A 72089-nucleotide genomic window follows, 5' to 3' on the forward strand; every position below is an offset into this window, starting at 1 on the left:
CTTCATCTTCTGAACTCTTGGTTCTTCAGACTGTGATCTCAGAGAGGCCATGGGCACCAGAGCCTGCCTGCTAAACGCCCTGCAGGCCCTGCCGGCCGGTGAGTGCCACACCTTCAAGCTGCTGCTGAATTCCAGAAAGTACCCATCCTAAGGCTCCCTGTGCCAGTCTAAGCTCGAGTAGGCCACCCTGCCCTGCGATGTGGTGGAGCTGCTGGTTGCCCACTACAAGGAGCAGTATGCGCACTTCATGGTCCTCCGGCGCCTGCGCAGTAGGAGGCTGAAGCAGCAGGAAAAGGAGCTGCTCCAAGCACAGGAGGAGGGTAAGAGGGCACATGGGTGGGGGGCGCTTCAAGTTCTGTACCGAATGTAACCATGGTGTCTCTGACGTGGATCGCCTCTGTGTGGCTCTTTGTAGCAGGAGGACACAAATTAAAGAGCGGAGTGTCACAGAGCAGAACTGGGGCTCCTTGGCAGAGCTGATTGAGGCCGGATGCTTGGAATTGTCCTCCTTGGCACAGTGATGATGAAAGTCGGTGGCAGCACCTGCAAGGGGCCAGTGCCTTCCTACAAGATGGCTGGAAGGATGGACCTGCAGCTCGTAGGTGTCCTGCGCAATGCATGTACAACCGTACTTTTCATTTTCCATTTTTATATAGCGCTGCAAAGCGTTAGTGCTATAATCAAATAATGCGAAGTCGTTGTTAAAGTGCACACGTGGACTTGTGTATCAGGTAGTATGAGGTCAGGATGTAGCTGTGTAATGCTCCCATAGAAAGGGTACTGTCGGGCTGACTGGAGTTCCTTAAGAGGGTTGTGCCTAGGTCCCAGTAATGGAACAAAAGGAGTGATGCAGGGGAGGATTGAGATCCACTTGTAGAGCTGCATTTAGGCCTCAGTACTAACCAGCAAGAGGGTGACGCAGGTCAGGACGGGTGCACTGGCAGAGCTGCATCCGGACCCGCCCCACTAATGGAACAGTTGGAGTGCAGCGGGTGTGTTTGGGTGTAGTGACGGACGTGTGCAGGTCTCACCAGTGCTATAGTGGGGGTGCTGCACATAGGGACTGAGGTGGTGTGGTAGAGCAGGGTCTGATATTTGGGCTGATTCGCGGTTCTGGCACGTCTACGTCTGCACGGATGGATGGGCACATTCCTCTCCCCCCCCCGTGATGTGCTGCTTTGGTTTATTCCATTTCAGTGAGTCGTGTTTCCAGGCCCAGACCTGCCAGTAGCTCTTGCATTGTTGCAAAAAAAAATTTGGTATGTTTGCATACTATACCCTTTTCACACACTAGGGCTATTTTACTTTTAAGTTCGTGGGACTGTTCTTTATAAACATCTTGTCCACGGACTCACTTGCATGGGCAAATCTCGTTTCCCTGCTATGATGGTTGGGCCGCCGCATGTCTTTATATGTGCTACCAGAAGTCCTCTGAGAACTTACTATATTTTTGGTCTAAACACAGAATGGCTGAAACATATTTTCGTCCCTATAAACTGTGTCACATTTGGTTTATTTCCTAGATTCTTATCAAAATCTCACGTTTCCTTACTTTATTCTCACACCTCTTGGGCAATTCTCAGGGGACCTTGGTTTCATACTTAGCATGAGAGTATCTCAATCCCATTCTTCTTTGGGCTTTTTAGAGTTTTGAATCCTTGTAAATTTTGCCTTATAGTTTTTCTTATAATGTTTTCACATGTTTTTGTATTTGTGTGCAACACTCAACATTTCTTCGTTATTACGTTATATATAAGAGAAATCATCTTTCCCTTGTTTCAGCCTTGAAAAAGTCCTGCTGGACGAAACACGTGTTGGCTGTTTCGGAACATTTATGTTTTCTATGTTTCCAACATAAGAAATTAAAATTTCTGGATTTCTGCTTACTGTGGACTGATTTTTTTTTGGAGTGCCCTGGTACTTTCTGTTTACAATTTGACTTTACAGCACGGTTCAGAGGGGGCCTTTTTGCCTTCTTCCTTGTTCTGTGCAATTCAATACTCGTGGTGGTTGGGTATTTATACCAGGTTGGCACCTTTCTCATGACTTTGTAGTATCTACTTGGACATCGTTGTTCGGTTACAGATGTGCGTTCATAAGCATCAACCACCTTTTTAGTAATCTCTATCAGCTCTTGCATTGTCATAGTGTATGCACGCCAGGCAACAGGCATACAGCGCTGCACAGGAAACACTACTGGTACACTCGAGCACTGACAACAAACATCTAGCTGAGAAACGATAAAAGGAAACGATTTGCAGGATTAGCGCCTCAACATAGGTACACATAGGTATAAACACACACACACATAAACACATCTGTATCTTCCATAAAAGTGCCCAAAAGGCTTAAGCAGCACATTACCAACAATGCAGCCAGACATGCACGCTGGACAGATACGAACACACAACATATACATGAGGACAAATGATGAGCATTCAGATGTGCACAGACACACAAGTCCCTTGTCCATAAATAAATGCAAGCGCTTTTGTGCCCTCAGCTCCATTTGCTGCAATCTGTGCTTGGGAATACAGAGAATTGCATGTGAGTGCTTGGAGTCACCGCTATGTCAGTCCATGGACTGAAGCTAGTTCTGGGCAGCACCAAATACATATGTAGTGCAAATATACAAGAAAGTCACTGTTCCACTATCCGCACAGGGCGAAAGGCCTCACTGCATCAACTCTGCCCTGCACAGAGACTGTACTATCTCTGACGTGGTGAAAGCCATCGAGCAGCAGTCTGCCAATCTGCCTAAGGTCACAAGGTGTATCAGAGAGATGAGAATACCTGCAAAGAACAGTGATGCGCTGGGCTATATGAAGCTCTGCCGTAGGTGGTGAGAGTTTAGACCATGTTGTAGGACTGTAGTTACAGAACATGGGCCAGGTTATCGAAAGGGGTCATTATAGAGCCAAAAACGTCTGCCAAATGCAGTGATTCACAGCTTTGTCATCAGCTGCTGGGTGCTTTATGAAGGCAAGAGATTAGGACAGCTCAGTGAGCGTCATTTGTGCTTCCCTTGCTGCATTGTGGGAGTTGCAGTGAAGCCCTTTAGGCTTGGGCAGTTTTCTACAAGAGCTGCAGGAAGAAGAATTGCACCACATGGCAAAAGTGGTGCAAAAGGTGGAACTGTACCCAAAGGTTTAGTACGCAGAGGTACAGGTTGTAGTATGGCTGGTTAAGAGCTAGGTAATGAGATATGCAGTGCTTAATTTGTAAATAAAAAGGTGCCGGTGCCCAAAGCCCTCCTCTTAAACACGCGGCTGCTGCAATTAAATGTGCGAACACGGAATACTGAGGCAGTGAAATCCTGAAGCCTTCTATCCATTTACAGCCACTCCCTGCTCCTTCAGCTCACGCCTGCAGCTTTCTGCTTTCTCTCATTGTGACTCTTTTTTGCTTTTTTTCTTCCTCCATCTTTCCCAAACGTGTCTTTTGCTCACAGCAAATGCTTGAGGCAGAAGACTAAGCGCCGGCCCTCAAAAATAAGTGTTGGTGCTCAGCACCGGAAACAACAAGCACAAATTAGGCACTGGAGATATGTGCCACATGTGATGCATGATTTAGAACAGTGTTTTCCAACCTGTGAGTCGGGACCTACTGGTGAGGCCTAACTCAGCCAATTTTTGGTGGCTCACTAAAGACTTGGGGCCAGATTTGCAAGGCCCTGGCACCACCAGAGCGTCACTTTTTGCGACGCTCCGGTGGCGTTAACCACTTCGCCATGTTTACAAGGAGGTGTAGCGCCACTTTTTTGGCTTTATGCCTCTTTGTAAATATGGGCCCCTCTGATGCAGTTTTCTGCATCATTGGGGCGTGCAATGAAGGTTGCAATGGGCGTTCCACCGCAACACCCATTGCTTTTGACGCTGCCCCGGATTTACAAGAATCTGTAAATCTGTGGCCGCCCCAGGGGTGGCGTAAGAGTAGCACAACAATGAGAAATGCTTTCATTCCACCTCTGCATTCTGCAGCAGATATGGAAAGAGCAAAACCGCCATGAATGATTGTTTATGTGCAGGAAGGTCTCCTTTCGTGCACATAAACAGTCCTTCAGAAATGGCGTTTGGTACTTGTTGGACCTGGCCCTTTTACAGGGTCATTCCCCAGACTTTTTGCCTTTTGCCTTTTGCCTCCTTATTTTTCTGACCTTTGTTGGCTGATGTTTTGACTCTGAGCACTTTTTCACTGCTAACCAGTGCTAAAGTGCATGTGCTCTCCCTTACAAAATTGGTATGATTGTGGTATACCTAATTGGCATATTTAATTTACCTATAAGTCCCTTGTAAAGTGGTATCCCTATACCCAGGGCCTGTAAATTAAATGGTACTAGTGGGCCTGCAGCGCTGCTTGCGCCACCCACTGAAGTAGCCTGTCAAACCTATCTCAGGCCTGCTAGCGCAGGGTCTGTGTGCGCAGTTTTCTGCCACAGCGACCTGGCGTCTAAATTTACTTGCCAGGCCCAGAACTCCCCTTTTACTACATGTAAGTCACCCCTAAGGTACGCCCTAGCTAGCCATTTGGGCAGGGTGCCATGTATGTAGAAGGCAGGATATATGCCATGTTGCATGGTCTGTCCTGGTAGTGACAAACAGCCTAACTTGGTGTCTCACTGCTGTGAGTGCTGCCTCCTCATAGGATTGCATTGGAAATGCCCTACCTTATGTGTAAGGGGTATTGTCTGATTTATGAGGGGTAGCGTAGGCATGTTTGGTATGGTTGTGAAAGTGGTGAGAAATGCTACTTACTGGTGTAGGTGTATTTTTTATTACTATCACAGAAATGCCACTTCTAGAAAGCGCACATTTATCTGTGCTTTGCTTTGGTGTTTTGCAGCTTGCCTCCAATCCACATCTGGGCAGACTGGCAGTTGGGGCTTTGTGCATACTTTTCAGACAGCCTGAACACAGGGAGGGTGGAGGTGTCACTGAGGTGCATCTACATATTGTAAAGCCTTCCTGAGCTGAGAGAAGGGAGAGGCGGGGCACACCTGCATTTGTAAAGGCTGTGCCCTGGCCTCACACAATAGGGTCGTTTACCCCACCCACTGATGTTTGGAGCCTGTGCTGGAGGAGAGAAAGGGCACTCCCAGAACCAGTTGTAACTGGTTAGAACCCCCTCTCCTCCCCATTGTAAAACACACTGTAAACCTAGTATAAGTACAGGGGAATTTTTCCCACAATTTGAACATTCTTGGGACTTGAAACTGGACACCGGACGCTGCTGAATGAACTCACCAGGAAACCACCTTGGACTGCTGCTGCTGTGCTGACCTGTGACCTGCCTGGTCACTAGGAGGAACTGCCACCATCTGCAACCCTTGTGCTGGCCTGTAGCTGGGTCCACGAGCCCTGTGCTGCTTCTTGCTTTCACTGTTCCCAGGGGCAGGGTGCCGTGGCTCCTGACCCCTGTAATTATCTAAGAGCACGAGGAGTGCTCCAACTTCATTAAATGCCAAGGGCAGCACTTTGGAAAGTGCTTTGCCCGACAATTGGCCCCCTTGCGCTTTTTGAAGAGCTTTTCTGACTGGAGAAAATCACCGCCGCAGCCCGGGCTGCAGATTTGGCTATAGCGCTTTGAAAAGTGCTCTCTTAATAGCCCCCAAATCACTGCCGTGACCCGGGCATCATATTCATCTCCTGCGCGAGGATCGCACTGTTTTCAGTGCCCCCGGGACACAAGAAGAAGTCCAGAGGAGCAAGCGTGCTCCTGTCGGCACCCCCGGGGCATGTTCTGCTCTCGGGAGTGCCCCCGGGGCACCAGCCGCCTCCTATTCTGTAGGGATTACCGCGGCGGCCCGGAAAGCTGCTTCAAAACACTCGCGCACTGCATCGGGTGTGGGCGAGTGTCTACTCGGGCCCCAAGAGGGGTCTGAGCCTTACAAGCTTCACTAGCAGGACTTGGGGAAGGCGTGGGGAGCACCCCGTTCCCCGGTTTCTGCATTGGAGCAGGACGCTCCTTTTTCTTCATAAAACAGGCATTTTTAACCAGGAGGGAGATCTCAATGGAGGCCCCCTTCCGCTTACCCTTAATTGTTGTTGGGCCTCACCTGGCCCCCATCCCGAGGACAGGGTGTGAGGAGGCCGAGGCAGGCCCCCATCCAAGTTGCGGGCCCCCAGATGGGCCCCTTTTCTACAAGGAGAGGGTGCTGACTGCCCCTCTCCCCCAGGAGCACCGTGTGGCCCCTGTTGTGCGCGCAGGAGCGCCGGGGGCCCCCCATGCTCTTCTAGGCACTGAGAGTGCCTCTTCATCAGGAAACCAGGTACTTTTTAGGGATATAGTGGCTCAGTGAGTCAAGTATGGACCTAGGGGAATTTATATGTTTTACCTGCTTTTCCTGCCCTTACATGTATGTGCTGATGTTCCTTTTATGGGCATGACATGCTAATATGTCAGTCAGTCAAACAGACATGCTAATATGTATTTTTATGACTTGTGATATGTTCTCTAATGTTCCTTTCATGGGTATTTATGAGGTATTCATGACAAGTGCATATAATTCTTACTGTAATTCCTGACTACTGCTTATGTTGCAGAATCCTGAGTACTTACATGTTCTAATGTGACAACTGTGTATTCTTGCAGAGTATTAGTAACTTGTGTAACGTTCTGACAACTGCTAAGGTAGCAGGGTATTACTTACGTGTAATGTTGGTCTAATTATGTTTTGTGCAATACAGTTTATTTTTGCATAGCTCAGTGTTGTGTTTACTTTGTGGTGTACATTTTGTGTCACGTGTGTTGTGTGTGTTGTGCAAACGCTTTACACATTGCCTCCAGGTTAGGCCTGACTGCTCGTGCCAAGCTACCAAGGGGGTAAGCAGGAGTTATCTTGGACGTGTAACTCCCTCACCCTGACTAGAGTGGGTGGGTTCTGCCTGGCTTAGGTGCATTCCCTAGCCAACCAGAAACCCCATTTCTAACATTGGTTGTCAGCGGTGAGGATAGGACTTGCACTTGCACAGTACCTTTGTGACTAATTTTTGCACCGCAAATTGCACTTAGACCATTACATGTTTTAATTCTCTTTTGTAAATTATTCTCCTGTCCTCTCAAGCTAGTCATTTTTATTATCTTGGACGTGTAACTACCTTGCCCTGACTAGAGTGGGTAGGTTCTGCCTGGCTTTGGTGCATACCCTAGCCAACCAGAAACCCCATTTCTAACAGTACTTCTATGTGTGCTGCATTATACAGCACACATAGCAGTGCCAAATCGCCATTCTACATTGTTTATGTGCAGGAAGGGACGCCTTCCAACACATAAACAATCAAGCCCCTCAACATAGACACCCTTGCACCATGGTGAAGGATGCCTGTGTTGGCGCTAGGCAGGTAAATTTAGCACAGGGGAAACACAGGGGTGCACCGTATTTTTTAAATACGGCGCATCCCTGCATTTCAAAACTGATTTTGGCGAAGCACTGCACCAGTTTGTTGTTAATGTGGCCCTTGGTGTATATATAAGTAATATTTAAAATAATTAGCCCGGTTACTTCACTAGTGCAAATGTACTGAACAATGGGCCAGACGTACGATCATTTTATTTTTCGAGTTTCTAGTTGCGATGTTTTGCAACTCACAATTAGAGACTCACAAAATGCAATGTACTAATGTATTACCAATGGGGTCGCAAATGACCTACCTCATCAATATTTGCGATCCGATTGGGGATGGCCAGCACTCACACGGATGGTGGCCTGCTGGGGACAGCAGACCACCATGTCTGTGACTGCTAATTAAATAAAGCAGTTTTTTAAAAAATGCAGCCCTTTTTCCTTAAAGGAAAACGGGATGCATTACAAATAAAAAAAATAAAAGTTTCAGTTTCATTTTTCGGTCGAGCATGCAAGCGCTTTGACCTGTTGTAAGTGTTGTGGGCTTTTAACCACGCACACCGTGTGCCCACCACTTTCACTCTTTCATGGGTTTGCCTTTCAAAAATCCTTTGTTATCATTGGTAAATGCTTTACGTTTCTCCCTTCTTGGAACAGTTTTGTTACTGCCTTGCAGACTGCCCCTGTTACATGGATTATTGCTCAATTGCCGATAAGTTTGACTGTGAGCTAACTTCTTTTTCCTTTTGTGTCCCTACTTCGCACTCATGGCGTTTTGAATCGGCTCGCTTATGTCAACTGTTTTACCTTTCATTTCAATTTATGTGGCAAGAAAAGTCCTGTTAGGAATTTACAATGCTAATAGCTCTAACTCGAGCAAATGTGAGACCCATTGCATTGCAAATGCTTGTTTCAGAGTGGGCAGTGGTCCGTGTGACCTGGTCGGAAAAATTTTTGGCACTCCCATTCACAAAGGGGAACGGGTCCCTTGGGGACTCCTTCCCATTTACAAATAGGTTACCACCAGCCTGAATTTGGTGGTAATTGTGATTGTTTTGTGACCAAATTCACAGTCGCAAAACAATCTTACATACCACTGCAGCTCGCTATTTGGAAGGGATGCCCTCGGCACACCCCTTCCAAATAATGACTCGCAAACCTATTTTGCGATTTGGTAAATAGATTACTGAATCGCCAAATAGCATTGGTACATGCTAAAATGCTATTTTTTTTGCGCAGGTGGCCCAATTTGCATGATCAGGCAGTTTGCGACATGAAAACAGCTACGTACATCTGGCCCTTTGTCCCTAAGTGAGTTTTAAAACAAACCCTTACAACTATTCCCAAGCAAGACTCTTGATGAGATGAACCTCTCAGCATTTGTTGCATCTGTTTTTCACTTCCTAAAAGCTATGTGCACACTATGCGCCATGATACACAACCATACCACTTATGTATGACTCTCACAAATAAATTGAGAAATATGGATTTGGCCTTAGGCCAGAATTGCCAACTTTGGATTTGGGGAACAAGGTCCAACTCCTGGCGCTGGCTCAACATCCTTTGATTAAATTCTGGGCAACCCCCTTAACCTTCCATGCATAAAATAACATTAATCTGACCTGTGCACTGTAATCTGCTACCTATGTAAAGTGCTCCAATGCCCTTTCCTTTGACTGTGTTTGCACTATATAAAACTGAAATAATAAATATATTTATTATGTGTTCCAGCTCCAGACTCCAGGGCAGTTGACCACCGGCCAGTTTTATTGACAGATTAATATATTGGTAATGTCCGTATTGAAGGGTACGGTCAACATCTTGATGATTACAAACTGCTGCTGTTATTACATTACAAAAGAAGGCACCCCACCTCGTTAAGGTGTGCCACCGTTTGTTGTTCTAAAAATTGTTCTAAAAAGTTTGAGAAGCACTAATTTAGAATATTAAATAAATATTAATATGTCCTTTTTAGGTTGCAGCCTACCAGACAGTGCAGCTATCCGGTTTACTAAAGACATCTTGAGGGCTTTCAGAAAGTTGCACACAGGGCTCGGCGGGGGAACCGGCGGCCTCAACTTTAGTTGATTGTGATCAGTGAGACACAGACATATGTTAGCATTGAAAGCATATTGTAGATTTCAAGCTCATTTTGGCAAATACTATAGCAGATTGTTATGGATGCCTTGATATACTTTACAAACTGTCACATGGGGTCTGTGCAGGTTTAGGCTTAGAAGTACACCAATTGTCTTGTTATCCTTCCAGCAGTATTCAATATATCTTTACTCATGACAACTTTCGTTTGTACCTAATTGTATTTTCTTTCTCTTGGAAAAAATGTCAAACTTCGGTTGCATATGATTGGTACATCACATCTCCAAATTTACCTTGCTGGAGCTCTTGCACATTAATTATATTACTTTTTTTATTCAGTGCTTAACTGTACTTGAAGAGACATGAGCAGTGACTGGAGGTGTTTTTTCATCTGGACAATCCGCTGACATACGGCACTTAGGGCCTGATTACAACTTTGACGGAGTGGGTTAATCCGTCCCAAGTGTGGCGGATATCCCGCCCCCCGTATTACGAGTCCATTATATCCTATGGAACTCGTAATTCGGTGGGCGGGATATCCGTCACATTTGGGACGGATTAAGCCCCTGCGCCAAAGTTGTAATCAGGCCCTAAGGCTGCAACACTGCTTCAGCTGAAGCGTAATGCAGTGAGTCTCCTGCTTTCAATCGAAATTGTATTTATATAGCGCTTCCTATCCCTGACCAGGCGCTGAATGTACAGTTACAAAAGAAAATGCATTATGTACCATCTGGGTATTTCTACAATTTATATATTGGCAGCACCATTTGATATTCAACCTTTTGTGCATTTTGTAGCAGTCTATATTATTATACTATGTGTAATGCAAATTTTAAATAATAACTTACGTATTCACACAATCTCTGACCTCGTAGCACTAAAAGTACACGTCACTATTCTCCACTGCACCAACCAAGATTTAATTCTGCTCCTGAGGCTAGCATGTATTCCTGAATCAGGCCTCATGACCCTGAGTGTAGTAATTGTATGGCTCTTCAATCTTTAACGGCACAGCATGCAAGGTAATATGCAGCATGGCCAAGCACTTATAAGGTCCCAAAAGCGAGACCTATTGGTTATGCCAATGCTTGTTATTCATTAGGGGTTGTGCCCTTGTGATCAGACAAAATATGGTCGCTCACAGTTGGTGACCCAAGGCTGCAGGCTGTATTGTGTGGTGGGCGGAAAGAAAATGTGAATCAACCATAAACAGACCAATGAATGAAGATGGATGGCCAAGGTCCCCAGAGTGTATCTAAATATGTATGTATGTTCAGAATTACTTTTTGCAAAACGTGAAGCTGATTAGACAGCTAATATTATCTCTAGGCCAGACCTAAAAAAAAATTAGACCACGCATTCTGAAGAGTGGTCTCTTGAAAGTGATAAAATAAGAGTAAAGAAAGTGTTTACCAGTGATAATTTAATGAAATGAATTACATTGGTTTGGATATTCACAAATTTAAATGAGAAACCTCAAGCTGCATTGAGAACGTAGCACTGTGGCAAACTGAAGTATTCTGTTGGCCGGCCGGTTCTCATTCCATTGTAATAAACTCTAAATGAAATTTGATGGAACTACGCACGTCAGATTGGAAACGTGCGAAGAAGCGGCTGGGGTAATTCTGAGAAGGGTTGGAGGCGTTTACCTCTGTCTCCTCTCGCCCTGATTTGCAATTCAGACATTTGCAAATATGTAATCACATCACTTTGGCGCTGAATGAGGAGGCGCGCGCAGGCCAGGTCCGCTGCTGCGGATGGGAGAGCGTCGAGGGAATTGAATGTCCCATCAGTCCAAAGGCTCCTTAATTCACTTGCTAATTGTTGTCGACAGGGGGCAGTCGCGAGGGAGCGAGATGGAATTAAGCGGCGGCTTGATAAAAGGGCCCAGCTATTGATGCTGCCTGTCTCGGGACTGTGAATTTTCAGCGAAAGAAAGTGCGAGAGATACGGTCTCTGCAATCAATTTCCACCACATATCAAATTAAATTAAATCAGTTTTATAGAGCATCTCATACGTGGAAATCCTGCTTGTAGGTTCTTTAAATTTACAAGAAAAGAAACGAAGCAAGGAAGATATTTGACTGAGCTCATTTTAAAAGGACAGATACATTTGTTAGGACCCAGTCCTGGAAGCCTCATTGAGCCACAGAGGGGGTGCCACTACTGGTGGTTCCAGAAGTTCAACCCATGCATAAGGAAAACGCTTTTCTGAATAGGCACTTCCCAGGGGGGTGACCCAGGAGTGGCGTTCTGGGGCTGGAATCAGTAGCTAGGGAGGATGGCACTGGGTTTGGTGCAAGCAAGGAACATGGCCCCTTTGACTGCTGATCGGCAGTAAATACAGCAATTATCTGTGTTTAATTCTCCCCAAGGATGTGTCTCGGTGCAACTGCACCTGCTGCACCAATGGTAGCTACACCCATGGCTGGAATGTCCTGAACACCCGCTTTCAACAAGAAGAAGATCGGAGATCTACTCCAGGGCAGGAGTGTTGCTAACCTCTTTGTAGGATGTTAAGGGGAAGGGAACAACCCGAAATGGTGGAGACCTAGGGCGGGAGTGGGGTGTGTTGTGCATGCTTTTTTTCAATTCTAAAAATTGAATTGTGTGTATTCTTTAATGCCAAAACAAAATTCCCAAACTATCCAGGATTTCAGGAGCGTGTCAGGAAACCTGTATTTGTCACAGGCTTTAATGCTTTGTCTGGAAAACTTTTGTGAATTTGAAAAATTGGGCAAATCTGTACCCAAGCAAGGACAGGAACCTGGGCTTCGAGATTTACAGGGATCATTGAGAATCAGGCCCCCATGTTTTCTGTCGCAGGCTGTCAGTCAACAATCTATTGCACTCTGGATCCTGTAGTCTTACTTTGCTTCAATTGATTCAACTGGACAAATGCAGCAGAAAGTATGATTTGCAAGAGAAAAGCCCATGACTGCAATTATGGGGCCGAATTTAAGAATAGTGGAGCTGCATCCAAAGCAGCGCCACTTTTCCTGCCATCCCCCGTACCCCCATAATGCCACCATGTGTGCGTCATATTTATGATATGGCGCACCATGACGGTATTAGGAACAATAGTGTCAACATTTTTTACGCTATTGAGGCGCTGTGCCCCACTAGCGTAAAAAGGTTTGACGCTAGTGGAGCAAACTGCAAGGAGGCCCATTGATTACAGATTTCATTGCACCATTTTTGCTGGTCTACTTGCGCCGGAACGCTTCCTTTGCATACATTATGCATGGCGCATGCATAATGTGGCAAAAAGGGTTAAAAAAGTGGTGCAATGCATGCATTGTGCCACTTTGTAAATATAGTGCAGAGAAAAGCCCACCTTAGCGTAAAAAAATGACACTAAAATGGCGCGAGGGGCTCTTAAATCTGCCCCATGGTGTCCTAACATCTTGGAGCCTGGTGGGAACCATTAAGTATAACTACCTGCCATTGGCATGCAAATGAAAAAGTAAGGAATCTCACGCATGAGCCCCACAGGTTTCTTCCAATAGCTGTTAAAGGGTGGAAGGCTGGGGCACCACTAGGCATTTGCATTGCACAGATAATTAGGTATGCACAATGGAAAGGCTGCGTTGGCCTTCCAAAGATTCTAATTGGTACCCTACAAATTGTAGCATGTAATTGATAAGAAATTAACTCACTGAGCCATCTTGCTAGTTGGCAAAGGAATGTCCACAGTCTATAGCTATTGTGAGAACATTTTGAAGCACACATGATGATGAAGAAATGCAGCTCAAAGAAAAGTAGTGAAATATTTGAGGTGTGATGGAAAAAGAAGGTTGCCTAGTCTGAAAATAAACGTTTTCCAAACAAACATCAGACAATCTGTCAACTGTGTCCAGGGCACCACAGCTCTGCACCTGCAGAGGGGGGCAGCAAAAGCAAAGCATTGTTGGAGTCTGAAGGGCAGGGTGTGGCTGGACAAATCAACAGTAAAAACACCATCTAACAGTGGTCATTAGCGTTCGACCAGTGATGAGCCATGGACAGCTGTGGTTTGAGCAGGCGAACCACCCCCCTCTCCCTGCCGACTTCGAATGAAATGATGCTTGAGTACTCTCTTTAGTGACTTATTTTGACACATAGGGGCATATTTATGCAAGTTCTCAGAATTTATTGTCTCCTACCCCACAAAGCATTATTTATATACAATAAACGACATAAAGCTCCATAGAGTGTAAATACATAACATACGGCTGCAAGATAGGCAGGGAGGTTGTTCTCCTAAAGCAGGAGGCTCCAGCATAGGTCCTGGAAGGCTTGATCAATGCCAGATTTTCAGGATTTCCACATGAAATCAATCTACACGTGATCAACATAAATGGGACTTTTGTGAAAATGCTAATGACTATACATAAAATCTAAAGTATTTTGGTAAAAATGACAATTAGTGAATAAGTGAGCGTGCAAGAGAGGCACTTAAACAGTGTCACACCCCTCACTACCTATAGACAGGAGGGTGCAGGAAAGAATCCAGTTAGTCCCAGTGCTCAACAAGCGGATGGGTGGGTGGCAATTTCTGCTGGAATGTTTACTAGTAGGCGCTAACTGACATGTCCCTTACCACTGAGCAGCACCCTTCTTTATCAGGTGCATCTCTTTTCAAGGAGGAATCAGGATTAGGAGGCCTATTGTACTAACACAATGGTTTGTTCATTGCATGAACTTTCATGTGTTACTGGGTCACTTTCCAGGTCTTACAAGCCAGCCAGTCCCGCAGGAGGATTCTGTTGTTAGCTCTGGGGCCTAAATGTTTGCTTTGTTGAACAACTTATGCTCTGTCCAGCAGCATGCCATGGATCCTTGTGAGCAACTGTTGACTGATTAGTCAGGCATGTGTTTTTTTACCCCTGCTCCATATTGCCTTTAAGGTAACACAAAAACAATTGATTTCATGGTTTATATACCCCTCACAGAACCAATGATGTGCATTGCACTGATGCATCTACTGCCATGTCCATTGCACTAGCCAACACCGCTATCAATAGCAATCAACTTGAGCAGTGATTCCCATATGTTTTAAATGTTGATTACATTGCCTCATCATCTGTCACTTGTGTTAATTGCCATTTGTCACCCACTTGTTTTAAGTAGTAACAATGGTTTTAACTATTCGCGGATGAACGTGGATTGCGTGTTTCTATGTTTGTGCTATGTTTTTATGTTCTTCTCAATTGTAATAGTTTTTTAATAACTGTATACAATAAAGTCTATTACTGGAGGTCCTACAAGCCCTGCCCCCGGAAGCAGGAAGCTACATGAGTCAGTGAGGAGGTCACGGAGCAGAGACAGGCAGGGCGACCTCAAGGAACAGAGAGGCAGCAGAATGCAACAAATACAGCTTCACCAGTTGGATATAAAACTCACATCTGAAACACAGATTCTCACTTCCTGCTGCACAGTCACGCTCCTTGGGTGTGAGTCTCATGCCGCTGAGAACGGTCTGTAAGTCCCACTTCTTGAAGTAACTCTTCATTCATTTTAGTGAAAGTCCTACACCTTAGAGTCTCTCTCTCTCTCTCTCTCTCTCTCTCGCTCGCTGTCCCTCCCTCTCTCTCTCTCTCTCTCTGTCTCTCTCCCTCTCTCCCTCTAGCTACCCGTTTCAGGTGTTGGTGCAGTCTCACACTTTGGTCGTGAGTCCTACTTTCTGGTACAATAGACTCACTTATTGTGGTTAGTCTTTCTTCTTGGATAACAGCCTCACAAATTTGGAGAAACTTCCATGCTTTTAAACACTATCTCACTTACTGGGCAGGAGCTTCACATCTTGCTGCACAGCCTTTTCGAGTGTGTACAAGTCCCATGTCAACAGGATTACTTTAGAAGCCATCCCAAAGTCATTGGATAATCATCCAACAAGTTTAGAAGTCTTGCTCATCATCAGACATCATCAGGCTCGAAAAGCCATCACCAATGATTAGAAACTTGAACCTGATAATTTGTGGATGACTTGAAAATGACTATCTGATTACTTTACTGGGTGGCATTATTTCTGATGACATGAAGATGATTTCATAATGACTTTCTGAATACTACACAAAATGAGATTGTTCCAGATGATTTGAGGATGATTACCTGATTACTTCAGTAGAACCACAATTGTCAACCAAATGAAACTATTTCTAACAAGAAGAAGATGAAGTGCATAATATTACTAGCACACGCCCACTGCTTAGTTATCATGTTTGTTAGAAAAGTTTAACCTTTTGGGTGTTTTCAAGGTTAGAAGCTTCTTACTGCATAAAAAACACCATTCACATGTTACAAAAGTTTGGTATTATATGAAAATAAGTACACAATGTGCTTCAGTGGACTGTGTTTAAGTTAAATCAGTGTACAATGTTTTTACTTTTTTATTTTAAACCTTTTTATTAATAACAAGTAAAAGCAAATTCACAGTGTTAATTTGTTCAACACATAATATTAATAATAATGCATACAGTGAATTATATGCAGGTCCCAGGAATCAAGAAGCACTGGAGTTGCACTGGAGGCATGCCAGAGCAGCTGCAGGAGGCCTCAAGTGGGGTGAATTCAGTCCTCAGACTGATCAGCATTCACAATGTCCTCAACATGCTTAACAGAGCCTGTGTGGTTAGAAAAGCTGTTCCAAAAGGTGTTCGTGGGGATGTGTGCACGGTGAGGTGAATGCTGCTGTCCCCTGTGGAGTGACTGTTACTGTTCATCATGTCTTGAATGGCACCCCCTTCTCCAGGGGTTCATTCCAACTGAAAACAGATGTATGCCTGTGTCGATAAGTATGAATGTACCTACATGTTTAAATGTATGTATTCAGGGAGTGTGATTGCCAGTCAGTTACTTATGGGTACAGGGTTTACATTGTTTTCTCCAGCGTGTGCAGATGTTTGGAAAGGTAAAAATTTTTGTACCTTGTGAATAGTACAATTGGAACATCACATTTTTGCTATGCACCAATGTAGTCTATCCAATACAGGGTTTGAACAGTGATGCAAGTGAACCATATTATCGGTGGCTACAACACAGAACACATGCAGGGATGTGCGATGTTGCCTCGCCTCAGGACTTCCAGCTCTTCTCATTTTTGAAAGTGAAAAATAAAGTTGCACTGCCAGAAGGGAATGTTCACTGGAAAGGGGAATGGTAATAGCAGTTTACCTGGCTCCCCAGCTCTAAGCCCCTCTTCTGATCAAAGTTTTACTGCTAGTCCAGCACTGCCTCCCATCTTCATCATTGCCTGGCCCATCCACACCATGCACTGTTGCTGCTAGAGCATTCTCCAATATCTATCGGTGCTAGCAGGAAGTGCAAGTTACCCATCCTCCATTTAGTCATAGAAGGCAGGCAGAAGTTTTTTTTTATTATCCTCACATGGGGTCATTATGAACATGGCGGTCCAGGCATGGCAGTCTGGACCGCCATATATTGTTCACACGGGAGACCGCCACAGGCGGAACTCCACCACCACCAGGCAACCGCCGCCAGGCAGCCTGACGATGGCGGAGTTCCTTATCCGACAGGGCAGCACTGCAAGCAGTGCTGCCTGCCGGATAAAGAACCTGTGTTCCCCCAGCCTTTCCCTGGCGGTTTCCCCCGCTAGGGAAAGGCTGGCAGCAGGGGTGCTCCTGGGCCCCCCTGGGGGCCCCTGCACTGCCCAAGCACTTGGCATGTGCCCCCTTGCACAGCCCCATTGCGCATGTCACTGCCTGATTTACGGGCAGTGATATGCACGACGTGTGCTGCTGCACCCGCCGCACTGCGACATTGACGACAGCTTCATGTGCAGCCGTCGGCAATGTCCAGGCCCAGCATTCTGCTGGGCCGGCTGGCGGAAACACTGTTTCCGCCCGCTGGTCCTGCGGAATGTTCATTATGGGACCGGTGGGTTCTTCAATGGGCTGGCGGTCTATGTTTAGACCGCCAGCATGAACACGGCGGGAAATCCCGCCGTGTTTATAATGACCCTCATAATTTTGTGAAATTTGAAAACTTTGACACTTTTCAAAGGCAGACATTTCCTGAATTAGTCCAACAACCTAGGACTTTCTAACAAATGTACCTTCCACTAAACACACATCTTAATCTTTGAATGACAGAAGATTTAGAGGGTGTCTAAGGTGACTCAATGTTTAAATAGTAAGTGGTCCTTTCAGTTGTTTTAAGTTTGCTTGGTATTTGTAGTGTGTGAATGGAAGAAGATTAGCTTCCAGGCAGCTGTGAAGACAGTATCTTTGTATTAGCTTGTCCTGTCAGTTATTCTGCTTGCCAGCTACCTGACTCTTTTTCCTTCCCTTGGTTCAGGTGAACGTGGTAACCTTACAAGTGACATTTGTTCTAGAAATGTAATCATAGGGATGGTGCTCATCACCCCTCTTGGACAATAGATGTATATTTGCTACACTTGGGAGCTGCCAGGTTTACTTGGATGCGTCTTTCTCTCAGTGGGCAAGTGGGATAAATGCCAGATGCTCAGTATAAACGCTTAAATACTGTAGTTTGTAAACAACTATATTGTCTTGAGGCTCCTTAACCTGCTCACCAGACATTTCTGTCTCACAGCTGAGGCAAAGGTCATGCTTAGCATCTAAGAGCATGCCTTCTGAAAACCAGTTGTGTTTACAGATACCCACCTCCATATACATACTTTCAAAGGTATTCTGCTCTTTGTTCTGCATGGCACGCATTGCCCATTAGAGTAACAAAACTGGGTACCATGTGACGCATTCTGCAAGTTTCTGACATCTGTGTGCTGCCTGTGCTCACAAATATGATTACTTGGATGATGATGGAGCTCTCTTGTGGTCCCTCTTCCTGTAATTCACAGTCTCCTTTAATAAATTCATTTACAGAATCAACTGAAATCTGAATTCTGATGTTTCCTTCAAAAGAGACTCTCTACCTTGAGATGCTTCACCAGGCACTGGTGAGACAATTACCCATTCTCTTGGGCACCAAATCCAGCCTGGGCACTCTGGTCTGCATCCTTAGGTCAGAGAGTCTTTTAATAATGTTCTTAGGGACTCCGTGCCAGGACTAAGGATGCTATAGTTATTTTCACCTGTGAATGGGGTTGGTAGTTGTTCTTTTGAAATACATATTCAGTGTAAATACTTTCCATCTGTGTACTGTTCTTTTATAGCAGTGGGCATTGTGACTGGCTCATTAAAAGCTTTCAGTAGGGTAGAGGTACTATCACTGGTTGCTTAATATTAAAATTGCTCTTTTCCGAATTCGCTAGGAATGGAAAGAAGGGAGTGCATGCCGACAACACCACAGGGCTCACAAATACCTTGATTTTTTCTACTGTAGAGGAGCTAAATCCTGAATGAGATACAAGCCTACCAGTGCACTTGTAGACTCATCTGAGCTTGGGTCCAACTCACGTATACCAGCTGCAAGTCCTCTATTGCTAGGAGAGTAAATATCTTGCCTGAGTCTCATTTAGTAAATAAACTATAGGAAGGGCTGAGAAATGTTTCCCACTTTGCAAAGAGTCCAGATTCTGCTTAAATAGATTAGAGGAACTTGCAGTTGTTGGCATGTGCTGTGGAAGCGTCTATCAGGTCTGCCCTCTTGAGGTAGTGCTCACAGGGCCAGTACATTGAAAACCTGAAAGCACCTACATGCAAGGGCTATTTGCAACAAGCCTACAGCTTTGTGCTGTTACTACCCGAGGCTGCACAGCCCTAAGCATTTGCATAGCGGACAGGTTTTAATATTGCTTATGTGTGATATTTCTATGGTTTCAGTGCACCTATAAGTGGCATTCTGCAGCCAAATGTATCACACTTCGAGTGACTTTCTCATGAGTAAATCAAAGCATTGGCCAGTATTGAGTGCCACGCTGTCCATTTTCTGTTATTTTATCCAAAGATATCTTACAATGCCAAACCTATTGGTGTTGCCAATGTTTCTTAGCTGCATCAGATTAATGAATAGTAAAACATAATTTTGTTGTAGTATTTTTGTAGTATTTACAATTGAAAATGTTTAAATCCTGAAAATATTAGGCTGCAACTTAAACATTACTAAGGTCTACAGGAAGGGGTAGTGGTCCTAGGAGTGTCTCAATAATGCCCATTCTCTCCTTTGCAGTAAGTTTTCTCTGCAGTCTCTCTCTGTCAATCCCTTACACCCTTTTTCTCCCCACAGCTGTCTGAAATCCTCCATCTGGGTATCTCACACGCTATCTTCCATAGTCTCTGCTAGTGGTTGCAAGTGTTGCAGAAGAAGGGGAGAGCAGTCGGGAAAAGGAGTAGGCATGACCAGTTTGATTTTGGTGGCATAAAAATACAGGTGTTTGTACCAAGTTAGAAGGAATTGTCACACTGTCTCTAGTTGCAATTATTGGAGAGTGTCTAGTTGCAGAATCAATTATCACAGAGATTCTCCGAAATCAGTGCAGGCAGGGAGAGATAACTATAGCATCTAAGGGGAACCAGAGGAGAAGTATAACATAAGGCTAAAATAGAGTACATAGGATGCAGGAGAATAGGATATATAAAGATTGGTTAGAAGGCCACTGGATTCCCCACGACTCAATATGTTTTGGGATGAGCGGCAATGGGTTGGGTCTGGGCTTGACAGTGTTTCCAAGGGGCGAACAGGCCATCTTAGCCTTGATTAGTTAGTGAGGGAGGGGACATAATTGCTTTAGATCTCACCAGATGAAGCAAAAGCTGTATAGATATAATTCTACTACTCCCAAGGGGAAGTATATATTCCCAGTTTGAATTTTGTTTTATGTTTTGAAAGTTTTTGGATTCTGCACAAACTCTTTTGTAAGGGGTCAGAGGGGAGGAGAAGAGATGGGGGACAACATACCCACCATAAGGTTAGCGCCCCACTCAATTGCTTTATTCCACTGGAGAAATGCAAATCCACCAACAATGAATACCCACACGGCAAGACACCTTTACAATGCACTTCATACAATATCCATGGCCTTAATAACCTGACTAAGTGGATAAGCACTCTGAAACAGGTTGTGGACCTTGGGGTACAGATCTGTTTTCTCCAAGAGACATATTGTGTCAAGGCCCGAAGCTAGCCAAAGCATGTGTCTTTTCCACACTATACCATGCCTCGGACCCAAAAAATCTACTGGATGAAGTAACAATTCTGAAGAAAGACCAGCAGTCCTTTGTAGAGAAGGTGGCTTAAGAGAGACAAGGAATGAAGACGGTTAATGGTGAATGCAACATGGAACGATCATCTGGTACCATTACTTTCAATCAATGCACCTAATCAGGCACAGGAGGAATCCTTGAGGTGATACTTGCTGGAGATAACTGATTTTACTACAGGGTCACTAGTTATTGGTTATTGGCCTGCATCTCAATCTGGTGATGCATGCAAGCCAAGACCATTCACAAAAAAGACTGGGAGGCATAAATGAACCATCAATAACAGGGAAAAAACTGAATGGATTGGACTAGTCAGCGCCTGGTGTCACTGTCCTCCAACCTGTGTGGTGTCCTTCAAGCTAATTTAGTTTAATGATGTCCTTTTTATCTTACACTCAAGAATAGAAGGATCTTCGCTCTTTTCCCTTTTTTTCTCTCTTGTTCTCTGAAATATCAGACGTTTCACTTTTTACTATGAATATCTCCATCATTTTATTTAGACTGATCCAGAGTCAATTCATACATTTTACCACGATTTCGGCATTGGCTATGAGTCCTTGAACGGTAAGCGGATATTAATGTCTGCCTCTTCCAATTTTCTTCTTCATATCTATTCCCTCACTAACATGCCCTTACTTCACTGCTCTGGGGCTTCATGGGCTATACATTTTCTTCTCCCACTTTGTGGCTGTGTTAGACCAGGGTTTTCCCCTGAATAGTGCACAGTTCACAAACCTCACTGGCACAGTTAGCCTAGGGTGGTGCAACCAAGTCCTGCCACAATCACTAATAGCGGGCTTCCCCACACTTTGAATATTTTTGAACTATGGCTCCTATTGAAATATGTGCTTTCTTTTTCATTTTACGCCTGATCTGTTGAACTTTCACCGGTATCATATAATGATGAATATTCGCGCCTGGAATAATATATGGCCATTGGGCTACAATGATGGTAGTGTATTTTTCATTGGATGATTATTATGTCTTACTTCAGAATTTGTGCTTTGTGTCTTTAATGTACATTATCAATAACATAGCTGCTATATGCTTGATTATTTGGACAGTTCTGTTTCTCATGGTCCACACTGATAACAAATGTATGACGCTATCCATCTTTCATTGTTTTTTTCTCATTTTATTTTTATCAATTTTCCCCGTTCATGTTTTCTTTAACTTGGGGTTGATGTGGATTTCTTGCATTTCTACCCTTTCATATCACCCATGTGTATCTGTCACACAAATGGTTTTACATTCTGTTACTTTATCATGTTATAAAACCTGCCTTGTAAAAGGTCCAAGCTTTCTAGCCGCTAGGGGGCGAAACAAGTGTTGGCTGTATGTTTTTATACAGTGAACAACGCTTTTGGAGCATTTGAGAAGTTCACAAGTTTGTAATAGCAAATGAAGAATGGAATTCTTAGACTGATTTGAATCCAAGAGTATATATATGAGTAATTGGAATAACCAAGGAGGAAATAGCTATAACTTTCAGCTCTGTCCTGCAATCCTAGAATTAGTGTTAGGGAGTCCTCTGGAACAAGTAATACACTGGATACTGATTCCAGCAGCCCATCCAGGGATGATGAGAGAAGCCTTGTTAACTGACCTATGCAAAAAAGTGCTACAGGCTGAAGAAAAGAATAAGGCCTCCCAGTCCAAAGCAAATTGATGCTGCCTCAATAATATAAGAGGCCATATCATTTTCGTACCATATAATATGACAAAGCTAATTATATTGTAAATAAGGTTGGAGCTGAGTTTCATGGGGGAGGCAATAAACCAAGTAGACCCTTGGCCTGGAAACTACGGACCTCACATGCTCACACCCACATCTCTAAAATCAAGAACAAGGCTGGAGTGATGAAAAACACTGAGGAATGCCTTTCAGGAGTTATACCAGTCCCTATTAGCAGCAGAAACAGTCCTTCCAGCACAGCGGATAGCCTTGCCTACTTGAATTCAGACTTCTTCCCTGAGTTAATCATGATAGCTTAGAGGGGAGGGGGAAGGGGTGTTGGAATCTCCGCCAATCTTCAAAGAAAATACCAAGCTATCTTTCACAAAACCTTTACCCTCAATTGGGTCCAGTTCTAGTAAATCTTTATGGAAAAGTGGGTGTGATAATATCGATGGCAGAGGAGACAATAGCATTAATATGGAAAACAGAAAAAGACCACACAAGCAGCAGATCATACCACCCGATCTGATGGTGGAATTGGTAAACTGGTATCAAATCAAGATCTTTAATAGCCCTGGAAAATATGTTGGAGGAGGTTCACACAGCTCTGTTCCATACCAGCCAAGTAGGCTTTATTCCATGACCTAGTACTAATGAAAATACTAAGAAAACTCTTCACCTTATTGATCTACCAGGAAAAGATGGAGAGACGGTGTCCTTCGCTCGTTGGATGATGAAAAGTCATTCGACTAGATGGACTGGAGCATGACAGCAGATGCCCTCCAGATAATGAAGTTTGGGCTGCAATTTCTTAGTTTGGTCGTCTTAGTAGATTACCTAGCACCATAGGCAAGAATACGAAAGAATGGGGAAGAGGCATCAAAAGTGGTACCACCCTGAAATGTGGGTGCCAAAAATATCTAGGACAAGCAGAGGTGACCCTCCTGAACCCAAGGTTGGTACTGATCTGTGAAGGCAGGCAGAAGCCAACAACATTAGAATTAAATATGTATTCAACAACGGAAGGTTCATGGCAACACAGCATTCATTTTGAAGGCCATTCCCTGAGAAAGAAGAAACACAAACAAACAGAATGACAGCCTAAGGTATGACAATAATAAATAATTAAACATAATTTGGGATAAATAATAACTCAAAAACTACGATAAATAATGTCTATGGACAACGTAGAATCTACTGTGATAATACGTTGTTATGATTCACAGTTGCAAAATACAGAATTACAATTACCGATTCTGTAAAAGTCGCAAATTGTGAAGTCACACATTGAGTTACTAACCACATCAGCGAACCTGGAAGTGAGCCAGGTGCACTTTTATAGAAGAAAGGAGTGGAAGGATGGCCATCAGTTTAACTCTTTACCAGCATTTACCAGTAAAATCAAAATGGCAGGTCAGAAATCAACATAGGATAGTTGCATAACAAGAAAAAGAAAGTTCAGTAATGCTGGGAAATCCTGCTGGCGGATTGTATGTCTAAAAGGAAAAAACTCTTTTGAAAGTCGTAATTTAATGTTTCAGAAGCTAGAAGAATATTAATATGTGGTAGAATTGTAGATTGCATCAGTATAGTTGGAGTTACTAACAGGACCACTGAAGAAATCAGAAAGCAGTGGTTTGATTTGAGATTCTGGACAAAGGAAAGGCTGGAAACTGGGAGAGGTGAGGCCACTGACACAGGAGGATTTCCTAGCACTAAAGTCCCTGTAGTGTGCAAACCTAGGCACACTGTGCAGGGGGTCCAGGCAACCACATGCTGGTTTACAGAGGTAAAAACTAGACCACCTAATGCTCTAATTTTTAAGGTAGCTTGGTCGAGCAGTTAGGCTAATCTTGGAGAAGTGCAAAACATTTGTTGCACTCAAAGTATCAATAAAGCAGGACACACACTCAAAAGAATAACTCAAGACCAATTTACAAATATACTTCAGATTTGTATAAACATTTAAAGACCAAGATCATCAAAATCAGGTAAGTACCTTTTAAGTTATACATTTTTGAAATTTAATAAAAAATATTCTTTTTGTGCGTAATTACGCACCATGGAAATCAATGGAGGATAAACTTTTAAAATGCATATAAAATCAGACAAAAGATTTACCAAGGTTTTTTTTCAGGTTGGTCGAGGCCATTGGTGGGCACATTGCGCCAGCTGGAGATGTTACGGTGGCTCCTGGTTCTGATGGGAGCAGCGGAAAAAGGTCTCTGGAGCTGGTGCAGGGCCAATGCGGGGCACCACTTGGAAAAGCACTGCACAGGTAAGTTTAAAAGTGAATCCTGGGGGTCCCCTTGGAGTGTTGAGATCGCAAGGGGTGGGGGACCCTTACAGCACAGTTAGATGTGCGGTGCAGGGCACACGGCGGCCGGGTGCAAAGAGAATCAGTGAGCCAGAAGTTGTGTGCAAAGAGGTCTTTAGAAGCAGGAGGTAGGCCGGTTTGAGGGTCGCTTACAGATCAGCAGGGGAACTCTGATGGGAGGTCCTGGTGGTTTTTCAGCCCAGGGTGGACTGTCTTTCCGTTTACTTGGGACTTATAGTGACCTCTAAGGGTATTGCCAATTGTGCCAATGCATCACAACAATTTAGGGAAAGTGATCTGACCCAGGGAACCTGGTTAACAGGGGCCCTGGGTACTAACAAGTTTTAGACTACATCACACACGAGGCAAAAAGTGGGGGCTAACTATGTCAAAAGAGGCCTTTTCTCACAGCCTCGCCCACCCAAATCCTAATGGGGTAAATGACTGGAACAAAACTTCAACCAGAGGTAATAGGCAGTGTCAATAACACCGACTTTCAGTGCCAGTGGCCATAACAACGTGTAAGGCACTACTGAAATATTTTTGGGGTTAAGAACAAAAGGCTTACAAATGAATATATCACATTCAAATACACACACTAATGTGTACACCTTTTGAAACAAGATACTTTCTCAAACTTTATATATGCATCTAAAAAATAAATTCCTTATGTTGCATGACACAAACACAATGCAATATGGGAGTTGAACTGTTAATATGAACATCCATTTATTTCAAAATACAACTAAAACAAATAGGACGTGTAATGTGTACTCCCAGGGTAATACAATGTCTGTAACAATGTATTCTGCACTGCACACCACCTGGATGTTCAGTGAGTGCTGATTTTTCCTATAATCTATACAGATGCTCTATACCAGATGGAGGCGTGTAAGTATGTGTGCCACCTACTCAACCTGGACGTTAGGAAAGCGTTTTGTTTTGTTCTGTTATGTTGTATGTAAATCTCCTGGGATATTTGGGAAATTGATATGTATTTTGATCGTGGCCAGCACTGTATTCAGAAAAAAATGTAAAACTCTTGAAGAATCAGCCTGCAAAATCCCTCTTAGGGCTGCCATGGTACCTTGATACCTGCGTGATACTAGGAGCTATATAGAGCACAAAACCTGAATATGCACAACAATGACTTGTTTGTATTCTGTGCCTGACTAGCATAGGCTCCCACTAATTTCTAAAGTATGGCTGCCTTGCTTAGCCAGTGACTGGCATGAATCTGTTCATCCCTTCGATCAAATAGTGCATTTTTGTTGTAAAATCTGAACCTGTTTTCACTTTCCTCAGGGCAGAACTCGCAGTCCATGCTTCCTCAGAGTCTTTACATAGAGGCCGCCATTGTGGATGTTTGTGCTGGATTTTAAATGTGCTTTTTATACCTTTCTTACATTGAAATGGCTAATCACTATTACTGATTTGTAATTTGAGAAACACAAAAAAGCTGAATTTTTGCGATATCTAATTTATCTCTTTTGCGGTATATCTTTGACAAATCCTTATTTTCGCCCCTTTCGTATATCGCCAGTGCCTTTTTCAGCAGTCACAATTCACGAATAAGTTTATCATCAAATTACTGTTTTCATAGATTAAGGCTGAACTCCTTTATATGCAGAAATTGGACGGTGATTGTGATTGGCTACTATATCTATGCATTGGTGGGTGGCTTTTTTTTTTTTTGTTTAGAAATTAGTACAAGCCTGCTGTACAACACTCAATAAATCAGAGGCACAAACAAGGCACTCAAATAATTCTTATTCAATAATTTTGGGTGATAACCATTGAAAGCAGAAAACAGAGAGTAACCTATGGAAGACTTACTGTTGTAGGGGATCACAGTTGAGAATAAGAATCCATCCCATTTTGTCTTTTCAGAGTTCACAAAACTTCAAGATACTGTTTAAATCACTTTCTGACTCTTTTAAATTGATCATTGGCCGGAGAGATAATTCCCAAGAGCTTGCAAACGTTTCTCTGAAAAAAACGATGTTTACTGGGTCCCCTTATCAGATATAATTTTCCAAAGGAGACCATGGAGGTGAAATATGTCATGCAGAAAAACAAACGTGCCTTTTCTAGAGCAAAGTGTTGGAACATGAAAGAAACAAATGCCTGTTGGTTATATAGAGACACCCCCTAGAACATGTAAACAGTCTGGTTAGTTCAGAACTTTCTGTCCATGACCTGGCATCAATTCATTCTGGGACCATTTAGTTTGTAATTGTGTAATGGTTCAAGGATCAGTGAATACTCCTTGTCCCAGAGTGAGGGTAAGTGACAAGTTAACAAGAAAGCTAGGTAGGCATTGGATTGGCTGTGCAACTATTAATATCTATCCTAGGCTCTGATTTTCCTCTAGGCTTGAAGGGCTTTTCTGATGGGCTATCTGAGACCACGAGTAGTTTTGCTCAGCCTTTGTCTGTAAGGTTGCTTTTTTTACACCTCTGATGAATCCTTTGAGGTTGTGACATCAAGGTAAGATTGTTGCTTCTAGTTTGCCAGACTGCCTGGAGGAAGGCCGCAACATTCTGTATGTTTTTTGGGTAGAGGGCCTCCAAAAGGAGTATAAATTATTGCTGTGGTCTTCGGACTGTGTTAGTCTGAAAGTTCCACACTCAAATAGTTCTTGCCTTTCTTGAACAGATATTTGTACTTCTTGCTATAGGAGAGCTCTTAAGCAAAGGAGACTTTATAATTCTTTTGATGTACTTTTCTTAATTGGTGAAGAAAAACTTTTCAGACATTTTTGATGGCATCTGGACATGAAGAACAAGAAAGGAGAAATCCAGAAGAAAAAGAAGGAAATTAAGAACTGAAAGATGTTCAGACTGAGGTTACCAGTCACCACGGGAAACCATTGTTTGTATATTTTTCCCCATTCCACCAGGCACAGAAATAATTTTCTTCAACGGATGTGACACCTATACAAGAAGCTCAGCAGAGGTAGCCAAAAAAAATCCAGCTTCGGAAAAAAGCTGATGCACAAACATCTTAATGCGCATCATGAACAGCAATTAATCGCTAAAAAATATAGAAGAAGATGAATGTTGAAGAGACTAACACATCTTCTGCAACCATCTCTGCTGGAGAGATTTTGTCTGAACATATCTTGATCCCTGATTCAAAATTGTGGCATCACATTAATTGGTGTTTGGCAAGGTAAATGCGTCTGAAGAGCAAACTGGAAGAGCCTAAAAAAAATCAACAACTTCTCTATCAGAAAACATGCAAAAAATATTTTTGTCTTGTTTGTTTCCCCACTTTTCATTTTGTATTTGTGTTTTGTTTTCCGCACAAAAGTAAAAATGCAAAAAGCTACCATTTTATTTTTTTAACATAACAAAAATGATTCTTTTAAGAATCAACTTTAACGGCTTAAAAGGATAAAGAATATTTCTCATGTTGTTTGTTTTGTACGTGAGTGAGAATGAGTGAAAGTGATGTACAGGAGGTTAGGTGGGTGTATAAAAGTGAGTGAGAGAGTGCATGAAAGTGAGGAAGTACGTGAAAATGAGTGAATGGTTGAGAGTGAAAATGAGAGAGAGTGACTGTGACAGTAAGTGGAAGTGAAGAAGGATGTGAGGCAAGTTGTGAGGGACGGACCGAATGAGAAATTGGGAATGTGAGAAAGTGAAAGACTAAGGGACATATTTACAAGCCTCTTGCTCCCATTAGCGCCGCCGTAGCTACGAAGGCGCTAAACAGGCCCTCACCCTACCCGATATTTATAAAGTGACGCAATGCTAGCATTGCGCCACTTTGTAAAACCTTGCACCACATTATACCTGCACCAGGTATAAAGTATGCAATGGGGGCATTCCCCCACAGGAAGGCCCAAAAAAATGGCGCAGTGAAATTTTAAACATTTCAGTGCGCCATTCTACTGTAATTTTTTAACGCCTGCCCAGGGAAGTGATGCTAGGCTATTTCCTATGGGCCTCTCCAAGCTTTGCTGGACTAGCGTCAAAATTTTGCAATAGCATCAAAATTTATGACGCTACTATGCTAACGTACGCCATGCCACCATGGTGTCATTAGGGGGGCATAGGATGACGCAAGTAAACTGGCGCATCGGAGCTGATGCCAGTTCCTTGTAAATATGCCCCAAAGGGGCTTATTTACAAAAGCCCCTTGCACTGCCGGTGCATCACTTCTTCCCATATAAAAAGTGACTCACCAGCGGCGCAAGGGGCTTGTAAATAAGCCCCTACATGAGAGAATGGCTGCAGTGGGTATTGGTGTCAGGATGAGAAAGTATAGACCCACTGAAAGTCCCTGATTGCCTTCATGGATGAACATAATGGAACATGCCACCGGATGCAGGAATCTGGGGAGAACAGAGAAAGGGAGGAGGAGAGAAATCCTGGACTGGAGCCCACTCTCCTTAATAGCAAGTATGTTTCAGAGGATGGTGCCACTCTGTCTGGATGTTTACATGATTTGGTAGATCTAAACCGGCTGGAAGGAGGGAAAACGGTCAATAAGTAATGTCAGCCATTTAACTAATGAAAAATAATGAATGAATCAGTGCTCACTGGTTCTAGGAGCAGATTGTGCTAAGACGAGACAGGAGCCAACCAGGATTCCGGCAAAAAGGCTCCAGGATGCTGCTGCAAACACATCATTAAGACTCTAAGATGAATAAGAGAAGAGGCAACACAACAAAAGGACAAGACCAAGAAGGACTAAGTAAGAAAGTGAGGTACCAGAAAGGGCAGAAATTAACAACATTGAGGAGCACAAAAACAGGTCCAAGCTGATTCGAAAGCCAGTGCTACCATGCAACTCATAGGGAGTCAAGGACTGAATCCCATAAGGATTCATGAAAATGGCACTAATATTCTGACCAATAAATGGCCTCTCCTAAACTCAGGAAGTGAGAAAGTGCAGGTTTGAACTGAGGTTGATCATCTAATGTTCCAGCCCATGTAAGTTTCCACTGCCTCATTTTTCAGCACTTTCTGCCTGATGCATTGCCTGAATCCTGATAATTTGCTGGTCATCCATCCAGAGGTTGCCCAACCCTTTGTGGATGGCCACACCCTCTGCTCATGAATAGCCTGCCCTCCAGCCAGACCCTGGAGAACCATCCACAGGTACTCAACCCCCACTGTGCATGAATGGCCTGCCTCAGGCCAGACCCTGCACACAACACTTCATGGGCAGTCAACCTCCAATGTGCAGGACCTTCTGTCACGTGCAGCACAGGTTGGGTGCAGGACATGTCTTCTGGCGCCAATGGATTTCAATGAAACCAAGCAAAATACTTCTTTGAGTAAAGTTATACCTTCATGCCCACTTTGGTGTAATTCCTTTTAGCCATTTTTGTCTATATTGAAGAACAAATAATTGTATTGGATTTAAAGCAGGAATTGTTACTTTGGAGAACCTCCTTCTTTTGGATTACTTGACAAATCTGCATGACATTTCTCATTCAACAAGCCAAAGTGGATGTCCTTTCCTTTTTGGTATTAGCCAAACAAAAAAAATCACTTTCAATGGAAAGTCTCACCTAACCATAGCTACACAGGCATATCTGCTACCTGGGTGAGAAATATATATATTTATATATTCTGTTTCATTATGACATGAAAAGGTATCCCGATTCAATAATTTCTACAGATAGAAATTTATCTTTTCTCCTTCTGGAATCCATAGTTGTATTATGATGTGCAGAAGCAACATGAGAGCATCCCAAACACCAGTGTTAGATTTCTATGTCTTTCTATTGTGTAGCCCATGTGGTCAGTTGCAGGGAACCCATGATGGATACTCATTTATGACCCTTTTTCAAGATGGCGGACACAAGTTTTGATGGCATCTGCATTCGTCGACCTGATGAATCTATTATTAATGTGGTACATTACAATTAAGGTTCACCAGACCCATGTGCCCACACGGATGGGATATGCTGACTTATGGATATGTTGCATCATACATCCATCTCGCACATCTCAATTTAATGATGTAGTTTATAGTAAAATAACTTGATATGCGTGCTATCTAATAAATAAGGATGCTGATTCACGACCTCTTTACAAGATGGCAGAACCTACCATATACCTGCTTAAACAGGTATGTCTTTTATGCCCTTTGCACTATGTCTTACACTATTTATAGGTGGGGTGGCTCACTATGAAGTATCTTGACACAGGCTATCGGGCGAAACACATTAAAAACTGAGCACCTGCAGATACTTAGTGGACCTCATTTTTGTTTGTGCACACAGAGTAACTGTGATGTATTATTGAGGCAGTTTACTTGCCCCCATGAGCGCACTACCCCAGGAAGGGTCTATGATTCAGTTGGTAAGGAGTATTGCTGTATATGAATATATGTATGTTTCAAGGTATGTAGATGAGGAGATACAAATGGGAAACCTATAAGTACCTATTTAAACCTACTATCAAAATAATCTGGCTGCCAACATTTATGCTATGATATTTGTGTAGCACCTTTTTTTAAAACTTGACATTCTTGTGTCAAACCAGTTAGATAAAGTTCTGCAAAGGAAGATAGCAGCCTGAGCCCTGTGGTCAAAACAATCTGCGAGTAGCTCTATCTCAAAAGAACAGAAGACAGATAAGAAAGCACACAAGGTATGAGAAGGAGGGATGTGCAAGGTACACAGGCAGGATTCAAGACATTCCTGTTGATGGAAAAGATTCCTTCACAGCATTGGGAGGAGAGGCAATATGGTTAGAAGAGGAATAGGCATGAGCTGATTTGACATATTTTTGTGGAATCCAAAAGTGAAAGATTATGAAGGGTTGATATGGGTACAGGAACTATCATGGGGGCACACTCAGCTCTTTTTAGAGTTCCTTCTGCCATGCAGAATTCAGATACATGTTAGAGTGAGTTAGGTCCAAACTGGCAATAAATATATGTTTTAAATGGAGCCACACAATCAAGGGCAGTTCCAATTCACTTGTTAAGTGTATAAGGATGAGTGATTGCACTGGAAAATTTGACAAACCATTAGAATTAAGTACTACAATGAAAATTACCTTATTAATTTAGTTCAGGATCATGTGTGAGTGGAAGAAAGAGTAAAACTCAAACGGTAGAAAGTGTGAAAAAGCATCCTAAAGGGAAAGACGAAAGGGTCAGCAATAGAATGGAAATGGGGGCCAGAAAGTGGAGAAGGTGTCCAGGGGTTCAATTAGTTATGTACATGAGGAGATTATTATTACTTAAGGTTCTTATGTAGCGCCACCCTACCCATAGGGTATTGAAGTGCTTCACAAGATAACTTCACCTGAGGAACTTAGTATACAAATAACCATTAATATTTAAGCAGTTCATCATTTCATAAAGGATTTGAGCTAAAGAATTACTATATGGGGCATTTGTGGGTTAGTATGCTAAGATGAATGGAGTAGGAGTTAAGAGGTTCAGTTAGGGCATTATAGAAGTTGACTTTTAAGCATTTAAATGTTGCTTGAAGAGACAGGTTTTTGGTTTTTCTCAAAAGCAACCAATGTTTTCTTAATGTTAGGCTAGAGGTCCAGAGTGGTGCTGCACCAGTGAAGGATTTGTGTCTGGGTTTGTGGGATTTAAGCTTTTCACTTTCAAGATTGAGGAATTCTTTGGTTCTCAGCGATCTTTCTCCACCAGAGATGTATAGCGGGGATTGAAGATAGGGTGGTTGGCATAGTTTCAAGGCTTATAAGGTCAGAGAGATGAGTTTAAATGTAATCCTTGTTGCTATAGTCAGTGGCGATCTCTCAAGATGGGGAAGATCTGAATGAATTTCCTGGTTTTGTTGTGAGGCAAGCAGCTGAAAAAAGGATTGCATTTAGAGGAACCAATAGCTCATGTCAGAAGAATGGTTCCATATTCAGTTTTTGAGATGACCAGTTCCATAGTCAGTTTTTTAGATGACAATTGTTGTATAATTGAACAGAAGTCTAGTTTAGTGGGAATAGGTCTCAGTCTTGTTGTAGGAATCTTACCTTGGCGGGTAAGACCTCTTGGTTTTGGGTAGCAGCACCACCACGTGTGGGTGATTGAGTCAGTCCCACACTGAATGGAAGCTGTCTGCCTGACCTTGTTGGCTAACTAGCAGCACCTCACCCAAACCTATAAAGTAAAGGTGATTTGTGGCAGCCCAGAAACATGACACACTGACTCCTTAGGGAAGTTGTGATTCACAGATTATACCCTTTTCTCACAGTTACACAAATTCTCACCCATGGAGGGCAGACAAAGAGATGCAGGATAAGTTTCAATGTATTTATTGGAGCAACTGCAATCAATGATAAAAACATGAGCTGTGATTATTAGGAGGATGAAACATAATACAGTGATGATTGTGACCACTAGAGTGAAACATATAAGACAGTCCCAACATCCTGACAGAATCATGAGATCTAATAATTCCTACCTACATCCTAATGTCTAACATGAGAGCATAGCAGTGTTAGCCCTTCTGCCCGTCCCGGTCTATGGAAGGAACCCTGATCCCATACCTGAAAGAAGGCAAGGGTCTGCCTGTTGTTCTGCTGGCAGCCCTACCGGTTGGCTGGAAAGGCAAGGCCAAGGTCAGCAAAGCTGTCGATAAAGTGGGGCACAGCATAAGATGGCGTTGGCTGGAATGCCCTCTGCCCTTCTAAGGCCTATGTGGCGTTTATTTAACAAAACGTGTTGTGTTTTGAGAACAGGCCTGACGTGATAGTAGGTCTGTGATTAGAAGGCTGACTCCATAACTCTTGGAGCAGAAATACTAGGTAAACTATTGTGTATAAAGATGACAACCTTGAGCAGGGCACAGAGTGAAATATGTGAAAGTGACAGATAAATGTAGAACACAAAGAAGTATGTTTTCTAAGAAAGGCAGCTGATAAAATATAAAACAAGCTAAAAGCAAGCTGTGCTAAAATATAATCAAATGAATAAATTGTGTACATGTCTTAAAGGCACAGGCTGTGGACCTAAAGGCAAAAATATGAGTGCCCAATCTAGGCGCATAAAGGAACCTACAACAGTCTTTTAGGGAGAATACAGCTGCTCAGGCTGATTTGGTGGTGTGGTCAAATTGTGTCATGCCTGCCCAGCAAGAATAGCTGTCCAGCCTGTCCAGCAAGAATCTTTGGACAAGGTCCTTGAATCCTTTATTTGCCCCTTGACAAATGTGAGTACTTCATGTGCACTGCATGAAAATGAACCTCAAACTTGAAATGCTCCAGCAGGATTTCCAAGTTTTATGGAAACAGTGGCAATCCTGGGCAACACCCAGTATTTAAACCAATCCATCCCAAAGCCTCGTGCTTGCTATTCAGGGGCTTCATGGAGGAAGGAGGTTCTTATCTGCGTTCCTGTATCATGGTTGCAGCAAACCTAAACTTCTGGCAGCTATTTAGTTCAGTGGAGGCCCCCCTCTGTGATTCTGGACAACCTGTAGAAGAAAGGGAAAATGTTAAAAAAAAGCTTGAGCAACTCTATAAAGAAGGTAACACATGCTGACAGACACAACTAAGACTTACCTTGGCCCACCTATGTGGCCCTAAAGTGAAAAAGAGGAGACCTGTAAGAGAAGAAGACAATTTGAGTGAAGACCCTTTTTTGGCAACAGTCAAAAAGTCATAAGAGACTTTGAATTAAAAGTTTTGTTACTAGATCTTGGACGAATAATTACCCGTTGCTTTGCAGTGTTCAATATTTTGAACTTACACAGACATTTCTAAAGCTTGTTTTTTTTTTTAAAACAAGAGTTGCAAACTTATTAAACGAATTAAAGTATGAATACCTTTATAACAAAACACAGTATATTGTAAAATCCAAAAGAAGTGATCAGTGGCAATAATTGATAAGACAACCTAAAGCCTGGAAATTCCCTTTCAGAAAGAATATCCATTGAAGACAGTCAGAAGTTCCTCAGACAGATGTTAAGTTTGAGGGAAAGAGGGAAACCAAGGCAATCACGTACATTAGTGGTAATTAGATTAGTGTGAGTTACAACTTAAGGAACCCAAAGCATAGCCCTTATTTACCTTTGTAGCATTGAATGGAAGGCAAGTACCCAGTAGTGAAGCCAGTGAATTGAGGACCAACCAGGACCAGGCACAATTGAGTTGCCCTCTTTCTCTCTCCTCTTCCCATTTCTCTTTCACCTGTTTCCGCCTTTTTTTAGTAGAGAGGAAAAAAAGTAAACATTTTAGAGGATCAGGGAAGTTGCAATCACTAAGTGAGGGGTTGACAAGGGGATGCCACATTCTGGAGAAAGAATTTGCAAACATTTCCGTAAGTGTTGCGGGCATGTGGTCCTCAGCATGTTCCTATCAGCGTTTCTAATTGTATTTTGGAGTAAAGTGAGTCCAAGTGTTTGTTGATAAAGTTGATGGATATATTCCCTGATTAGGGTTTCTGGCTTTAGATTTTTATGGATAAAATATAGTTTATTTGCAAAATGTTTTATACATTTGTTACATTTATCAGTTGGATTTTCTGGAAATGTAATAGTGAAAGTTTAGTTTTGTACTTTATAATCTTGTAAAATTCTTTCTGTTTGTTAAAGCAGTTGCCGTAATGTTCCATTTGTAGTTTTCCTCTCCTTTTGTTCATTTTGGAAGAGTTCTTTAGTCCGAGGTAAAGGGAGTAGTTCGGTCAGTAAGCTTTGGGGTGGGGGTGGGGAGATTTCAGCTTCAGATTCCCCAACAATCCCGCTGGCATATATTGTTAAAATACAGTGTACGACAAGCAGGGGGCATGAAAGGGGCTTAAGGGGCAGTGGAACGAGAGAGAGGAATGTGGATCAGTAGGTGTACTAAGGGACATATTTACAACCCCCTACCGCTGCCTTAGCGTCATTTTTTTACGTTAAGGCAGCGTTAAGGAGGCCATTCCCCCACACCATATTTACAAAGTGGCACAATGCATGCATTGCACCACTTTGTAACCCCTTGCGTCATATTATGCTTGGCCACGCATAATGGATGCAAAGGGGGCGTTCCCCCGCAGGGAGGCCCGAAAAAATGGTGCAGTGAAATGAACAAGATTTCACTGTGCAATTTTTTCTGTCATTTTTAACGCCTGCCCAAGGCAGGGATTAAAGTGACACTCCTGTATTGGCCTGCAAGCCTCCCTGTGCTTTGCTGCACTAGCGGTAAAAAATGCTGTGCTAGTGCAGCAAAGCACCAGAACAGCACAAAAAATGTTGACGCTGTTGTTCTAATGACCGCCATGGTGCGATGTATTGTAAATACAGCGCAACCAAGGTGTCATTAGAGGGGCGCAGGGGGATGCAAGAAAAGTGGTGCAGCAGGACCAATGCGCCACTTTCTTGTAAATATGCCCCTAGCTGAGCGAAAACACATTATTTTGTGAAAAATTAAACATTTGTGAAGTCCTTCTAAACAGAGAGAGGGAGAGAGTGTGCGTGCGTTTTTGTCTGTGTTTGTTACAATCCCTAGAGAGATCCAATAGACACCTTACATACCCGACTGAAAGCACCTGTACCCAATTATTTATCATAAAATACATTTTTATTAGGAGGTATAACACCCCAAACGCCCCCGCCCCCAAAGCTACACCTTTGTCCGAGGTTTTGTTCTTGTTTCATTCCAGATTTTTCGTTTTATTCTTTCTATACTTCTCTAGTTGAGAGATGAAGATTATTTACAATTTGTTTCGTGCTCTTGTTAAAGTTATTAACCACTTATTCACAATGGGGATTTCTGGCACAAGTGAAAGCGGTCCCTTTATGGCTGCTTCCACCATATCAAGGGGGATCCCTTTGAACAATATCCTGAGTTTTGTCTTCTCCTGTTTTGTTTGTGATGTTGGTTTTAGATTCTATTTCAAACTTAATGAAAGGGTCGTGTGACCAGCCGATGTAAACGAGACTCAGATGGGCGAAGTTTGATTTGTCTGTGATGGCCAGGACTTTTGCCTTGTTGTGGCTAGGGAGGGTACAGAGTTGCTTTAGGTTGGGGCCAGGCAGACAGCTATGAAATTGCTTTAAAAGGTGGTCCTTCTCCTTACCTCAGATGATGTTGACATCACCAACATAAATGGTGTTAAAGGAAGTTATTTGTTGTAGGGTGATGTATTTAGGTCCTCAACTGAAACTTTTCATGGTTTCAGCAGTCTGTAAATAGATGTATGGGTTTCTTTTGGGTAGAATTTGATAGCAGATTTTAAATGTCATGAATCAGAAGCAGGTGTTTGATTGACAGGTACAGGAATTACAACAGATGACGGCAGCTACATGAGTTCTATATTCCCTGACGATGTTGTTGTAGCCAGAGGGCTGGCGGGATGGGATGGGGAAGAGAAAATCCATGATGGATGGGGAGCATTGATTTAGCCAGGTTCAAGTGAGCAATGATAGCTCAAAGTTTATTTAATATGCCATCCGCAATGTCAGAGTAGTGCGCATGTGCGGATCTGCAGTTGTGTAAAGAACATCTCACCACATCTGAGACGTTTTTAGTTAACTTGCGGTCGTTTGGGATGAGGGAGATTGGTACTAGTCTGGTCCGCGCATACTTTGTTTTTATAGTCTCTTTTAAAGCGGTCTGGTCCATAGGCTTTGTATCTGTTGGGCATCAGTGCACCGAGTTATTTGGCCAGAATGTCAAGGGCTTGTCAGAAGCAGTAGCAATATCAGAGCTCAAATGTCTGTCACGATTCTGAAGAACATTTTGTGAGTGGTGGCTCCTATGCTCTGGCACTGTGCCTATGTGATATGGTATAACATAGTAATGTCCAAAAAATAAGAAAAGGAAAATTCACCATAGAATATATTCGCTGAAAATTAAAACTTATGAAGCTTGCAAGGGGATGAGTGCAATAAATTCTGCAAATGCCATCCACGCAGAAGCATCCGGGGTCGATGTTCTACAGAACCTGATCATGAAATTGGGGGTGAACCTTAGAGGCATGTACCAATTCTGTCTGACAGTAACAATATGCTTTTTTGGCTTTTGAAACATGTCTTGAAAGTTTTGAAATGTACTGGTTACGTCTTGTCAAAGTGCTACTGTCCGCAAATCATAAATGTTTTTAAAAACTTTTCTGGAATAGCAGAGACTGCCATTTCAGGGTTTAAATAATTAGAATCCAATCAATCAATCAATCAATCAAAGAATTTATTAAGCGCGCTACTCACCCAGTAGGGTCTCAAGGCACTGTGGGGGGAATGGGGGTGTGATGCCGATTTACTGCCCAAAAAGCCATGTCTTGAGGCGTTTTCTGAATGTCAGGAGGTCCTGGGTCTTGCGTAGGTTGTTGGGGAGGGAGTTCCAGGTCTTGGAGGCGAGGTAGGAGAAGGATCTGCCGCCGGAGGTGGTGCGTTGGATTCGGGGGACTGTGGCGAGGGCGAGGTCAGCAGAGCGGAGGAGATGATTGGGTGCGTGGAAGTTCACTCGTTCGTCGAGGTAGGCTAATCCAGAAAAAATGTTAAGCCTCAAAATTTAGAAGCTAGTGCCTTTGACCTTGCATGCCTGTTTCCTCACTAATGAAGTTGTACCCATAATGACTGGGTGCTGTGGAGTAGCAATCAAGTGAAACAAACTAAGGGGCATATTTAAGAGCCCCGAGTGCCATTCCAATGCCACATTACCATCATTTTTAATGCTAATATGGCATTAGAAGGCCAAAAATGCTGCACCTTATTTACAAAGTGGCGCAATGCAGCATTGGCCACTTTGTAACCCCTTGTGCTACATTATGCCTGCGCCAGGCATAATGTATGCAAAGGGGGCGTTCTCCCATTAGTGGGGGCCATATAAATGGTGCAAGGATATCTAAGAGATTGCCTTACACCATTTTTTTCGGCACTTTTAACACCTGCTCAGAGCAGGCATTAAAAGGGGGCTTCCATTGCTTACAACGGGCCTCTGGGTGCTTTGCAGGATTAGCGTCAGACTTTTTGATGCTAATCCTGCAAAGCGCCAGACTAGCGTAAAAAATTCTGATGCTAGTCCCCTAACAACCGCCATGGTGCACCATATTTTAAATACGGCACACACATGATGGCGTTAGGGAGGTGCTAAGGGGCGCAAGAAAAGTGGCGCTGCACTGTGTGCAGCGCCACTTTTCTTAAGTATGCCCAATAATTCAATATGCTGCCACATGCATACCGTTTGTCCAATGACACAATCCATTAACACTGTGGAAAAAATCAAGGTCTCCAAACCTACTTGAACTATGAACTCTAAACATATTTATTGAAGCAAAAAAATAAAAATTAAGCACTGGGTGAGACAGAGCATCACCTCCAAGAATAATGAACAATGTGATACTAACTCTTCTCACAATTTACTCACTTTTATACAAAAAAATACCTTGCCGATGCAGGGTAGATGAGTAATGGGCCTGTAGTTGGCAAAGTTGTCTAGGTCTAGTGTGGGTTTCTTTAAGGGTGAAAGAACCTGGGCCGTTTAAGAGAGTTTTCAGGGCAGATTCGTTGAGTAAGGGAGGTATTGATGTTAGTGAGTAGTAGTTGGGGAGCTTCTCTAGGGAGGGCTTTGATAAAGGATGATGAAGAAGATATCATCTTCATAAGTTTTAGTTGGAGAGAGTTGATGACGTCTTTAACGGACTATTGTGGGATGCAATGGCGAGGAGGGTGTCTGAGGGGAAATTGATAAGGTCTGCAATGTCTGGTGATTGGAGTGTTGCAGAGCATGTGATGGAGTGTTGGTTCAGTCATTTGAGTGTGTGTACTGGTAAGTTGCATGTGTATGCCATCTGATCATTGTGTGCTGTGAATGCCATGTGACTGCTTATATTCTCTAGGTGTGATTGACTGGATTGGCAAAGTAGTATGCTAAGTGAGGTACATTGTGAAATCCTACCTTGTAGGTTGCAGTTGTCCAGGGGATCTGGACCAAGGCCCTTCCTGACCTCAACAACCTCAAGCAAGAGATGCTCTAGTCTGTGCTAGATATTTGCTGGGAATTCCTAGGTGTAGGGATTCAATCAGGGTTTCAAGCAGGGAGAAGGCAAGATTGATGTTACTTCCTGTAGAGAGGGATGATGGGACCTGCAGTGATGTCACCACATGTGGAGATGGATGCTGGGGATTGAAGTGTGCTTTTGGCGAGAAACCACTGACGTCACTTCCTGTAGCGATGGATATTGGCAAATGCAGTGATGTTGCTTCCTGTGCCTGAGAGTTTGTCTTGAACTTGTGAGCACCTGTTTAGATGAAAGTGAACTGAATTTGTTCCGGCCATCCAGTTTCAAAGGCTAGCAGTTTGAACCAAGTTATATCAGTTAAAATATCTAGAAAGTCTTGGTGGAAATCCAAGAATGTATCATCTGCGGACAGTCGGGCACAGCCTTCATAGTAGCTAAAAAGGTATCATAACTGTCTGCAATGTAGTCCAGGACTCGCCCAAAGGGTTTGCGGAAACAAAGACATTGACAGCTGAAAACAAGGAATCCTACCTTGGCTCTATGGGGTTGGGTTGAAAGATAAATTGAAAAATATGTTGAAAAGTTAAGAAAGTCGTTGAACTACTTAAAAGACCGATCATGCTTAGATTCGCCCAGACTGGCCAAAAGGGGGACCCAGGTGAGAACCAGACACTCCTCTGAAGTCTGTGAACCAGTTGAGACACAATAAGGCTGCTATCAACAGTGATAGGTCCAGCAGTGTTTAGATATCATGGGCTGGGTGCACCGCTTCCCTCACCAGGTGATGACCTTCCCCTGATGCTGCACTTCCACCTCCGAAGACACCTGGAGGAGAGAGAGAGGGCCCCAGAGCAAGAAGCCAGATAGGAAAAAAGGATCTTGGTATACAAGGAAAACAAAGTGGCTTGCTCCGGGAAACCACGGGAAAAAAGACAGGAACCAGAAGATGTAATAAAACACTCAATTAAATGTACAAACTAAAACTAAAAATGCAGGCAAATTATGTAGCAGTCTAAGTTGTCCTGCAGCTGGCCTATGCTTGCTCGGATGGTGTAGGGTCAGTGACTTTCATTGGCACACGATGTAATGGGGGATGTAATTTCCAGGTTTCGGGTACTGGCTCAGAGATTGCAGGTGAATGGATATCAGCGCTGCCCAAGAGGTCCTGTCAGTACCTTTCTAAAGAATGTTCCAAAATTGCCTGATTTGACAACTTCACCTCCCTGGGTCTTGAACATGATTCACGGTGGTCCTTAAACTTGTGGCTGATATTTCATCACTAGGTTTTAAAAAAAAAAAAGTTTTTGTCATGCGTTATGTGAAACATGCAGCCTAAGCAGGCAGACATTTAAATATAAAAATAATCTGTATTTATATTGGAGTTCACTTCTCAAAAACATAATCAATGTCGCAAGTAAACAGATCTTGCTGTGCTGCCATCTGGTGGGCAACGACTATACATGCAACTTTCTAAAAATACAAAATGTTAAAGTGAAGATTAATCCGACGTCGTAGAATGCAAATAGGTAGGTACTGGTATCTGACAAGTACATCTACATATTTAAGCAGGGGTGGCTTGTACCTTCTGAAAGTGATGTGGCGAGTGAGGTGCCCCACCACATCCCCCCAAAATAACACCCCCTCCCTCCAAAACCCCAAAGTAAACCACCCCTCCCTCCCTCCCTCCAAAACCCCAAATAAAACCATCACTGTAAGTACAAAATAAACACAACCACTACACGTACATGCATTACACACTTACATGCATTATACACACATGCATTACACATTTAAAATAAAAAAAAACACTTATCCAGGGGCTGTGCTTACTCCTTGATGCTCTTCTCCTTCTCTGATGCAGGAAGTGCAGCCCTAACCAATCCAGACAGTGCTCTCATGCTGTTAACCAATATGGGAGAAGCACATGGATTGGATGGAGCAGGCTGGCTGGACGCTCCTTCAGGCCCTGGAGGCCTGTGCTTGGTCTCCACCCAGCTGTCTTAAGACAGCTGAGTGGAGAACTTCAAAGTGCGCATGTCACTTTGGCCAGCGCAAAACAGCCGGCCAAAGTGACATGCGCACTTAGGGAGCGTCCAGTCAAGTTACTGCTCCAGTTCTCTGCTGCCAATCAGCAGCAGAAGACACTCCCGGCATGTCTCTGGGCTGGTGTGCGCTGCACCAGTAAAAAGAAAAATGGCAGTTAAATCTTTTCATTGCCATTTAAATTTTGCCTGTGTGGCTTGCAGCAGGTGGGGAGGCTGGTGAGGATAGGTGTGATTCTTCCCTCACCCTCAAGAAGAAACTGCCACTGTATTTAAGAACATGTACCCCAATTCCATTGATGAGGTATGTGTTGAATTTCAGCTGGTTTTTACAGTTCTGGTAAATAGGAGCAGCTGAGGCCAGGAAAAGCTATGAGTAATAAAACATTTTCTAGCTTATGCAGCAAACATTTTCTATTCTATTAAGGACACAGAGGCGAGGATTATGCTTCTCCTTCTTTGCTGTTTATTACTGTACAACACACAGCAGCCAATAAAATCAAACTTAAAAAAAAACTACATTTCCCAACAATATGACATCACGTTATCAGTTCCAATCACAGTACACATAGTAATATATACTCGACAACAACCATAACTCTTCTTCTTTCTTTGCGTTGAGGAAAATAAGTCTTAGATCATGGAAAAAAGTCTTAACAAGAGATCCAAGGACTGGAAACAAGTTGGAGGTGACAGCGTCCCAAGAAGCTGAGATGCGAACAGGCCTGAGTCGGTACAAGGTCCGTCCCCTCTCCATCAGCCAGTCTTCTGCTCGAAAGCTGGAAACAACAGAGAAAAAGATATCGTTGTAACATTCAGTTAGACACTGTTATAAAGTTCATCACTACATGTAGTCAGACATAGTAGAAATAACAACTCCATGCGAGTATACAACAGTCAGAATATTATGAAAAAACAATGCAAAATCACTTTATGGAACATCACACCTTTCATATGCATAGTAGACCATTTTGTGGGTTGGTCGTAGTAAGTGATTGGGTGGGATAATTCTCTCCTCCGTGTCCTTAATAGAATTGGAAATTCTTGCCGGGTAAGCTAGAATTTTTTTTATTTTATGTCTGGACAGAAGGCTCTAGATTATGCTTGTTCAAAGCTGCTGTAAGACAATAGAGGCTACATCCCAAAATGGTTTATAATAAATGTCTTGTAACTGAGATCCTAGAGAAAAGGTTTTTGATGCCATTGCTCCTCGCACCGAGTGAGCCCCAAACATGGAAATGTCAACCCCGCTTCAGTCAGAATCCATTTCACCCAGCAAGCTAAGGTAGCTGAGGACACTGGGTGGAAAGGCTTCTGCAAGGCAATCAGGAGTTGACCTCCAGGAGACAGTTGATACTCCATGGTGCGGTCCTCGTGTTCCTTTAAACATTGTACGACACAAAGTTTATGATCTTCAGGAAAACTAGGATAAATTACTTGCCTGGAAAAGGTTTTCATTCTTCTGGAGATAGAAAAAGTAACTCCATCTGGGGAGTAGACGCGTCCAGAAATGTCTATAGCTCTCACGTCTGATACCCTTCTACATGATATTCAACACAGTAGTATTGTCAGCTTAGCTGAGAGGTGTTTCCTAGATATGTCAGTGTTGCAGGGCCAGCGTCGTAGGAAATTTAGGATAATATTAACATATGTGCATATTTTGGATGTGAAGGATTAGCCAAACGGATACCTCTCATCACCCTACTTACTAGAGGGTGTTCTCCTACCAGTTTGCCATCCAAGAATGTGTAGCGTGCAGAGATGGCTGAAGGCGACAGGTTGCTCCGAAAGCTCCAGCAGATGCCAACGTTGCCGGAAATGCGCCAAGCCATGAATTGCAGTTTGTACTGATTGAGAAGAGGATGGGACATACTCGCGGGTTCTAGTAAGAGTCCCAGAACCAAGGGAATCTGAACTGGAAGGTCTCTGGACATCTCCAGAAGGATGGGAAACCAGGGTTGAGCCTTCCATAGCGGAGTGATCAATATCAACTCTGCCTTATGATGTAGACCCTGAGTTGCGACTCTCTGTATCATTATGAAGGGGGAAAACTGTTAGAAATGGGGTCTTTGGTTGGCAGTCAGGTTACCCCCTGTCCAAGCAAGGACCCTCACTCTAGTCAGGGTAAAAGAGAATCACCCTCAGCTAACCCCCGCTCACCCCCTTGGTAGCTTGGCACGAGCAGCAGGCTTAACTTCAGATTACTAGGTGTAAAGTATTTGTACGAACACACACAGTAACTCAATAAAAACACTACAAAATGATACAACACAGGTTTAGAAAAATTGAAAATATTTATCTAAACAAAACAAGACCAAAACGACAAAAATCCACAATACATAAGTCAAGTTATCAATTAAAAAACAAAAAGAGTCTTTATGTAATTTTCAACACAACGCTAACGCTGTTAGCGTGAAAATGTACCTTGGGTACGTCAAAAATAACCCCGCACGGGATAGTGTGCGTCAAACAGGGCTTGCGATGCGTCGATTTCACTCAAGAGCAGACCTTGCGCAATTTCTCTTTTAGTCGGGTCAGCGTGCGTAATTTCTACTCTCTGCACGATAGAGATGCGACGATGCGGTCAGCACTCCCGGGTCCCGGCAGGCCTTGCGTTGTTTTTGCACTCCCAGCGGTGTTTGCATCAGAAATTCAGCCGCACGATGATCCAAAAACCACGCAGCGTGGGTTGCGATCTCACCTGTCTCCGTCAGCGATGCTGCGCGTCATTTCTCCAGCCGCATGCGTCGATCTTCCGGTCGCGTTGCAGGCGAGCATCGATTTTCAGCTGCGAAGCCGGTGGCGCGTCGATCTTTCAGCCACAGATTGGAGTTGTGTTGATCTTTTCCCCTCACGGCGGTCAGTGCGTGGATTTCTCACTCTTGGGCTGCCAGCTTCTCTTCTCAGGGTCCCAGGAACTGGATGGGCACCCCTTGGCTGAGTAGGAGTCTCAGCAGAGACTCCATGTGCTGGCAGAGAGAAGTCTTTGCTGTCCCTGAGACTTCAATAACAGGAGGTAAGCTCTAAATCAAGCCCTTGGAGAGTTCTTCACAAGAAGGAAGGCACACAAAGTCGTCTTTGCCCTCTAGCACAGGCAGAAGCAGCAACTGCAGGATAGCTCCACAAAGCACAGTCACAGGCAGGGAAGCTCTTCTTCCTCAGCTCTTCAACTCTTCTCCAGGCAGAGGTTCCTCTTGGTTTCCAGAAGTGTTCTAAAGTCTGTGGTTCTGGGTGCCCTTCTTATACCCATTTTGCCCTTTGAAGTAGGCTTACTTCAAAGGAAAGTCTCTCTTGTTTGTGAAATCCTGCCTTGCCCAAGCCAGGCCCCAGACACACACCAGGGGGTTGGAGACTGCATTGTGTAAGGGCAGGCATAGCCCTTTCAGGTGTGAGTGACCACTCCTCCCCTCCCTCTTAGCACAGATGGCCCATCAGGAAATGCAGACTACACCCCAGCTTCCTTTGTGTCACTGTCTAGTGTGAGGTGCAACCAGCCCAACTGTCAAACTGACCCAGACAGGGAATCCACAAACAGGCAGAGTCACAGAAATGGGTTAAGCAAGAAAATGCCCACTTTCTAAAAGTGGAATTTTCAAAAATACAATCTTAAAATCAACTTTACTAAAAGATGTATTTTTAAATGTGAGCTCAGAGACCCCAAACTCCACATATCTATCTGCTCCCAAGGGGAATCTACACTTTAATCATAATTAAAGGTAGCCCCCATGTTAACCTATGAGAGGGACAGGCCTTGCAACAGTGAAAAACACATTTAGCAGTATTTCAGTGTCAGGACATATAAAACACATTACTACATGTCCTACCTTAACCATGCACTGCACCCTGTCCTTGTGGCTACCTAGGGCCTACCTTAGGGGTGTCTTACATGTAAGAAAAGGGAAGGTTTAGGCCTGGCAAGTGGGTACACTTGCCATGTCGAATTTACAGTTTAAAACTACACACACAGACACTGCAGTGACAGGTCTGAGCCATGTTTACAGAGCAACTAATGTGGGTAGCACAACCAGTGCTGCAGGCCCACTAGTAGCATTTTATTTACAGGCCCTGGGCATCTCTAGTGCACTGTACTAGGGACTTACTAGTAAATCAAATATGCCAATCATGAATGAACCAATTACGGTACATACACATTTTGTATGGGAGCACTCGCACTTTAGCACTGGTTAGCAGTGGTAAAGTGCCCAGAGTAACACAAACAGTATAAACAGAGTCCAGCACACATCAACAACCTGGGAAACAGAGGCAAAAAGTTAAGGGAGACCACGCCAAGGCTGAAAAGTCTAACACGTGTCTCCCCCAGCTGAAAGTGGGGAGCAACTACCCAACCTCATGGGAGTTCTCATCACTAAGGCAGAAGACCTGGACAGACCATCAGCATTGGCTTGTTCTGTAGGGAAATGGACCACCTGAACAGTTTTGGATTCTCACCCCTTATCTGCATTAACCATCTGAGGGGCCAGTGGTCTGTCTGAACTCGGAAGTGAGTCCTAAACAAGTAGGGCCTTAGCTTCTTGAGTGCCCAGACCACAGCAAACGCTTCACGTTCTATGGCACTCCACCTACGTTCCCTGCCTGGGAAGTACCCTCCTGCTAATGAAGGGTACGGGTTGATCTAGGCCCTCTTCATTAAGCTGTGAGAGTACTGCTCTAATACCATGCTCTGAGGCATCTGTTTGCACAACAAACTCCTTGGCGTAGTCAGGTGCCTTCAGCACAGGTGCTGTGCACATGGCAGCCTTCAGGGCATCAAAAGTGGTCTAGTAAGCCTCTGTCCAGATCACCTTTTTGGGCTGCTTCTTAGAAGTGAACTCAGTCAAGGGGGTAACAATGGTACCATATCCATTGACAAACCTCCTGTAGTAGCCAGTGAGATCTAAAAAGCCTCTCACCTCAGTCTGGTTTTTTTGGGAGGCTCCCAAGCCAGAATGGTGTCAATGTTTGGCTGTAGGGGTGCCACCTGGCCACTCACTACCTGGTATCCGAAGTACACCACAGAACCCTGCCCTATTTGGCACTTGCTCACCTTAAGTGTGAGGCCTGCCTTCTGCAGGGCCTCTAACACTCTCCAGAGGTGTTGCAGATGTTTCTCCCATGTGGAACTAAACACAGCAATGTCATCCAGGTAGGCGGCACTGAACTCATCCAGCCCAGCCAACACCTGGTTGACCAACCTCTGAAAGGTGGCAGGGGCATTCTTCATCCCAAATGGCATCACTTTAAAATGAAAGTGTCCATCTGGGGTAGAAAATGCCTACCTCTCCTTGGCCCCCTCAGTTAAGGCAATCTGCCAGTACCCAGACGTTAAGTCAAACGTACTGAGGTACTTAGCAGCTTCCAACCAGTCAATGAGTTCATCAGCTCGGGGGATTGGGTGTGCGTCAGTCTCAGTGACCGCATTGAGTCCCCGGTAGTCCACACAGAACCTGAGCTCTGGAGTGGCAACAGGTGCAGCAGCCTTTGGGACCAATACCACTGGGCTGGCCCAAGGACTGCTGGAGTGATCAATAACCCCTAGGGTAAGCATTTTGGATACTTCATCCTTAATGCATGCCCTCACCCTGTCAGTCACCCTGTAAACCTTTTGTTTGATAGGTGTACTGTCCCCAGTGTCCACATCATGTGTGTGACTCCTGGGATCAGGGAAAACAGGGAGGCTAACTGTCCCAACATGTGGCGACAGTCACCCTGCTGCTCTTCAGTCAGGGAGAGGGAGAGGATCACTCCCTCCACAGACCCATCTTTTTCTCCTGCAGACAGGAGGTCAGGTAGAGGCTCACTCTTCTCTTCCACTCCATCATCTGTTGCAAGGAGCATGGACAGTTCAGTCCGCTCAAAGTGCGGCTTGAGGAGGTTGACATGCAGGACCCTTAAAGGGTTCCTTGGAGACTGCAAGTCCACCAGGTAGGTGACTTCACTCTTGCACTCCACCACCTCAAATGGCCCAGTCCACTTATCCTGGAGTGCCCTAGGGTCCACTGGCGCCATCACCCACACTTTTTGACCAGGTTGAAACTCGACCAGAGTGGCATTCCGGTCATACCACCGTTTCATATCCTCCTGGCTTGCTTCCAGGTTCTCCTGTGAGAGACTCCTGAAGCGGGCAGTCTGGTTTCTCCAAGCCAGCATGTAGTTAAATACATCCTTGGGAGGGTTTACTAGGAGCTTTCTCCAAAGCCTCCTTCACCAGACTCAAAGGTCCCCTCACAGGTTGGCCATAGATGAGCTCAAAGGGACTAAACCCAAGTCCCTTTTGAGACACCTTCCTGTAAGTGAACAGAAGGCATGGCAAGAGGACATCCCACTTCCGCCTCAGGGGCTATGACAGGCCCATGATCATGCCTTTCAAGGTGCGGTTGAATCGCTCAACCAGACCATTACTTTGGGGGTGGTAAGGGGTGGTGAACTTGTAGGTTGCCCCACACTCCTTCCACAGAGACTTCATATATCTGGGTACCCTATCAGATACCACTTCCTTGGGAAACCACATGCAGGTAAAAACCCCCATCAAAGCACGACCCACCACAGGGGAAGTGATTGACCTCAGCGGAATGGCTACTGGGTACCGGGTGGCATGGTTCACTAAGACCAGGATGAACCTGTTGCCTATGGCTGTCTTGGGATCCAGAGGCCCCACAATGTCAATACCTACCCTCTCAAAGGAAGTACCAACAAGTAAAGGTTGGAGGGGAGCCTTACATTTCCCCCCACTCTTGCCACTTGCCTGACAAGTTTAGCAAGACCTGCAATGTGCATCTGAGTGCCTGCACATTAGGGGTCAGTAAAAGTGGGTGACAAGCCTCTCAAAGGTCTTGTCCCACCCCAAATGTCCAGCTAAAGGCACATCTTGAGCCAACCCCAGTAGGAAGGCCCTGAAGCACTGGGGTACCACCAGCACATGGGCTGACCCAGGCTCAGGAACCTTAGGCTCACTATACAGGAGGTCATCCTCCCAATAGATCAGGTACGATCCTGGCTCCTTTCCAGCTGCTTGGTCTGCAGCCTGCTGCCGCAAATCCTACATAGTAGGGCATGTCCTCTGTGCTGCACAGAATGCTTCCCTGGTGGGCCCCCCTTCCTGCTGCCACTGCAACAGCTCAGGGACCTCACCTAGTTCAGCCACCTGTTCCCCTGTAGGCTCCGGGGCGTCACCCTCAGGCTCTGCCTCCTCCCAGACCGTGGGAACTTCTGGGGGCGGTTTCCTGTTCTCCCTGCCCTTCCTCTTCTTGGCGGTCCCCTGGGCCACTGTTTCAGGCTCCAGGGGCTCTTGACCACCTGACGGGCTGCCATTGACCGGGTGGATACGCATACCCACCCAGAAAGACCCAACATCTCCAAGTGAGACCTGTGTTCCACCTCCTTCCAAAGGGAATCCTCCAGGTCATTGCCTAGAAAACAATCTACAGGCATGGTTGGACTCACAGCTACCTTCAAGGAACCTGAGACCCCACCCCCTTTTCAAAGGGAACCTGCGCCACTCTGCACAGGCGCTCTGAGTTGTCCACTGCAACTACTTGGTGGAGTACCTGGGGATCAATCTGCTCTTCAGACGCCAGCTGACTCCTCACTGTAGTCATGCTGGCTCCTGTGTCTCTCAGAGCCTCCACCCTCTGTCCATTGATGGTCACTCAGTGCCTGTAATTTTTAGTGTTCTCAGGCACGAGGGTCCTCTGAACCATCTCACTGTCCCCTAGTGAGACAAAGGTCATCTCATCTGGCTCCCACACACCTGGAACCAACTCCTCCCCAAGCGCTACACTAGCCAAACCCTGGGGCTGAACACCTGTGGGTGCTGGTGTATTCTTGGGGCATTTGGGGTCCCACCTCACATGACCCACTTGGTCACATGCATAACACTTACGTGGGGGTCCCGCTGCCACTGGCTTCCCTTTGGAGAACCATGGCTTCTTCTCACTGGGTGGTTGGGAATCTTTACCCTGGGAATCAGTTTGGGGCCCTTTAGAGAACTCCCCCTGTTTACCCTTACCCTCCCCTTTTCTTTTGGGAGGGACCGTGCCCACTCTTGGTGTGGTCTCCCCCATACCTCTTTTGAACCCTGGTGCTCACCCAGCGGTCCGCTTCCTGCGCAAGCTTCCTGGGATCAGTCAGCTTGCTGTCAATCAGGTGCTGGTGCAGCTCTGGAAAACATACACTGTACAAGTGCTCCCAAGAAATGAGATTGTAAAGCCCCTCATATGTTGTTACCTTACTGGCCTTCACCCAACCATCCAGTGACCTGCAAAATGAATCAACACATTCCAACCATGTTTGGGATTCCTTCTTCTTATAGGACCTAAACGTATCCTTATACTGCTCAGGGGTGAGACAATATCTTGTGAGTAGGGCATCCTTCATGATAGTGTAGATGAGATTCTGAGCATCCCCTAAGGCTGTCAGTGTATCCCTCCCCTCTACCTCAAAGTGCAGACCCACCCTCCAATGAACTTCAGGGACCAGATTCATGTGGAGAGCAGACTCATACCTCTTGAACCACAAGTATATGTTGTCCTCCCTTTTCTAATCCTTCACAATATATTTAGGAATGTGCACCCTCCTCTCAGGCTGCACTGTGATGTGGCTGCCACCATCCCTGCTAGACTGGCTCCTCTGATCCAGCTCCCTTAAGCTGAGCTCATGAGCAAACAACAACTTTTTCTCCTCTATAGCCATCCTCATTTTCTCTAACTCCCTCTGGTGGTCCCTCTCTGCTTGTCTGTCCTGCAATTCTTCAGGGGTCAGACCCTTAAATGAGACACTGCTACCTACCCTGGAGACCCTTTCCCTGGACATAACAGGCCCGCCCACAATACCATTGTGTCTGGAATGCTCTTCCTCCTCCTCATCCTCCTCATCCTCTGTGTGCCCCTCGGTGCTCTTGGCTGTCACCCAGGCCCTCAGCGCCTTTTGCAGCTCCTCCTTCCTGGATGAGCTCTCAATGGGACAGTCAAAACTTTTACAGAACTGCTTCAACTGAGCCTTTGTATAGCTCTCCAATTTCTCTAGGTCAAAAGCAGCTCCAACTGATGCATCTCCAGATTGGGACATGATGAAAAGTCAACAAAAGTGCAAAGTTCCAAAAGGCAGAAAACAAGTTCCCAATAAAGTTCAGAAGTCAATCAAAGAATACCATGAAAATGGATGTAGGGAAAAATCTAAGCAAAAGAGAAAAGGCAAAAATCACAAGACAAGTAGTATGTGGCCACGTAGTGGTCTGCACTCAAAACAGTAGTGTACACTTAATCACTGTATGTCAAGTACAAATACAAGTCCAATCCCAACCGCTGATCACCAATGTTAGAAATTGGGTCTTTGGTTGGCAGTCAGGTTACCCCCTGTCCAAGCAAGGACCTCACTCTAGTCAGGGTAAAAGAGAATCACCCTCAGCTAACCCCCGCTCACCCTCTTGGTTGTTTGGCACGAGCAGCAGGCTTAACTTCAGAGTGCTAGGTGTAAAGTATTTGTACCAAGACACACAGTAACTCAATGAAAACACAACAAAATGATACAACACAGGTTTAGAAAAATGGAAAATATTTATCTAAACAAAACAAGACCAAAACGACAAAAATCCACAATACATAAGTCAAGTTATCAATTAAAAACCAAAAAGAGTCTTCATGTAGCTTTCAACACAACGCTAAAGCTGTTAGCGTGAAAATGTACCTTGGGTGCGTCAAAAATAACCCTGCACGGGAAAGTGTGCGTCAAAAAGGGCTTGCAATGCATCGATTTCACTCAGGAGCAAGACCTTGCGTCGTTTCTCCTTTAGTTGGGACGGCATGCATCATTTCTACTCTCCGCCGCAGAGAGATGCGTCGATCCGGTCAGCACTCCCGGGTCCCAGCAGGCCTTGCGTTGTTTTTGCACTCCCAGCGGTGTTTGCATCAGAAATTCAGCCGCACGATGATCCAAAAACCACGCAGCGTGGGTTGCGATCTCACCTGTCTCCGTCAGCGATGCTGCGCGTCGTTTCTCCTGCCGCATGCATCAATCTTCCGGTCGCGTTGCAGGCGAGCATCGATTTTCAGCTGCGAGGCCGGCGGCGCATTGATCTTTCAGCCACAGATCGGAGTCGTGTTGATCTTTTCCCCTCACAGCGGTCAGTGCGTGGATTTCTCACTCTTGGGCTGCCAGCTTCTCTTCTCAGGGTCCCAGGAACTGGATGGGCACCACTTGGCAGAGTAGGAGTCTCAGCAGAGGCTCCAGGTGCTGGCAGAGAGAAGTCTTTGCTGTCCCTGAGACTTCAATAACAGGAGGCAAGCTCTAAATCAAGCCCTTGGAGAGTTCTTCACAAGAAGGAAGTCACACAAAGTCCAGTCTTTGTCTCTAGCACAGGCAGAAGCAGCAACTGCAGGATAGCTCCACAAAGCACAGTCACAGACAGAGAAGTTCTTCTTCCTCAGCTCTTCAGCTCTTCTCCAGGCAGAGGTTCCTCTTGGTTTCCAGAATTGTTCTAAAGTCTGTGGTTTTGGGTGCCCTTCTTATACCCATTTTGCCCATTGAAGTAGGCTTACTTCAAAGGAAAGTCTCTCTTGTTTGTGAAATCCTGCCTTGCCCAAGCCAGGCCCCAGACACACACCAGGGGGTTGGAGACTGCATTGTGTGAGGGCAGGCACAGCCCTTTCAGGTGTGAGTGACCACTCCTCCCCTCCCTCTTAGCACAGATGGCCCATCAGGAAATGCAGACTACACTCCAGCTTCCTTTGTGTCACTGTCTAGTGAAAGGTGCAACCAGCCCAACTGTCAAACTGACCCAGACAGGGAATCCACAAACAGCAAGAGTCACAGAAATGGTTTAAGCAAGAAAATGCTCATTTTCTAAAAGTGCATTTTCAAACACACAATCTTAAAATCATTTTTACTAAAAGATGTATTTTTAAATTGTGAGCTCAGAGACCGCAAACTCCACATATCTATCCGCTCCCAAAGGGAATCTACACTTTAATCATAATTGAAGGTAGCCCCCATGTTAACCTATGAGAGGAACAGGCCTAGCAACAGTGAAAAACGAATTTAGCAGTATTTCAGTGTCAGGACATATAAAACACATTACTACATGTCCTACCTTAACCATGCACTGCACCTTGCCCGTGGGGCTACCTAGGGCCTACCTTAGGTGTGTCTTACATGTAAGAAAATGGAAGGTTTAGGCCTGGCAAGTGGGTACACTTGCCAAGTCCAATTTACAGTTTAAAACTACACACACAGACACTGCAGTGGCAGGTCTGAGCCATGTTTACAGAGCTACTAATGTGGGTGGCACAACCAGTGCTGCAGGCCCACTAGTAGCTTATTTACAGGCCCTGGGTACCTCTAGTGCACTGTACTAGGGACTTACTAGTAAATCAAATATGCCAATCATGGATGAACCAATTAAATACACATTTTGTATAGGAGCACTTGCACTTTAGCACTGGTTAGCAGTGGTAAAGTGCCCAGAGTAACAAAAACAGCAAAAGCAGAGTCCAGCACACATCAACAACCTGGGAAACAGAGGCAAAAAGTTAAGGGAGACCACGACAAGGATGAAAAGTCTAACAGAAAGGCATACAGAAGAGGCCAGTTCCACTGTTGAAGGAAGGCATCTGTGACCACAGCCATGGGATCCGGTCTCCAAGAGAAGAAACGGGGAAGTTGGTGAGAGAGACGAGATGCAAATAAATCTTTGTGACATTGGCCCCATCTCAATTGAAGGGCTTGGAACACTGAATGGGGGAGTTTCCTCTCGCTGGGGTCTCTGAGATATCTGGAATTCCAGTCTGCTATTGTGTTGAGTTGACCAGAAAGGTACTCAGCTGTCAATGAAATCTGATTCTGGAGGCAGTAATGCTAAAGGGCCTTCACTATCTCCGCTAGGACTCACGACCCCATCCCACCTAGCTTGTTGACATAACGGACTGCTTAAATGCTGTCCATACGTAGTAGAACACAACAGTTGGAGCATAGGGCCAGTGTTTTTATGGCAAAGGAGCCTGCTAACAGCTCCAAGCAGTTTATGTGAAGGAGTGTTTCCTCTTGTGACCAGCGACCACCTGTGGAAAGGGAACTGCACCTGGATCCCCAACCACGGTTGCTGGCGTCTGATTCTAATATAACTTCCGGACGAGAGCCGAAGATGGCCCTGTCGTTCCATGCTGACATATGGTCCAGCCACCACTGAAGTTCGCTGTGAGTCTCTGGGGTGAGATCGATAAGCTCTGCGTAAGATAGGCCTTTCTGGAGGTGGTGGATCTTTAGACGTTGGAGCGCTCTGTAATGAAGAGGCGCTGGAAAGATGGCCTGTATGGAGGATGCTAGTAGGCCTACTATCCTGGCAAGGATCCTGAGGGAGATTTTGTCTTTGTGGAAGGTGGACCTGATCTCCTTCTGGATTGAGTTTAACTTCCGGACTGGAAGAGAGAGGAAGAAGAGTCGATCTGGAAACCCAGGAATTCTATCTGACGAGTCGGTGTCAGAGCCGATTTCTTTGAATTGATCAGCCCTTATCCTGGAGTAAACAAATGGTCCATTCTAGATGTTGTACTAGTGTCTGGGCATCCTGGGCCATGAGCAGAATGTCGTCCAAGTAGAGCATCATTCAAACTCCTTTGGAACGGAGATGCTCTGCCACTGAGCGCATAACCTTAGTTAAGCACCAGGGAGCGGAAGAAAGACCGAAAGGTAGAACCTTGAAATGGAACCCTTGGCCCTCCCAACTGAATTGAAAGAACCTCTTGTGGGGAGGAAAAATCTGAATTGTGAGATAGGCATCTTTGAGGTCCAATCGAACCAGCCAGCCGTCTTCTCTGAGGATGTCCCTGAGAAGATGGATCCCTTCCATCTTGAAGTGGCGATAGAGGATCCAGTTGTTAAACTCTTTCAGGTTGATTACCAAACGAGATCCTCTGTCTCTTTTGTTTACCGTAAAGATGTTGCTGCAAAACCCTTAGGGATCTGAATGGACCGGGGCAATTGCATCTTTGATCAATAATTGGTGTATCTCCTGTTGGAGCCTGATCTAATTGGGAAGAATGGATTGGTTTTGGTAGGGTTACCTGCTGAGGATTCCCAAAAAAATCCAGATGGAAGCCTGCCACTGTCTCTAGTACCCATTGATTTGATGTCAGTAATGCCCAATTGTGCAGAAACAATCTGGTTCTGCCCCCCAATTTCACAATTGAAGGGGAAATCAAGCTTACCTTGCAGATTGGAGCTAGTATTGTAGTTGTTCTGGTAGCCGCCTCTGTTGAAGCGGGCACAACTTGCCTGTGTCCTGGAGGGTTTAAAGATGTCTCTGCATTGAGACGGATATCCTCTGCCTCTGCCTGCAGGAGCGTAGCCTGGATGAGAGCTGCGAGAGGGGGAGCTGCCGGACAGATGCCCTTAACTTCTGCCAGTGCTCGCAAAAAGGCAGTTTTGGAACACTTTGTTCATGGATGTCTGGGCCTTGTCAAGGGCTGTAAACATGTGGACAAACTTGCCCAGGTCTTTTATAAACTTGTCTCCAAAGAGGAGTCCATTGGCTAGAGGTCCCGGATCAGCGTTAGCTAGATCCGCTAGTTTGGGATCTATAAGCAACAAAGTTGACCTTCTCCGCTCCATGGAGATGGCGCAGTTCACATTACCTAGGATGCATAAAGCACGCTGAGCCCAGCCGGCAAGGGTGTCAGGGTCTATAACAGAGCCAGTTTCCTTTGCATGAACCACTAAATCTAAGATCTTGCATAATGGGCCTGTAGGGTCAAGGACTTTGTCCTGACAGGACCTCCAAGATCTGTCAATGCCCTTTTTTGGGTCCTTAGTGGAGCGTTTTATGAATGTCGCCAGGTTAATGTCCAATTTAGGAGTCATGGCTACCTTGTCGGGGATATCAGGCGGGGGTCATTTTGAGCGAAGGCAGTTCCTAACGTCTTTATCTAGGGCCTTCCTTAATTGTGTATGGGCGTAGTCAGTTACTGCAGGAAGGGGAGTCCAGTCCGGGGACCTGGGTAGAGAATTGCGTCTGGATCAAAGTTGAGGGATGACGCGGGGTCTACACTGTCAGTGAAAGGGGAGGCCTGATCTTTGGATGAATGACGTTGACGTTTTTGTGGCTGTGTGTCGTCCGAGTCCGACCGAGTGGAATATGAGTCATCGGTGGCGTCATCAGGAGGAGGAAAGGAGAGGGCCTGGGCGCTGGTGGAGGGTTGCGCCGAGTACTGGTGGTCTGATGCTGTAGATTGTGAAAGTTGGGCCATGGGAGCTGCGTGAGGCCATTCAGGGCCCTGAGGGGATCTTTCCTCCTTGCAAGTAGTGATAGGCATGGGGTTGGGTTGTCCATAGGGGGGGGGGCGTCAGGGCAGGCCACTTGAGCTGTCTAGCAATCGGTTGCAGCACAGCTACCAAGGCTCTATTAACCGATTGCGCTATGGGCCATCTAGAGCATGTACGATGTCCTCCACAAGGAGTAAGTCCTCCTGTTCTTGGGAGAAAGAGGCATCTTCCTGACTCTGCCTGTCACTCATTTCTTTCTTTTGTTTAGCGGTCGTCAACAAAGAGAGTGGGATTTGCTCTGTACAGCAACTATTGTAGGGGGCTGCCCCAGAAGTATTAGGTCGTATTGGGAGGCACACTGAACTTGTAGAGAAGCTCCTGCTTCTGAATGCTGTAATTCTGTTATTAAATTCTGTTACTTCCCCCATCAGAAAAAAAATATTTTGAAGCCTGATTACAGCCCTGGTACATGGGTGTGAGGGGAACGCTCTGCTCTGCTGCAAGCAGCACGCAGGAGCCAGCTCAAACCTGCCGAGTAGACTCGCTCTCCAGATTTGAATCTGAAAACTGACCTGCGGTGCAAAGCGCACGCGGGCAGCGAGCCAAAAAGAGGACTACTGTCCTTGCGTCCTCAGACATGTTCCCCATGCCTCCACGCACCCCCGCCGGGTGCCACAAATTGCAAATAAGGCCTTGCCACTGGAGTGAAGCGGTGGAAGCGGTTGGCCTGTATAACCACTGCTGTCACTCCGGTCGGCGGCGATTGAGGAGATCGCTTCCTGAAGGAAGGGACGCTCCAACGCAAGGTGCGTCCTATTGAAATTAAACAAAGAGGAATAGCAATAAACACTACACGAATGAGGGCACGCTGCCTAAACTATGTGCGCTGGCTCATTACCATAAGAGTGTGCAATGATCGGGCTTAGTAGTACCAGGAAAAATATGAGGACATGTACTTATCTTTCTATAGCAGCAGCAAAGAAAGAGGAAGAGTTATGGTTGTTGCCGATTATATATTACTACGTGTACTGTGATTGATACTGATACTGTGATTTCATATTGTTGAGAAATGTAGTTTTTTTAAAGTTTGATTTTATTGGCTGCTGTGTGCTGTACAGTAATAAACAGCAAAGAAGGAGAAGCATAATCCGAAGCCTCCGGTCCTGACATAGAATGAGTAGAGCCTCCTAGTCCCCGCCCAGCAAAGAAGGAGCAGCCAGAATGCACTAGAGGTCAGAAGTGTTGCAAATGGCAGACCAATCATGTTTCAATGAAGGAATGAGGAATGGTTCAAGGTGCAGGCCATAGCAGTTACAAAAAGACCTGAAAGGGGGATTGAAATAGCACCAAGGCGGTGTCAATGCTTGGACGTGGCAAACTCTACAACTGTGGAGCCCCCACCCATGTGAGAGTAGATTGATAGAAATGTTATGCTTAGAGTAAAAAATTTACACTTTAGCAAATCTAAGGATAACTTAGGCCTTGTCATCTATTTTCACTGTGACCCTGCATGCAAACATGTGACTCAAACTGCTGATTTATGCTTAGACATAATAAAGAATTTGTAACCTTTGCTAGATGAGAGAGTGATTTCCCATAGCTAAGTAAACAGAGCGTACTTTCTCAAGGGCAGAACAACTGTCCCAGACTGAATAACGTACTATGTAACATTTCATGTGCTGAGAACAGATGTGGAGCACACAAGATCTCCAGGTAGTAGAATAGTGAGAAGATCCTCAAATGTATTCTGAAAATCTTGCTCCTTTAAATGTTTTTATTGGTTAAGAGCATGTGAACCATGTATCAATGTAGTAGACATATAAATCTTTTATCCAAAGCATTATAAAACAGTGTGGTTCCTCTATGTAAGGAGGAAGTCCTTTCCACACTTTTAGAAAGCAAATCGACACTTGATTTTCCTTGAAACCTTAGTGCGTTTCTCGCTGTATTCTTTATTGGTTTGTATGCTTATTGATTATACATTTGTTATCTCAGCTTATGCATTTCTCTACTTTAAATATTTCAGGAAATCTTTAAACTGAGATTCTTGTCTGTCGTTCTTGAACAGTAATTCTTTAGTCTTACCTTTAGCATCACCATAGTCAACAAATAAAGAGAGGCGTATCCAGCAGGGAGCACCAAAGTCCAATAGGGACTTCACTGCCGCTCCTGATCCTGTGCCAGACCGCTGAATAAGGTGAAATAAAGAGTGGTTTAGCATGATGACACCCACCACCAGTGTGGAAAGATGTCAACACACCCATGACTTGTGCTGCAGCCCACATGGGACACAACCATACACACTCCTCTACAGTAGGGGTCACCAACCTTTTCTGTAACAAGAGCTACTTATGCTAAATGAAAATCATCCTAAGCCTCTAATGTTAGTGATGTAGTAGTGACCACACCATCTAAGATTGTCATCAGTACGTTAGGTAGGGTTGGCAGTAAAGTAAAAAGCATTATCAATTTGTAATGTCTCTAAATAGGTAATACAGAACAGACATAGCTGCAATGCCCTGGCACCAGGGTAATAATGTGAGAGATAAATCTCTTTAACTCAAATAATAGTTTTAAATACATTTTGAATATTCAACCATTTTTCTCCAAACAACGCTTTATGAGTAATGAAAATACACACCTTTTCATTTTTTTTTTTTTTAATTTATTTTGGTATATGTATAATAATTCATCCAACAAAAGCGTCTCGAATAGTATCCTGGGCTGCACACAGGAGAGCTACTCAGAGAATGCTGAAGAGTTGCTAGTACGTAACGAGCTGCCCATTAGAGATGCCTGCTCTAGAGCATCCGCTTTGTCAATGAAATGGCAGTAGAAATGGTGGAGCTTTGCTGATGTATGAAATGATGATGCTGGAACCCAAGATCTCTCACTGGTCAGATTATCCTCTCCATTGAAGTAGAAATTGCATTTGCTTCTGGAAACAATGAGAGTCACAGATATCACTAATTTCATAGTGAGCCTGTTCACTAACGTTTATAGGAGGAGGAGGAAGCAGATGATTAAAAGGATCTGGAACATAAGGTTTGAGGTGTGAAACAAGGATGATCAAATGTACCTTCCCTGAAGCACAGTGTCATAGGTGAAAAGCAACTGAGTTGATTTGTTTACGCAAAAGGCTAAAAGAAGCATGGTTTCAAACAAATAAGCAATTATCAAGTACGCTGAAACTTAATAAATACTCAAACCTTACTTCCGGGCTGGAAATGCGGTGCAGGTCGTCTATGAACATCTACAGTTACTTTCATGACTGGTTTAGAATTGTGAAGATTTTATATGATCTTTTCTTTTTGTTTTTGTAATCTTTCAACAAAGTCGGAGCTGCAAGGGCACGAGGATAAAATCCTTGAAGATAGGGAAGAAAGAGACACTCTAGTTGTGCAATATTTGGAGTTACTGTAGGCAGACCCCACAAGGGGTATTTATTTGAGCAAATTGTTCTGTGTGGCTTTACAGAAGCAGCGCAGGCACCATTCCAGACTTTGATTGACCCTTTCCGTTTGTCCATTAGTCTGGGGATGGAATACAGATGATAGACACTGTTTAACAAAAAACAAAGGGGTATCCAAAATTGAGAAATGTACTGGGAACTTTGATCAGAAACTATAGCCTGTGGTAGACCACACAGACAGATGATGTTAGAAACAAATGTTTTGACCATTTCAGGGACAGTTGGAAAAGCCATAAAAGGTGAGAAATGAGCCATATTGTGAAACATGTCCCCTGTAACCATAACACATTTAAAGCCATAAGGAGGAAGTAAATCTACTATGAAGGCTGTGGAGTTGGTGTGCCAATGTTGAGGTAGCACCATTAAAGGCTAATGATAGCCAGAGGATTTTCATGCATGACCTTGCCTTGACCACAGATGGGACAGATGTTGCCATAAAGTGCAAATCTTTAGCTGGAACAAATAACGACTGTCGTGAAAATACAGATTATGATGATAATGAATTGGAATCTTACATTGTAGTTCTATGTTAATGTTTTAATGCAGCTTAGCATTAGCATCTCATACCCTTTGAAAGAAGGACTGCACAGCACAGATGACTCAATTTAGAAGAAGTAATAAAGGTTCAGTGGGATCAGGATCTTTCAAACGTCAATGTGATAAGCCCATCTGGCTTGACGACTGTTCCTACATTGCATGTTCTGAGGAAACTGTAGATTACAATAATCAGTTCTGATCTCAAAGGTTTCACAGATCCCCATTAAAAGATGTCTCCATTCTTGACATGTATATTTCATTGCCAATATCTCTTTCACCAGAAGAGAATACTTTTGATCACATTGATTTAGTACATAGGGCAAAAAAGATAGGATACTGTTACCTTCAGTGAGGGATTGCAACAACATCAACCCTACTGCCTGTCAGATGCATCCAATTCCATAACGAACATTTTACTGGAATCTGGGTGACAGAAACCAGGAGCTTAAGTGAAAGTTCTTGGAAGGTAGATTCTGCTTTTTCAGTCCAATGGAAATCTTCTGACAAACTTCCTTTTTATTAAGCTTTCACTAATGTTTGAGAAGTGAGGCATGTCTTGATGACAAACCCTTTTACAAACCAACAATAACAATTTCCAAGGTCCAGGGAACATTAAGTCTGTTTAACTAAAATTGGTGGCGGTCAGTTAAGAATAGCGGGCACTTTTTTGGGATCCACCTAAACCTTTGTAGATATTCTATAGTCCAGATACTCAATGTCTTCCTTTTCAAACTCATACTTTTCAGGGTTGCATGATATTGGTACAGTCTTATTAGAAGAAATCAGGCATGATTTCTATGTTCTAGAATGTTTTTGGAGTATATTAACACATCATCCAAATAGACCATTAAAAAGTGTGGAGAAAATCCAAATTAATGAATCTCTGGAAGAGTGAGGAGCATTACAAAGGACAAAGGGTATAATCATATACTCAAAATGGACATCGGGAGTGTGAAAGGTGATCTTCGATTCATCTCCTGCTTTTATGCGAAGTAGATGGTAAGTGCCTCGCAGACCAAGTTTTGTGAGCATGGTAGTCCATGGACTGCTTACAAGATGTCTCTAGAAAGAGAAAGTAGATAACTATCCTCCTTTACTGTAACCCTGCTTGGTCCACAATAGTCTATTCATTGTCTAAGATCTCATGTCTTCTCAGGTACAAAAAAGAAAGGGACTCCGGCTGGAGACATAGAATACAATCAGTCCACTCTGTAGCTTTTCATCAAGGTATTGTCTCAAGAACAAGAATTCTCTTTCTGCAATTGACAGAAAATACATTCTTCTGTTGTAAGGATCATGTTGTCAACCACAGAGGCCCCTTTTTCATTTCACTTTGAAGACGTGCTATTGAATATGCAACAAGTGATGAATTGTGATATTATCAAATGCATGTTTCTGAAAATGTGTTTTTATTCTGTAAATGTATAATAGATATGTCTCATAAGCATGATAAGTTAGTGACTATTTAGTTTAGACATTATTCCAGGAATGTCATAAATCTTATGATTGTCTCCCTCCATAATTCTATTACTTTATCAATTTTAATCACTTGCTTTTATGTGTCTTTTCTTAGTTTTAGAATCTTAAACGCAAACAGGACAAGTTCCATTTTAGCTATAGTCTCCATTTTAGTTAGCCTGTCCAGATTGTGTACCTTTGGCCCAGAATCCTTCCTAGGTAATGGAGGTCGCCATCTTAGGCCATGGAGGCTGCCATCTTCGACAATGGAGGCTGCCATTTTTCCTCAACTGATGCAGAATCGTCGACATGTCTACCCTTGACGCAAATGTCCTCTGTACCTATCTTTCCAAGAACTCTGAAAGTTTCAAGTCATTCAGATATAGACATCAATAAAACCCCCAGTCACAGGTGCATTTTTCAAGGTCAAATAAGAACAAATACAGACATACAGGCAAAATATTTTAGTCGGAATTGACGTTCTCTCACCTTATATGTCCATTAGGAAACGTCTGAGATGCATACCTTGATGAATATAATGTATATAAGATATTCCTCAACTTATGTCAGAAATTCCAGTCCCTGATAATATTTAGTATATAAGGACTGTCACTTGACCACTTAGAGAGAGAAACCTCAAACATGTCACAGGCACAGATTACAGATCCAGATGAGCATGGCACCAGATTCCATCTTGACCAAAGAAGCCTCCAGCAAGACTCCCCGAGGCTCTGTGAATCATTGCATTCTGCCTTAAAAAACTGGTGCCAGGATTGTGTTCTCTCGCAGACACAATCTCCTAGCTCTTAGCCTTATGATCGATATAGCTGACAAGCTATTCCAAATAGACAACAAACCCTGTTGTCTAGGTATGTGCACCACCTCTGAAACTCAGGCTTATTATTTATTCATCTGCTAGAAAATCATATTTAAAAAAGAATCACAGTTGACAGATTAAACACATATACCTTGCACCAATTCCTTGGATAATTTCTTTGGCAATTTTTTTTTTTTAAGTCCGACTGCAGTTGCTGTTTTCCTCTACTTCAGCTAAACCAAAATATCAGAAATTGGGGAAAGAAGGAGCAACAAAACAGTGTTTCAGAAAAAGCAAAGGGGTATGGACGTATGTTGAAGAATGGGGAGAAAGGAAAAGAAGGAAAACTTTTAAAAATGCATCACAGCAACATGTAGAATGGAGCGAGGGAGGTATTAAGACGCAGGTGCGAACACGCAGGTGCGAACACACAGGAGCGTTATTTACAATCTCTCATCTGACTGATCTTTTTTAAGTTGACAGAGACATTGAGGGGATCAACGATATTAAACGTTTTAGATTTCTGGGAAGCCCATTTGGCCACACAATAAAGACCAAGAATCGATATGTGAAGTTAAGTAATTTATCCCCAATTAATAATCAATCCAATATACATGCAAGTAATGAGAATGTTAAAAAGATACAGAATTACAATTGGCAAGCTGAAATATTGCAATCAGTTCGGTCCCATCAAATTAAGATACAAAGCAATAAAAACCACAGCAATACAGAAACTGAGATTTAGAAATAGGTGATCCATAGAGAAACCCCTGCTCTCCCTCCTAAACATGAAATTATTCTAATATCATCTAGTAGGAATCCCAAGTAAGGAATAAGAATGTTTGGTATGGAATCTTAAGGAAATTCAGAAATGCGAGAAGGTGTTAACAAAAGGAAGGCGTCAGTAGAAGTCCTCGAAAAAGAGGAATACGAAAAAGAGGAATACGTGTTTAGCATGAAACTTCACACTTCCAAGAATAAAGGAAGCAGAGAGGTTTGTATCCCTCAAAGTCCAAGGGAAAATCTGTCTTAGCTCCTAACAACATAGGTATTAATTAAAATCAACAGAATGTTCCACATCATTGTTATCTTTTCCTCCTCTCCAAGAACCAATCAGCTTTTCTTCTTTCGGTGAGATTTGCAACACCACCTGAATTTCTCATCCCACAGAACTCAGACAGTTACTGTAACCTTCAACATCCCCAGTTCCTGGTACACAATAAATAGGAGACTTGAGCTGCTCATTAGATCTTTGCGTTTCTTACGAATTCTCTTCTCAGATCTTATTATCAGCAAACTAATACATAGAACAATATTCCTTTTCTCTAGCTAACAAAACCGTGAAACACATCTGCAAAGGAAGAACACTCTAACCAAGCAAAACACATTTTAAAATTAAGGCCTTTAGTCAGTTGAAGTTAGCCTGACCTCAAATAAACATTTAATATGCATTTTGAATACATGGTTATACATGTACACGTTAACTTTCAGGATAAATGTAAAACGTGAAGAGGAGAAATACATATTACTTCAATAAATGCAACTTAAAGTGTAAATGTAAAACATGAATAAGGAATACATGTAAGCATTTAAATTAACATTAGTGTGCATTCATTCAGCTTCAATTCTTTACATTTACTCACACATGTTAATTTTATTAAGGCACACAGTAAATATAATATCAATTGTAAATACGTAATTTGCACAATGATGATGTGTAAAGGATGGAGCCTAACGTTCCCCTGCTCCAGAGGCAAGTGTGGTTCTTGTAAGATGTGGTTTAGCAGAGTGAGTGTGTAAAAAATGTGGGGAGACTCACCTCATGGTGCTGTATCTGTTCAGGAGCTAAAGTGGGCGCACTTTTAAGAACCTGTTCCTCCCCATTGTTATATGGCTTTTTGGTTTGCTTCACCTGGAGTCACCTGCTTAATGCAAGATCTGGAGTATGAGCTTGTGCACTCAGAAACCAAGTAACCATAGCATATGGATGTATAGCCACTGTCACAGTTCTCCCATTTCACTACATATGCACCTCATTGGGTGTGAAACAACACCAGGGTCGAGAGGAGAGGGAGCTGGGTGAAGAAATTGAGGAGTACAAAGGCCTGCACCATAAAGGCAGGAGAAGGAAGGGAATGCAAATTAGAGCATGTATTCCTTAAAACCAATAGGGAAAAAGGAAGAGCAAAAAGCCCAAGGCTGAAGAGAGAGAAAAAGGAAAGATCAGAGGGAAAGGTCTCCTGCCTTAAAATAAGAATGTAGAGGCACATTTACTAAAGGTCCATGTTGCACAGGGCAGCTAGCAAAGTTTCAGCACTGCACTGTATATACTGGAGAGAGCGGAACAGGAACATATATACTAATACATGATGCTCCTCTGCTCTTTACCTGTACTGTGGGAATTAGAGGCTGCCTAGCTCTAACGCAGGCATCCTTACACCATAGTGAAAGGATGCCTATGGTACAGGCAGGGTTATTTTTGCACAGGAAAGGATATCTTCCTGCACAAATATGATCCAAAGAGGCAAATCCCTATTTATATGTGTGAAGCATAATGCGAGGAGACATATGTAGGAGGCTGGCCTGGTTTCTAGTGGGTACCAAGGGTACTTACACCTTATACCAGGTCCAGTTATCCCTTATTGGTGAAATGTAGTCAGTGTCTAGAAGCCAGGCTGACTAGAGGTAGCTGTAGGCAGAGCAGCCAAGGCTGAGCTAGGAGGCATGTAGAGCCCTTGCAATACCTCTGTAGTCACACAGTACTCACACACATGAAAGACAATACTCAGTATTTCAAAAATAAAGGTACTTTATTTTAGTCACACAATGCCAAAAATACTTTGGAGACTATACTCCCTTAGGAGGTAAATAAATTACACAATATATACACTAGTAACCAAAAACAGGTATGTAAATAGTCAGAAAATAGTGCAATCAGTGAAAATCACAATAGGTTGCTATGGGCCTGGGGGAACACAAACCATATACTAAAATAGTGGAATGCGAAAGTCTGTTTCCCACCTAGGCAAGTGTAGTGTGTAGAGGGGCGCTGGGAGTGTAAGACAACACCAAAGGTAAGTAAAATACCCTACCCCAGAGCCCAGGAAAGCAGGAGTAAAACACAGCAAGTTTCCTAAAACATACTAGAAGTTGGGATAGAAGATAATGCAAGAACCAGAAGAGACTGCAAGACACCAAATATGGATTCCTGGACCTGAAGACCTATGGAAGAAGGAGACCAAGTCCAAGAAGCACTGAAGAGTCCAGGGAGAACAGGAGCCCCTGCTAACCCGAATGAAGGTGCAAAAGAGGACCCACCGGTGGGAAGACAAAGTCAGTATTGCACCAAAGAAGACAGATACGGATTCCTGGTTGGTGCAGAAGATGTCCCACACCGGATGGATGAATGCAGTCTGGTATACGTTGTTGGATTCCACCAACAAGCCTTGGCTCACGCAAATTACGAGGTTGGTGAAAAATGGCGCTGCCCAGGACCAGGAGGGACCTGGTGGCCTCTACCCAGTAGGGAGAGACAGAGAGGGTACTCAGCAACTCAGAGAGTCCTCAGAAGACCAGACAGCACCCACAGGAGTCCCACAGCATGGGACTAAGGAGGTGCAAATGGCAGTCCATGCAGCACTACACAAAGGAATCCTACGCCACCGGAGAACCACTCAGGGAGTTGTGCATCGCAGGATAGAGTGCTGGGGACCTTGGCTGCGCTGTGCACAAAGAACTTCTTGGAAAGTCGCACACAAGCCGTAGCAGCTCCAAAACACACGGTGCATGGGGTTACTGCCGGTGTGGGGAGGCAAGCTCTTACCTCCACCAAATTTGGACAGTTGGACCTTTGGACAGTCAGGGTCACTTTAGTCTACCACCCGTTTTCCAGGATCCACGCTCGTCGTCAGGAGAGGGGATCCACAGCACCTGTTGTCGCTGCAAAGAGGTGCCTACTGAAGCAGGGAAGTGACTCCATCACTCCATGGGAGATTCCTTCAGTTCTTCTGTCGCAGACTGAAGACAGGCAGTCTCAGAGGATGCACGACCTGGAAACTGTTGCAGATGCTGGCAGAAGCTGAAGTTACAATGTTGCAGGTCATCTTAGCTTCTTTGTTTTAGTTTTGTAGAGTTCCTGGAGCAGTCAGCGGTTGATCCGTCAGTAGAAGATGAAGTACAGGATGCAGAGGATTCCTGCTGGAGTCTTGCAATCCAAATCCTAAGAAACACCCAGAGGAGAGACCTCTGAGAGTGAGATTGGTCACCTAACCAGGTAAGCACCTATCAGGAGGGGTCTCTGACATCACCTGCTGCCACTGGCCACACAGTTGCTCCCAGAGTGACCCACCACCTTGGAATCCAAGATGGCAAAACCCAGGGACACTCTGGAGGAGCTCTGGACACCACCCCTGGGGTGGTGATGGACAGGGGAGTGGTCACTCCCTTTTCCTTTGTCCAGTTTGCGCCAGACAGGGACTGGGGGTCCCTGAACTGGTGTAGACTGGATTATGCAAGGAGGACACCATCTGTGCCCTTCAAAGCATTTCCAGAGGGTCTGGGAGGATACCCCTCCCATGCCTGTAGCACCTATTTCCAAAGGGAGAGGGTGTAACACCCCTCTCCTAATGGAAATGCATTGTTCTGCCTTCCTGGGATTGAGCTGCTCAACCCCCAGGAGGTCAGAAGCCTGCCTGTGAGGAGGCTGCAGCTGGGCTGCAGTGAAAACCTCAGAAGGCTGGTACGGCAGTACTGGGGATCCACTGCGGAGCCCCCAGAGTGCATGGAATTGTGCAACCAATAGTGAAATCAGTATTTGGGTACAATTCCCAGTTGTTAGACACCTTACACGGCCATATTCGGAGTTACCATTGTGAAGCTGTACATAGGTATTGGCCTATGTGCAGTGCACATCTAAAATGATATCCCCGTACTCACGAAGTCTAGGAAAATGGGCCTGGACAACATGGGGCACATCTGCTAGTGCAGGGGTGCCCTCACACACAGGTACTTTGCACCTAGCCTTAAGGGTCTGAAGGCCTGACACATAGGTGACTTATAAGTGACTTGGTGCAGTGAAAATGGTTGTGAAAAAGTGCATGCACTATTTCACACAGGCTGCAATGGCAGTCCTGTATAAGCCTTCATTTGGGCTCCCTATGGGTGGCAAAAGAAATGCTGCAGCCCATAAGGATTCCCTGGAACCCCAATGTCCTGGGTACCTAGGTATCATATAATAGGGACTTATAAGTGAGGTCCAGTATGCCAATTTGGAGTGAAATACTGGGTTACCAGTATGTAAGTACAAATTTGGAACCAGAGAGAGCATAAGCACTGGAGTTCTGGTTAGCAAGTCTCCAGTGACACAGTTAAGCATACTGACAAAAACAGTGAAACAGACAGACAAGTAGGCCACAAACCATGAGCACTGGGGTCCTGGCTAGCAGGATCCCAGTGACACAGTTAAAACACATTGACAAACACTGACAAACAGGCCAAAAATGGGGGTAACTATGCTAGAAAGAGGTTACTTTCTCACAACATAAACATATTTTTCCTCGCTATTCCATGGTTGTAGCCACGTAACATTTTGGCCCAATCCCAGGTTTACTGGTTTCAGTAAATCTGGGATTGAGTCAAATTCCAGGGGGTATGTGTGGGAACGCCCATGCTCTACCCATGGAATGCACTACCACTACAAAATATCACATAACGCAGCGCAAGCCTCAACTCTGTATTACATTTCTTTACAAATTCACCCAAGGTGGTGCAAATCGCTCCTTTCGTGTCTTTATCAATCTTACTTAAGCATTTTAGTTTTCCTTGTATTGCACAAGGCAATGCACGGACAACACAAATGCTTAGTAAGTCTGGGCGCTGCCTGCAGCATGCTAAGGCAGAGCCAACCTCTGTGAGAGTGCACCGGACACTGAACGGACAACGAACGCTAAGCACAGTGCCTCCGCCACCCAGCTGCCATCCCTCGAACAAGGGTGAATCAAGGCACGTGGTTGTGGTACCACCACTGCTATCTTGGACCACGTCAGACCCCGGTGAAGCAAGGAGAGTGCTTCCGCCACCCCGCTGCTCTCCTGGACCACATCAAGCCACAGTGAAGCTGGGCAACCGAGGGCGCGGAGCCAGAGGTGTGTCGGGGGTGTGTGTGAGGCGAGCGCAGTAGCTGTAGTCAGTTGCTGCATAGAGAGAGCCCAGGATCTTGCAGAAGCAGCCAAGCTAGGATGGGGTGCAGCTGGTGGAACAGCCCAGTGAGCACCAGCTCGGGCCCCACCATCCACCCCCCTTTGGATATCTCCTGGTTTCCCTTGGCTGTCAGGCCCTTCATGTCTTCTGTGGCCTTATTGAGACCTATTGACCTTTTGAGACCCAGTGAGACCCACAGTAGTCTCACAAACACAGCCCTGGAGGCCTCGGAGGACCTGACTGTTACCTGGAGATGTGGAGGTTGGTAACAGCTGCTGTTTGGTGGTGATCAAGCACATTAGACAGCATAATAGATGGCAGAATGGATGGCTGGTGGCTGTGGTTCAGCGGCTGTGGCACTTGAAGCCCCTGGCGGAGGCTGAAGTGGAGAAAGCAATGATCTAGCAGGGTGAGCAGGGGGTGCCCCTCTGGAAAAGGGACAAGTTCCTACAACCTAATACCCATACACATAACCTAATAGCTTAAAATAAGTTACCCTGCACTAAAGTTTTCAGGCATCTGCACAAAGCACCTGCACACATCTGCCGCATAATTTATGTGGCAAACGTATTAAAGTCAGGGCTGCATCTCTCAAACAGCAATCATGCCATCACACAACTGAGTATAAATGAAATATAACATTAAATATAAATCCAAATCCAACTATGATCTTCCCCAAGCTGTCAGTTGCCAAGAGAGCTAAGAGAGCACAGGACCGCAGGTGGTTACACGAAGGCAAGAAGCCCCTCCTTAAAAACATTAGTGGCGTTCCTTCTCAACCACCTTTTGCCAACATGTTAAAAAATCCGAATTGCAGCCTAAAGTTCATTGAACAGTCAGACACATAGGAAAAAGGCCAACAACTGAAGGAAAGGCAAACACACAAAATCTAAAGCTTTTTCATGTATCTTTACTTTCCCTTGGGAATCTGTGTGCAAACTCTTCAAATGAGAACCCGCAGCTCTCTCTTGCGGCCCACGACAGAGCGCAAAATATGTTTATTAAAAAGAAAATAACAAACAAAGGATCCCTCTCACTTGACATGAAAAAAACAAGAATAAGAGTCTGCGATCAACCAGTGACCACAAGACAGGCCAAGAGAGTGAATTAACAAAGGTATTGAGCAGCCAACCCGAAGGCAAGTCTGCGGCCGCGATGGCTGAGCAAGCTCAAATTAAAACAGAAAAAACAATACGAGAATACCTTTACTTCGATAATAGCAAACATGTCCGCAAAAATGCTCTTGTGGTGCATTCTAAGGATTTAACTGGAAACCTATTGGTTACAAGATCTCTCAGTGACAGTGCTATTACTCTGAACATGAAATAGAAAATATTTTCTTGTCGCCAAATGTCAAGGATCTTTGCCTGAACTAGATTTCATTAAGATAGTACACTGTATCACATTTTGCATTGGCCAAGACGAGGGCCTTCGAGCATTGTATCACAGGAGTTCGTGAACTTGCAGGGCTCAATTAATTTAGAGCAGAATTTACAGGCAACTAATAAATAATCTAGGAGTCCTCAAACAACAGAAGGAACAGCCACCTGCTGTGACACCCAAAGGGCGTGCTCCCAAACCACTAAAAAGCTTGGGCAGTCAAAACAGTGGGGAGGGAGGGAACGGGAAGCGAGAGAAGCTATCTGGAAAAAAACTAAAATAGTTACTTTTGAAAACAGTCACAAGAAGAGGGGAAAGGGGCACCTGGGAGGCAATCCAGTAGAAAGGAGTTCCAGCTACAAATATTTAGGGGACTGACTTCAAGATCGTCATTCCCCCAGGCGCCACCTAAACACATTAAAAACTCCCCTGGCTTCACTTATCGCTGCTTTTCGAAAAATACAAAATAAAATACCTACGCCAACCTGGAAACCAATTTTGGCGGCAATCAAATCAAAACTGATTCCAATGTTATCCTACGAGTCAGTAGCCTTCCCGGGAAAGCTAAATTCATTTTTTTACAACTCTCAGAGTAAGGTCTGACCTCATATTCTATCTCCTGCAAAACACCTCACCTGCAGAAACTCATTTACAGCTTGGATTGCAAGAGCATGTCCTGGAACAACAAATCACCCCTCTTAAGAACTTGTCATCTCTAAGAGCAGCTGCTCCAGACACATGAAATCAATGATCTGGAAAGAGATTCAAGACAAGAGTAAAAGGAACTTCTGGTCCTATGCCTAAAATGAGTTCTAAGAGGCGCTGGAGGCACGCCACTTCTGGGTAGCAACTTTACCTCATATCGCTTTTAACCTGGCAATGAATAAACAAACAAAACTATTGTCTTGGGCGCAAGATAAAGAGTGCTTAAAAAAGCACAAACACACATGGCTATGCATAAATCACTGACCCCACAGAGCTAAATGTTTGAAACAAAGGTTTCTACAAATCCAGGTTTTTAGTGCTGAGGCTCGGCCTAACACCAGGGCCCATATTTATACTTTTTGTGCGCCGCATTTGCGTCATATTTTGTAAGTTTGCTAATAGCTCTAATAGCAAACGCGAGAACCATTGCATTGCAAATGCTTGTTTAAAAAGTCTCTTGGTTGGACCGCCTCATGCCTGCTTTCCACCGAGAGAGAGCAAGGATGCTCCTGACTTGCCTTACCAGATGCTCCCAACAGAGCATGTGCATAAACACGATATTTTCTTGGGAAAACATTACCATTCTGGGCCTGTAGATGGTACCATCGTATTAGTAATGATGTTTTTAAATCGAGGATCACACACGTAGAGGATTTTAAATCTTATACAGAAATGTTCAACACTTGCTTTGGTGGATTCTTAAACCAGGGCTGATGCCCTTATGTAGAACGTCTCCGGGGAATATTGCACTGCTCTCATATTAACAATAACCATGTCCACGGTATTTTAACTACTTCTGAAGTTTCCAAGAAATAACCGGACATTTACACCCACATTTGTACAGCAACCACATGCTGCGTGATATGCCGGGGAGGCTGCTTGAAATTAATAGGAGGCAGTGTTGAATATGGAAAACAAATGACTCCGGTAACCCATAAAGTGGGGTCAGGGAGTGGCAGAGGAAAGGGAGTGGAGTCACAAAAGGTAGGAAATGCATGTCATTATTAATCAGACAAAACCTTTCACTGGTAGGCAATTCCCCTATTCTCCTTCTGTCCACTAGCAAATCTAATGGTACAGTAATAGCAACCAAAATAGAATAACCCTAAAACCATTGGATGATTCCTCCTACGCAAACATTTCATCAATGCTCTGTAAAAACAGAAAGAGAAAAAATAAAAAGATAAATAAATAAAACATAGTACTGAAAATGAGCACCTACGACAAGAAATACTACATCAACATGCATGCCACTACAGTGCCACTACCATCGAGTGGTGGATGTGAAGCACTTACATATCATCAGAGAAGGTGTTTATTTTGCATGCTGGCCTCTGCTAGAAAGAACACAAATGGCTCCAATGTGACAGAAGCCATTAACCCGGTGAGCAAAAATACCTCAACTCGCCCTTTAAGTGAGCAGGTATTGTCCAAGACTGAATTTGCATTTCTTTATTTGGAAAGAGGGTGTACTGGTATTTCTCAGCACTGGCATGATACCTTTACTACTAGTCAATAGCAAACAGGTAATCTGAGAAAGTGTCTGCACTGTTGTATTTCAATTTCATGCATTGTACATGAGTATATCATGTATATCATGTAGCTCCTACAAGAGTGATTTCTAAGCACTGCTTAGCACTGCTTCCTTGTCTAGAGAATTGAAAGCCAGAACAAGGATGTGCAGATGTAATGGCATCAGTGGGGGTGTCCTGCTTGGGAAGGGTTTGGTGGCATGCGTCTAAAGAAGTATTCCAGTCGTGTTAGAGTGGAATCGCTGAGTCGAATAGATG

This window comes from Pleurodeles waltl, chromosome 9, assembly GCF_031143425.1.
Source record: "Pleurodeles waltl isolate 20211129_DDA chromosome 9, aPleWal1.hap1.20221129, whole genome shotgun sequence".
NCBI lineage: Eukaryota > Metazoa > Chordata > Amphibia > Caudata > Salamandridae > Pleurodeles > Pleurodeles waltl.